Raw genomic sequence first — 72089 nt, forward strand, 5'->3', positions numbered from 1 at the left:
CAGATTTTCTCTTGCTCTGGTTCTAACTCAATAGAGGATTCTTCAGAAGTATAATCTAGGACATTAACTTCTAAGTCTTCTTCTGGTTCTGACTCATTTAAGAGAATTTTAATTAATGAATCTTTAAGATTATCATTAATTTCTAAGGCTTGAATTTGTTGTTTAACTCTACACTTATTAGCGTAGTGACCAGTTTTTCCACATTTGTAACAGACTACATTAGTCTCTTTTGTTACTCTTTTCTTCTTTTTAGAAGATGTTCCAGGTTTACTTTTAACAGGCTTTTTATACCGTTTTTCTTGTCGAGGGTAAAAGTTTTTGTGTTTTTTAAACCTTCTCTTACTCTCTCTCTCCCCAATTTTTTAACTTTTCCTTTATTAGGGAAAGTTACTGGTGGTAAACCGTACTGTTCACAGAAATCAATGAGTATTCTTTTACCCGTGATACGTTCTTTGTGTAATTGGCGCTGAAGTCTTAGTTCATTGCACAGTGTTAACCCTGCAGTGACTACTTCTGATGCTAATTCACCAAAGGTATACTGATTGTAAGGTAGGGTACCATCATGTTTATCCCTAATTTGTTTCTTGACTCGTTCACAAATAACGAGGGTAATCCAGAAAGAAATTTTTCTTTCCAGAAATCATACTGATTATCTTCCCTAATGAAAATAAGGGAAAAGAAGGTATCTTTATACCATTTGGAATTAGATAGATCGGGACATCTTAGATTCATTAGTTGTTCCTGGGATCTATCTAGGTACATACTCATAGTTCCTACAAAGTGTAATCCTATTGTACACAATAAGGTGTATACACAGTCTGGTACTTGAGTTTGACCTGTTGCTGATTGTTCTGTTTTAACAGCATCATAGATTTGTCTTTTTCCTTCTTCAGTTAAGGAAAAATCCCACCAACCTTTAAGTTGGCCTGTGAATCCACATGTAATTGCGTGGACTATTTGCTATTCACTGTTTCCTTTTGATTTAGCAGCAAACGCATACATGGTCATAAAATGGATAGCATTTTTAATCCGATATTCAGATAATCCATCTATGTTCCATTCTACAATTGAAGAACCATCAAATTGTACATAGTTATAACTATTATCTTCAAATTGTAGATTGATTGGTGAAGGCCTAGAATAATAAGGCTTCATTTCAACTGTTGCCCTAGGTTTAGGGTAAACTATCCTATTAACTTCTAGAGGTTCAGGTTCTTTAAACATGACTTCTAGAGAATTAATCTGTTCTTCTGTATTAGAAGAATCAACAGATTCAGTTTCAGTTTCTTCTTGTCCTTGGCTTAAAGGAGCAATACTTAAGGCTTTTAATCTTTGTTCCAATTCTTCTTGAATGTTCAAAGATTTAGTTAATGGTGCTATGGTTTTCTTTTTAGAATCCTTAGCTTCTAACCCTAATTCTGCTAACCTTTTAGTTAGTTCATCTACTATTTTTGAGTTTCCTCCCAATTTTATAGGGGACTTGTCTGTTTCAACAGGTTTAAATAAAACCTTTTTCTCCAATGTTGATTTAGATGTTTCTCCTTTCTCTGGTCTGTATTCTCTTGATTTAAAAGTCTGGAGTTGTGTTTCTACCCTGGTCAATTGTTGACCTATGGTGTATAAGCTAAGGCTGGCATAATTACCCTGCTTATCTGATCTGGAGAACGGAGAACATTCAAATTCTTGGTTTTCTGATACCTTATAAGATATCTCTGTCAATGGTGGGTGCACAACTCTTAAGGTTTTTCCTTTAGGAGTTATGAAATTCCTATAGGCTGATTCTAAGGTGACTAAGAATTGTTGATCCTCAAAGTCTGGGAAAGTCTTCTTTTGAATTTCTAATCTGAATTTCATAAAATCCTGAAAATTTTTTATTCCACCTTTATCTTGATACCATTTGTATTCCTTTAAGAATCTTTGCTGTTGTTCTAATTTGAAAGTCATTTGAAACCATTTTTCAAATGGGCTTTCTTCTGTGGTTAGGGCCATAATCCTTTTAGGTTGCTGGGTCCTAACGCTTTCTCTGTCATAACCCATGTCTGAGGGTGTTGGGCTTTCTGGCCTTTTAAGGCTCACTGTTTCTTTTGGGCTCGAAGTTGTGCTTTCTGGGCCATATATGGGCTGAGCTATTTGTTCTTCAGTTCTATGGATTCCAATAGAGCTGAATCTCTCTAGGTCTATTCCTGATAAGGATGTCCTAGGTCTTATAGGTTCTGAAACTACAGTTCTTCCTGAAAACGAGTTTCTAGACCTTGTTCTAGCAAAAGATATTGCTACGGTTCCATTGTTGGTTTCAATAATGGATTCAACCTCTTCATTTTCTTCCTTTTTAGGAGGAATGGCTTCTTCTAAAATCCAATTGTCAGGTAAATTAACCTGTTCCCATGCAATTGATCTAGGGACCACTAAGTTTCCTTTCTGCAAGTCTGTGACAAAGAAAGTGGTGGTTCCTTTTGGGGTGATCAATTTAGTGGTGTCTTCCCTAAGGTTAGGGACTACAGTATTCATTGCCTTGTAATGAATCCTATAAATAAGGATAATGTTCTTAGATCCTGGCAACATGTTATATCCTTGGGTTTGTATATCTAAGGATAAAGCTTGCATAATGTTTGGATCCTCAATTGAAATTGTAAAATTGGGATAGCACGAAAAATATATCGGGCCATCGCAAAGAGATGATTCTATAATTCCTAATAAGGAATCATTGAAGTCCTTGTGTCTTTTGTCTCTGACACAGACTAAGGCTGAGGTGTTTAAGCCTAATCTAGTTGCAGGTTTTAAGGCAACTTGTATCATTCCTATGTGCAGGAATTGATAGGTCTTCTGATGCTCTTTTGAGAGTTCTTTTGAAAACAGACTCCTAGAACTTAATCCTTCATGGATAGGAGTTGCTTGTTCTACGGTTTTAACTATATAATCTGACCTTAATTTAAAACTATTTGTGGACTTATATATTAATTTTGACGAAATAGGAGGTAGGTTCCAATTATTTAATTCATTATCTATATTAGATACTAGTAATATCTCTTTATTTTTATTTTTTGATTTTTTGTTTTCCTCTGTCTCGAATCTAGCGCCTCTAGAGCTACCAGGTAAGCGAGAAAATAATTTGTCCATAGGTTCTAGATCACTGTCAACGACTTACTCCAAATGCCTAAAACGCCTGACTGCGGCTAAACGGCTGACGGATACGCGACTTGGGGTTTCACTAGAACTTTTGACCAAACTATTTACTAACTAGGCTCTGATACCAATGAAAACGCCGGACACTTCGACGCAAGGATCGCTTTTAATTTTTTCTTTTTAAACAGAAAATTAATATTCCTAATACGACAGCTAGACAGACCACTCCTAATATTATTTCTAAATTATTTTTAGACACTCTAGATTCTTTATGTGCTTGATTATACTCAAACCTAGATTGATTGGTGAAGGCCTAGAATAATAAGGCTTCATTTCAACTGTTGCCCTAGGTTTAGGGTAAACTATCCTATTAACTTCTAGAGGTTCAGGTTCTTTAAACATGACTTCTAGAGAATTAATCTGTTCTTCTGTATTAGAAGAATCAACAGATTCAGTTTCAGTTTCTTCTTGTCCTTGGCTTAAAGGAGCAATACTTAAGGCTTTTAATCTTTGTTCCAATTCTTCTTGAATGTTCAAAGATTTAGTTAATGGTGCTATGGTTTTCTTTTTAGAATCCTTAGCTTCTAACCCTAATTCTGCTAACCTTTTAGTTAGTTCATCTACTATTTCTGAGTTTCCTCCCAATTTTATAGGGGACTTGTCTGTTTCAACAGGTTTTAGTGATGACAATCAAACACAGCTTCTACCTTCCTTTCCCATTCTAGATACACATCCGGATCATTTTTCCCTTGGAAAGAAGGGATGCTCATTTTAATACTTTTGACATTGTCATCTACCCTATTCCTCTCTCTTTCCTCTCTTCTTATCCTCCTATCCCTATTCCTCCTATCTTCAGCTCTTCTCTCATACCTACCCCTCCTAGGTCTTTCAACCTCAAAATCATAGTTATCAACCTCATCTTCATCAGATTCAACTACGGGAGGTACAAGATCCCTCCTATTTGGCCTTCTCTCATTTTGCCTATCTCTTTGCTCCAATCTTTCCAACCTATCTATGATTCCATTGCACACAACATTCATTCTTTCAAATTGTTGTCTGACAGCTTGCATGTAGAATGGATTTTCACTTTCCCCCTCACTACCATCACCCCTTCTAGACATGTTTTTCAGATCTGCAAGAAAATGGTTAGTGTAAAGAAAACATCTCACTCACTCCCTTACGTGTTTACACTCAACAGGGGACACTCCACTCGTGTTTAACTCAACAAGTCTTTTCCCCTCTTATGAACTCACCACTCTGTGCCTTTTACCTCTCTTGGCTATGTCCACAAGTTCTTATCAAACTCAAGTAACTCAAACCAGGACTGTACTCACAAAAATTTAACATACAATAAAATTCTTGAACGAGATGGATCAAAACGAGTAATCAAGAAAGCAATAATGTGACACAAGAAGTCAAGAAAAGAAAAGCTCAAGCATGGAAATGTAATGCAATAAGCAATCAAGAAAGAAGACACCAAAATAAAAGAGTAATATGCTGGAAAAGTGACAACCTAAAGAAGTGATATCAAGCTTAAATATCCAAGTTTGCCACCAACTTATCACAATTCACCAACTTAAATATCCAACTTACCAGCAGTTCACACAATACACCAAGAATTGCATAAATTTAGGATCACCAAGCAAACGAGTGTATTTTGATCTGAAATTGAGTAGGCAAATGCAACCCAATACTGACTAATTGCAGCTAGAATTTTAGGCTTTTCTTGACAGACTTACTATGTAAATCAAATGTAATCATGTCTGCCGCAAAATTTTTGGTTCCCCACACAAACGATTAAATTTTGAGCTGATATTTAATTTGAGAATAGCTCAAATGTGGCACAAACAACCTGTAAATTTTCAGGAATTTCTGGGCTGATTTACTATGTGAACTTAATTTGATCGTGTCTGCCGCAAAATTTTGGTTCCCCACACAAAGGGATGAATTTTAAGCTAAAATTTAATTTGGGAACTACTGATATGGGGTATAAACACGTGGTAAATTTTCAGAAATTTCTGGGTGTATTTGCTACGTGAACTTATTTTCATCTATTCTGTCGCAAAATTTTGGTTCCCCACACAAACGGTTGAATTTTAAGCTGAAATTTAATTTGGGAACTACCGAAGTGGGGTATAAACACCCTGTAAATTTTCAGGCATTTCTGGGTCTATTTACTATGTGAACTTAATTTGATCGGATCTGCCGCAAAATTCTGGTTCAGTGGGCAAACAGTATCAAACAACCCCCAAAATTTATACCCAACGTCTTAAACACACCCAAATAATGCTGATAAAGTTTCAGGCCTAATAGGTAAGTCGAACTCAATGACCCAAATAATCTCTCATGCTTGATATCAAAATGAAGGAAGCAAGATGGATAGCTAGAATAATTGAAATTATTAGAGTATTGCTCCAGCAAATTTTTTTGCTTTTTTGGGCCATGGAAAAATATATTAATCAATAACGATTATAACATCTAGATGTATGAGACGAATGACGGATATAACAACTAGACTTATGTATTTTATTTAACTAACTCACAATTTAATTTTTTTAAAATTCTTAAATTAAAAAAAATTCAGCAAGCACTTTTTAATCTAAGTTGAGCTAATAAAAAATTTTCATTTTATTAGAATATAGGCTCATTAATTTTTTTTTTTAAGTGGGTTAGGTTTCAAATTATAAGAATAATGACTCATTAAATATTTTATTTAATTGGAATAATAAAAAAAATAACCTTTTTAAATTTTGTTAAGGTTTTTTTTTTTACCTAGACATAAGAGACAATTAAGAGCATACCCATATTAAAAGTACTCTAAATTAAAAATAAAATTGTTGAAGAGTTTCAACTTTGTTTCAAAACTTGAGTTCAATGTTAAACGGATATAACTTTTAAACCTAGGTATTTTATTTATTTAACTCACAATTTCTGTGTTTTTAAAATTTTTTTACAATTCAATTTTGTTGGGTTAATAAAAACTAATTTTTAAGAATTAAAATATGAATTCTTTAATTTTTTGTTTAATTAAGCCGATAAAAAACTTTGAAATTACTAGAATATTGGTCAATAATTTTTTTTGCTTTTTTGGGCCATGGAAAAAATATTAATCAATGACGATTATAACATTTAGATATATGAGACGAATGACGGATATAATAACTAAACTTAGTTATTTTATGTACCTCCCTCACAACGTAATTTTTTTTAAAATTTTAAATTAAAAAAAAATTCAGCAACCAATTTCTAATCTAAGTTGAGCTAATAAAAAAGTTTCTTTTTATTAGAATATAGGCTCATTAATTTTTTTTTAAATGGGTTAAGTTTCAAATTACAAGAATAATGGCTCATTAAATATTTTATTTAATTGGAATAATAAAAAAATAACCTTTTTAAATTTTGTTACGATTTTTTTTAGCTAGACATAAGAGACATTTAAGAGCATACCCATATTTAAAGTACTCTAAATTAAAAATAAAATTGTTGAGGAGTTTCGACTTTGTTTCAATGTTTGAGTTCAATGTTAAACGGACGCAAGTTTTAGACCTATGTGTTTATTTATTTAATTCACAATTTGTGTGTTTTTTAAATATCTTTTTTATTACCCAAAGAAAAATTTAAAAATATGGGCAACTAATTTTCAATTTTGTTTGGTTAATAAAAGCTAATTTCTTTTACTGGCTGTTCTCCATTTGAAATTGCGTATGGTTTTAATCCTTTAACTCCTTTGGATCTTTTAGCTTTGCCTGTGAATGAGCTTGCTAGTTTAGATGGAAAAAGAAAGACAGAATTGGTGAAGAAAATCCATGAACAAGCCAAGCTTCAAATTGAAAAAAAATGAAAAATATGCTAGTCAAGCCAACAAAGGAAGAAAGAAAGTCACATTTCAAGCTGGAGATTGGGTATGGGTTTACTTGCGCAAAGAAAGGTTTCCCTCTCTAAGGAAATCAAAATTACAACCAAGATGTGATAGACCTTTCCAAGTGCTGACCAAAATTAATGATAATGCCTGCAAAATAAACCTACCCAGTGAGTATAATGTCAGTGCCACCTTCAATGTTGCTGATTTATCTCCTTGTGTTGATGCAGGAACAGATTCGAGGACGAATCCTTTTGAAGCAGAGGGGAATGATGAGAATAAAGCTACATTCACACCAAACGATTTCATCCAAGGTTCAATTACTAGAGCTAGAGCTAAATCATTTCAGAATTTAATTTGTGAAATCTTAAGGAGCAAGGATTATAAGCTCAAATGGCTTGAAGAAAATTATAAAAGATTAAATTTGTTGAAAATTAAGCTTGGAAGTGACCAGGTGTCATGTGGAGCATTAGGTTACATGCAATAACCTGTGGACATGCATGCACCAGATCCAACCCATGTACATGTATTTGCTAGCACCTTTTTGAAAGAATATTCCTTGCTGTTATAACCACCTCTCTTTTGGACTTAAATGCCCTTATTTGCTGCTGTATTAAATTTACTTTTTGTTAGGAGTTTTTAGTCTTTTGATAGATTAATTTTTGTTTGAACTTAAAGCTCCTTGCAGCTGTTATTAAAGTAGGGATATTTTTGTCTTTAGCTTTGGAGCCAAGAGACTATAAATACAAGTGTAATGAGAGAGCGGAAGACACATTTTCAATATTAATGAAATATTGTTTCTGCTCCCTTAGTGAGTAAATTGGCGGTTGCCTTTGTTCTTATGAAGCTCATTAACTTGCTGAGATTTCTATCTTGCAAGGTTTAATGTGCATAATATTCTTGGTTTATTCATTCTCCATATGAATTAGGTCAAGAATCCCATTTCTGATATTTTCTTTGAATTACATAGTAATCTGATTGTGTTGGTTCAAAGAATCAAATTCATACATCTTGATTTGGTGCTTTACATATTGTTTCTTTAATCCTTGAATGTGGGTTTTCAAGTTACCAATTACTTAAAGGTTCACATCAATTTTGGTATCAGAGCAAAGGGACGTCCAAACAAGGTAGATTCTCTATTTGCTTCTTATTCTTTGTGTGTTTGTTACCTTTTTCATATTTGCTGTTTGGCTCTAGTTCCATATTTGTTTCTTCTTCTTCATCTTGCATCTGGTTTTTTTTTTTCTTGCTAAACCTTGTTTTGCTTCTTATTGTGTTTCTGTTATTCGCATTTTTGTTCATTGTATGCTTGACTGAAATTGGCTCTTGGGGTTTAGTATGACTTGTTTGTTTAAAAATTTGTTTTGTTGAGTTTGTCTTAGAGTTTTGGGTTAATCAAGCCAAAGCCATTATTCTAGCTATCCATCTTGCTTCCTTTATTTTGATATTAAGCATGAGAGATTATTTGGGTCATTGAGTTCAACTTACCTATTAGGCCTGAAACTTTACCAGCATTATACTGAACCAAAATTTTGTGGCAGAATCAATCAAATTATGTTCACATAGCAAATAGACCCAGAAATTTCTGAAAATTTACCAGGTGTTTATACCCCACTTCAGTAGTTCCCGAATTAAATTTCAGCTTAAAATTCTACCATTTCTGTGGGGAACCAAAATTTTGCGGCAGAATCAATCAAATTAAGTTCACATAGCAAATATACCCAGAAATTTCTGAAAAATTTACCAGGTGTTTATACCCCACTTCAGTAGTTCCCGAATTAAATTTCAGCTTAAAATTGCTCCGTTTGTGTGGGGAACCAAAATTTTGCGGGAGACCCGATCAAATTAAGTTCACATTGCAAATCAGCCCAGAAATTCCTACAAATTTATAGGTTGTTTGTGCCACATTTGAGCTGTTCTCAAATTAAATCTCAGCTCAAAATTTATCCGTTTGTGTGAGGAACCAAAATTTTGCGGCAGACATGATTAAATTTGGTTTACATTGTAATCCTGTCAAGAAAAGCCTGAAATTCAAGCAGCAATTATTCAGTATTGGGTTGCATTTGTCTACTCAATTTCAGATCAAAATACACTCGTTTGCTTGGTGATCCTAAATTTATGCAATTCTTGATGTATTGTGTGAACTGCTGGTAATTGTGATAAGTTGGTGGCAAACTTGGATATTTAAGCTTGATATCTCTTCTTTAGGTTGTCTCTTGTCCAGCTTACTACTCTTTTATTTTGGTGTCTTCTTTCTTGACTCCTTATTGCAGTACATTTTTATACTTGAGCTTTTCTTTTCTTGACTTCTTGAGTCACATTATTGCTTTCTTGATTACTCGTTTTGATCCGTCACGTTCAAGAATTTTATTGTGTGTTAAATTTTTGTGAGTACAGTCTAGGTTTGAGTTACTTGAGCTTGATAAGAACTTGTGGACATAGCCAAGAGAGATAAAAGGCACAGAGTGGTGAGTTCATAAGAGGGGAAAAGCCTTGTTAAGTTAAACACGAGTGGAGTGTCCCCTGTTGAGTGTAAACACGTAAGGGAGCGAGTGAGCATTTTTGTTCATTGTATGCTTGACTGAAATTGGCTCTTGGGGTTTAGTATGACTTGTTTGTTTAAAAATTTGTTTTGTTGAGTTTGTCTTAGAGTTTTGGGTTAATCAAGCCAAAGCCATTATTCTAGCTATCCATCTTGCTTCCTTTATTTTGATATTAAGCATGAGAGATTATTTGGGTCATTGAGTTCAACTTACCTATTAGGCCTGAAACTTTACCAGCATTATACTGAACCAAAATTTTGTGGCAGAATCAATCAAATTATGTTCACATAGCAAATAGACCCAGAAATTTCTGAAAATTTACCAGGTGTTTATACCCCACTTCAGTAGTTCCCGAATTAAATTTCAGCTTAAAATTCTACCATTTCTGTGGGGAACCAAAATTTTGCGGCAGAATCAATCAAATTAAGTTCACATAGCAAATATACCCAGAAATTTCTGAAAAATTTACCAGGTGTTTATACCCCACTTCAGTAGTTCCCGAATTAAATTTCAGCTTAAAATTGCTCCGTTTGTGTGGGGAACCAAAATTTTGCGGGAGACCCGATCAAATTAAGTTCACATTGCAAATCAGCCCAGAAATTCCTACAAATTTATAGGTTGTTTGTGCCACATTTGAGCTGTTCTCAAATTAAATCTCAGCTCAAAATTTATCCGTTTGTGTGAGGAACCAAAATTTTGCGGCAGACATGATTAAATTTGGTTTACATTGTAATCCTGTCAAGAAAAGCCTGAAATTCAAGCAGCAATTAGTCAGTATTGGGTTGCATTTGTCTACTCAATTTCAGATCAAAATACACTCGTTTGCTTGGTGATCCTAAATTTATGCAATTCTTGATGTATTGTGTGAACTGCTGATAATTGTGATAAGTTGGTGGCAAACTTGGATATTTAAGCTTGATATCTCTTCTTTAGATTGTCTCTTGTCCAGCTTACTACTCTTTTATTTTGGTGTCTTCTTTCTTGACTCCTTATTGCAGTACATTTTTATACTTGAGCTTTTCTTTTCTTGACTTCTTGAGTCACATTATTGCTTTCTTGATTACTCGTTTTGATCCGTCACGTCAAGAATTTTATTGTGTGTTAAATTTTTGTGAGTACAGTCTAGGTTTGAGTTACTTGAGCTTGATAAGAACTTGTGGACATAGCCAAGAGAGATAAAAGGCACAGAGTGGTGAGTTCATAAGAGGGGAAAAGCCTTGTTAAGTTAAACACGAGTGGAGTGTCCCCTGTTGAGTGTAAACACGTAAGGGAGCGAGTGAGGTGTTTTCTTTACACTAACCATTTTCTTGCAGGTCTGAAAACATGTATAGAAGGGGTGATGGTAGTGAGGGGGAAGGTGAAAATACATTCTACATGCAGGCTGTCAGACAACAATTTGAAAGAATGAATGTTGTGTGCAATGGAATCATAGATAGGTTGGAAAGATTGGAGCAAAGAGATAGGCAAAATGAGAGAAGGCCAAATAGGAGAGATCTTGTACCTCCAGTAGTTGAATCTGATGAAGATGAGGTTGATGACTATGATTTTGAGGTTGAAAGATGATGAGAATCAAGCTACGTCCACAACAAAGGATTTCATCCAAGGTCCAATTACTAGAGCTAGAGCTAAATCACTTCAGAATTTAATTTGTGAAATCATAAGGAGCAAGGATTATAAGCTGGAATGGCATGAAGAAAATGTAATGGATTAAATTTGGTGAAAATTATGCTTAGAAGTGACCAGGTGTCACGTGGAGCATTAGATTACATGGAATAACCTGTGGAGATGCATGCACCAGATCCAACCCATGTACATGTATCTGCTGGCACCTTTTTTCAATGAATATTCCATCTGTTATAACCACTTCTCTTTTGGACTTAAATGCTCTTATTTGCTGCTGCATTAAATTTACTTTTTGTAAGGAGTTTTTAGTCTTTTGATAGATTAATTTTTGTTTGGACTTAAAGCTCCTTACAGCTGTTACTAAAGTAGGGATATTTTTGTCTTTAGTTTTGAAGCCAAGAGGCTATAAATACAAGTGTAATGAGAGAGTGGAGGACACACTTGAATATTAATGAGAGATTGTTTCTGCTCACTGGTCACTACGCTAATAAGTGTAGAGTCAAACAACAAATTCAGGCCTTAGAAATTAATGATAATCTTAAAGATTCATTAATTGAAATCCTCTTAAATGAGTCTGATTCAGAAAAAGATTTAGAAGTCAATGCGTTAGACTATACTTCTGAGGAATCCTCTACTGAGTTAGAAGCAGAACAAGAGAAAATCTGTGATGGAAAATGTGATCATTACAAAGCACTCTCTAGAAGTCATGTTTAAAGAACCTGAACCTCAACCTCTAGAAGTTAATAGACTAGTATACCCTAAACCTAGGGCAACAGTCGAAATGAAGCCTTATTATCCTAGGCCTTCACCAATTAATCTACAATTTGAAGATACTAGTTATAACTACGTACAATTTGATGGAAATTCAATTGTAGAATGGAACATAGATGGATTATCTGAATACCAGATTAAAAATACTATCCATTTTATGACCATGTATGCATTTGCCGCTAAATCAAAAGGAAATAGTGAGCAACAAATAGTCCACGCAATTACATGTGGATTTACAGGCCAACTTAAAGGTTGGTGGGATTTTTCCTTAACTGAGGAAGGAAAAAGACAAATTTACGATGCTGTTAAAACAGAACAATCAGCAACAGGTCAAACTCAAGTCCCAGACTGTGTGTATACCTTGCTGTGTACAATAGGATTACACTTCGTAGGAACTATGAGTATGTACCTAGATAGATCCCAGGAACAACTAATAAATCTTAGGTGTCCTGACCTATCTCATTTCAAATGGTATAAAGATACCTTCTTTTCCCTTATATTTGTCAGGGAAGACAATCAATATGATTTTTGGAAAGAAAAATTTCTTTCTGGATTGCCCTCGTTATTTGCTGAACGAGTCAAAAAACAAATAAGAGACAAACATGACAAAACCTTGCCATACAATCAATATACCTTTGGTGAATTAGCATCCGAAGTAGTCACTGCAGGGTTAACACTGTGCAATGAACTAAGACTTCAGCGCCAATTACACAAAGAACGAATCACGGGTAAAAGAATACTCGGTGATTTCTGTGAACAGTATGGTTTACCACCAGTAACTTTTCCTAATAAAGGCAAAGTTAAAAAACTGGGGAGAGAGAGTAAGAGAAGGTTTAAAAAACACGAAAACTTTTACCCTCGACAGAAATTCAGACTCAGTTTCAGTTTCTTCTTGTCCTTGACTTAAAGGAGCAATACTTAAGGCTTTTAACCTTTGTTCTAATTCTTCTTGAATGTTCAAAGATCTGGTTAAGGGTGCTATGGTCTTCTTTTTAGAATCCTTAGCTTCCAATCCTAATTCTGCTAACCTTTTAGTTAGTTCATCGACTATTTCTGAGTTCCCACCTAATTTAATAGGGGTTTTATCTGTTTCAATAGGTTTACATAAAACCTTTTTCTCCATTGAGGCTTTAGAGGTTTCTCCCTTTTCTGGGCGGTATTCTCTTGACTTAAAGGTCTGGAGTTGAGTTTCTACTCTGGTCAATTGTTGACCTATGGTGTATAAGCTAAGGTTGGCATAATTACCCTGCTTATCTGATCTTGAGAATGGAGAACACTCAAATTCCTGATTTTCTGATACCTTATAAGATATCTCTGTTAATGGTGGATGGAATGCTCTTATTTGCTGCTGTATTAAATTTACTTTTTGTAAGGAGTTTTTAATCTTTTGATAGATTAATTTTTGTTTGGACTTAAAGCTCCTTACAGCTGTTACTAAAGTAGGGATATTTTTGTCTTTTGTTTTGAAGCCAAGAGGCTATAAATACAAGTGTAATGAGAGAGTGGAGGACACACTTGAATATTAATGAGAGATTGTTTCTGCTCACTGGTCACTACGCTAATAAGTGTAGAGTCAAACAACAAATTCAGGCCTTAGAAATTAATGATAATCTTAAAGATTCATTAATTGAAATCCTCTTAAATGAGTCTGATTCAGAAAAAGATTTAGAAGTCAATGCGTTAGACTATACTTCTGAGGAATCCTCTACTGAGTTAGAACCAGAACAAGAGAAAATCTGTGATGGAAAATGTGATCATTACAAAGCACTCTGTACCTTAAATGGTTTATGTGTCTTGACAAAAGAGCAAAACTTGATGTTAGATCTTATAGATAAGATAGAAGATCAAGGAGAAAAAAGAGAAAGATTGGAGCAAAGAGATAGGCAAAATGAGAGAAGGCCAAATAGGAGAGATCTTGTACCTCCAGTAGTTGAATCTGATGAAGATGAGGTTGATGACTATGATTTTGAGGTTGAAAGATGATGAAAATCAAGCTACGTCCACAACAAAGGATTTCATCCAAGGTCCAATTACTAGAGCTAGAGCTAAATCACTTCAGAATTTAATTTGTGAAATCATAAGGGGCAAGGATTATAAGCTGGAATGGCATGAAGAAAATGTAAAGGATTAAATTTGGTGAAAATTATGCTTAGAAGTGACCAGGTGTCACGTGGAGCATTAGATTACATGGAATAACCTGTGGACATGCATGCACCAGATCCAACCCATGTACATGTATCTGCTGGCACCTTTTCTCAAGGAATATTCCATCTGTTATAACCACTTCTCTTTTGGACTTAAATGCCCTTATTTGCTGCTGCATTAAATTTACTTTTTGTAAGGAGTTTTTAGTCTTTTGATAGATTAATTTTTGTTTGGACTTAAAGCTCCTTACAGCTGTTACTAAAGTAGGGATATTTTTGTCTTTTGTTTTGAAGCCAAGAGGCTATAAATACAAGTGTAATGAGAGAGTGGAGGACACACTTGAATATTAATGAGAGATTGTTTCTGCTCACTGGTCACTACGCTAATAAGTGTAGAGTCAAACAACAAATTCAGGCCTTAGAAATTAATGATAATCTTAAAGATTCATTAATTGAAATCCTCTTAAATGAGTCTGATTCAGAAAAAGATTTAGAAGTCAATGCGTTAGAATATTAATGAGAGATTGTTTCTGCTCCTCTAGTGATTAAATTGGCTGTTGCCTTTGTTCTTGTGAAGCTCATTAACTTGCTGAGATTCTATCTTGCAAGGTTTAATGTGCATAATATTCTTGGTTTATTCATTCTCCATATGAATTAGGTCAAGAATCCCATTTCTGATATTTTCTTTGAATTACACAACAATCTGATTGTGCTGGTTCAAAGATTCAAATTCATACATCTTGATTTGGTGCTTTCCATATTGTTCATTTAATTCTTGAATGTGGGTTTTCAAGTTACCAATTACTTGAAGGTTCACATCAGTTTTGGTATCAGAGCAAAGGAACGTCCAAACAAGGTAGATTCTCTATTTGCCTTTTATTCTTTGTGTTTCTTACCTTCTTCATATTTGCTGTTTGGCTCTTGGGGTTTAGTTGGACCTGTTTGTTTAAAAATTTGTTTTGTTGGGTTTGTCTTAGGGTTTTGGGTTAATCAAGCTAAAACGATTATTCTAGCCATCCATTTTGCTTCCTTCATTTTCATATTAAGCATGAGAGATTAACTGGTTCATTGAGTTCGACTTACCAATTTAGCCTGAAACTGTACCAGCATTATTTGGATGTGTTTAAGATGTTGGGTGTAAATTTTGGGGGTTGTTTGATATCGTTTGCCTGCTGAACCAAAATTTTGCGGTAGACCCGATCAAATTATGTTCACATAGGAAATAGACCCAGAAATTCCTGAAAATTTACAAGGTGTTTATACCCCATATCAGTAGTTCCCATATTAAATTTCAGCTTAAAATTCAACCATTTGTGTAGGGAACCAAAATTTTGCGGCAGAATCGATCAAAATAAGTTCACATAGCAAATATACCCAGAAATTTCTGAAAATTTACCGAGTGTTTATACCCCATATCAGTAGTACCCAAATTAAATTTCAGCTTAAAAATCATCCGTTTGTGTGGGGAACTAAAATTTTGCGGCAGACACGATCAAATTAAGTTCACATAGAAAATCAGCCCTGAAATTCCTGAAAATTTACAGGCCATTTGTGCCACATTTGAGCTATTCTCAAATTAAATTTCAGCTCAAAATTTAATCGTTTGTGTGGGGAACCAAAATTTTGCGGCAGACACGATTATATTTGATTTACATAGTAAGTCTGTCAAGAAAAGCGTGAAATTCTTGCAGCAATTAGTCAGTATTGGGTTGCATTTGCCTACTCAATTTCAGATCAAAATACACTCATTTGCTTGGTGATCCTAAATTTATGCAATTCTTGGTGTATTGTGTGAACTGCTGGTAATTGTGATAAGTTGGTGGCAAACTTGGATATTTAAGCTTAATATCTCTACTTTAGGTTGTCTCTTTTCCAGCTTACTACTCTTTTATTTTGGTGTCTTCTTTCTTGATTCCTATTGCATTACATTTCCATACTTGAGCTTTTCTTTTCTTGACTTCTTGAATCACATTATTGTTTTCTTGATTACTCGTTTTGATCCGTCACGTTCAAGAATTTTATTGTGTGTTAAATTTTTGTGGGTACAGTCTTGGTTTGAGTTACTTGAGTTTGATAAGAACTTGTGGACATAGCCAAGAGAGGTAAAAGGCACAGAGTGGTGAGTTCATAAGAGGGAAAAAGCCTTGTTGAGTTAAACATGAGTGGAGTGTCCTCTGTTGAGTGTAAACACGTAAGGGAGTGAGTGAGGTGCTTTCTTTACACTAACCATTTTCTTGCAGGTCTGAAAACATGTCTAGAAGGGGTGATGGTTGTGAGGGGGAAGGTGAAAATCCATTCTACATGCAGGCTGTCAGACAACAATTTGAAAGAATGAATGTTGTGTGCAATGAAATCATAGATATGTTGGAAAGATTGGAGCAAAGAGATAGGCAAAATGAGAGAAGGCCAAATAGGAGGGATCTTGTACCTCCAATAGTTGAATCTGATGAAGTTGAGGTTGATAACTATGATTTTGAGGTTGAAAGACCTAGGAGGGGTAGATATGAGAGAAGAGCTGAAGATAGGAGGAATGGGGATATGAGGATAAGAAGAGAGGAAAGAGAGAGGAATAGGGTAGATGACAGTATCAAAAGTATTAAAATGAGCATCCCTTCTTTCCAAGGGAAAAATGATCCGGATGTGTATCTTGAATGGGAAAGGAAGGTAGAAGCTGTGTTTGATTGTCATCACTATTCAGAGGAAAAGAAAGTAAAGTTAGCAGCAGTAGAATTTACTGATTATGCTTTGGTATGGTGGGATCAAGTGTTGATTAGTAGAAGGAGAAATTATGAGCAATCAATTGCAACCTGGGGTGAGATGAAAACTATAATGAGGAAGAGATTTGTTCCTAGTCATTATTATAGAGAGCTACATCAGAGGTTACAAAAATTGACTCAAGGTTCTAAAAGTGTTGAAGATTATCATAAAGAAATGGAAATTGCTATGATTAGAGCAAATGTGGAGGAGGATAGAGAAGCCACCATGGCTAGATTCTTGAATGGGCTAAACAAGGAGATTGCTCATATTGTTGAGTTACATCACTATGTTGAGTTGGAGGATATGGTCCACATGGCTACGAAGGTAGAAAGGCAACTTAAAAGCAAGTCAAAATTTGGAGGAAATGCAAGTACTTCATCTTGGAAGTCTAACTGGAAGAAGGAGGATAGGGAAAAGGCTTTTAGCAACTATAAGAAAAATGAGGATAAGGATAAGGAAAAGAAGGTGGAGAAGAAATTTGTAGAAAGTAAAGGAAAGGAGGTTGCAACTACTACCCGAAATAGAGACGTGAAGTGTTTTATGTGTTTGGGCAGTGGACACATAGCTTCTCAATGCCCTAACAAGAGAGTCATGGTCATGAGAGAAAATGGTGAGATAGAAACAGAGGAGGAAATTGTGAGTGATTCCACATCTTCAGGGGAGGAGGATGCAGAGGTAGAATATGCTGCTGAAGGAAGTGCTCTAGTGATTATGAGAGCATTAAATACTCAAATAAAGGAGGGTGTTGGTGATGAATTGTAAAGAGAAACAATTTTTCATGCAAGGTGTCTTATCCAAGACAAAGCTTGTAGTGTCATCATTGATGGGGGAAGTTGTGCCAATGTTGCTAGTACTATTTTGGTGCAGAGATTAGGGTTGAGGACTTTGAAACACACTAGACCCTATAAATTGCAGTGGTTGAATGAATGCGGTGAGGTGAAAGTAACAAAACGAGTGCTGATTTCCTTTGCAATAGGAAAGTATCAAGATGAGGTTATGTGTGACGTGGTTCCAATGCAAGCTGGCCATTTATTACTTGGCCAACCATGGCAATTTGATAGAAAGGTGATCCACGATGGGTATAAAAATAGGTATTCTTTTGAAATGAATGGAAGGAAAATCATTTTGGCACCTATGACACCAAAACAGATTTATGAAGACCAAACAAGGCTTAAGCAAGCAATGGGTGAGGAAAAATCAAGAGTGGCCGAAAAGAGAGCAGAGAAGAAAAGAAGGAGTGAAAAGAAATTGAGTGAAAATGTTGTGAGTGAGCAAGACAAGGGTGGTTGTGAGGAAAGAAAAGAGAGTAAAGAAAACATTCCAAGAGTGCTTGAAAAAGGTGAATCTTCGGCGCAAAAGGAGAGCTGTGCGGAAAGAGGGGAGAGAAAATTAAGCTTGTATGCTAAAGGAAGAGATGTGAGGAATGCCATGTTTGCCAACAAGCAAATGTTATTAATTGTGTTTAAGGACTCTTGTTTATCCACATCTGACCTTGACCCCAATTTGCCTAGTGTTGTTGTCTCCCTTTTGCAGGAATATGAGGATGTACTACCTGAGGAGATGCCAGCTGGACTACCACCTATTCGAGGGATTGAGCACCAGATTGATTTTGTACCTGGAGCAGTTATTCCCAACCGTCCAGCCTATAGAAGTAACCCTGAAGAAACCAAAGAATTACAAAGGCAAGTTGAGGAATTGCTAGCTAAGGGATATGTGAGAGAAAGTATGAGCCCTTGTGCTGTACCCGTCCTTTTGGTACCAAAGAATGATGGCACACGGCGCATGTGTGTGGATTGTAGGGCGGTCAACAAAATCACTGTAAAGTATCGCCATCCTATACCTAGATTGGATGATATGTTGGATGAACTTTGTGGTGCTTGTGTTTTTACCAAAATTGACTTGAAAAGCGGATATCATCAAATTCGCATGAAAGTAGGTGATGAATGGAAGACTGCATTTAAAACAAAACATGGACTATATGAGTGGTTAGTGATGCCTTTTGGGCTAACTAATGCTCCTAGCACTTTTATGAGATTGATGAATCATGTGTTGCGTGCTTTTATTGGAAAATTTGTTGTTGTTTATTTTGATGATATATTGGTTTACAGTAGAGGCATGAATGAACACATGCATCATTTAAGGGCTGTATTCGATGTGTTAAGAAAGGAACAATTATATGCTAACTTGAAGAAATGTTCATTTTGCATGGAAAAGGTTGTCTTTTTAGGATTTGTCATTAGTGCTAATGGTGTTGAAGTTGATGATGAAAAAATTAGAGCTATTAGAGACTAGCCCATTCCAAAGACTGCATCTGAAGTACGTAGTTTTCATGGACTAGCTAGTTTCTATAGAAGATTTATTAAGAATTTCAGTACCATTGCAGCACCATTGAATGATCTTGTCAAAAAGAATGTTAATTTTGTTTGGGAATAGAAACAAGATGATGCTTTTCACAAAATTAAAGAGATGTTATGTTCCGCTCCTGTATTGGCTTTACCTGATTCTTCTAAAACTTTTGAGATTGAGTGTGACGCATCAGGAATAGGTATTGGAGCCGTTTTATTGCAGGAAAAGAGACCAATAGCATACTTTAGTGAGAAGCTTAATGGAGCAGCTTTAAACTATTCTACATATGACAAGGAGTTGTATGCATTGGTACGTGCCTTGCAAACATGGCAACATTACCTTTGGCCAAAGCAATTTGTCATCCACACAGATCATGAGTCATTGAAGCATATCAAGGGGCAAAATAAGTTGAGTAGGCGCCATGCAAAATGGGTTGAGTTCCTTGAGACCTTCCCATATGTGATTCAATACAAACATGGAAAAGAAAATGTGGTGGCTGATGCCTTATCTCGAAGGTATAACCATCTTGCCCTTCTTGATGCAAAGTTATTAGGATTCGAATATGTGAAAGAATTATATGCTGAAGATGATGACTTTGCTAGAGTGTATGCAGCTTGTGAAAAGAATGCTTTTGAGAAGTTTTATAGGCATGATGGATATTTGTTTAGAGAACATAGATTGTGTGTGCCTAAGAGTTCCATGCGTGAATTACTTGTGAATGAGTCTCATGCTGGTGGATTAATGGGTCATTTTGGTGTTGCCAAAACTTTAGATGTATTGAAGGAACATTTTTATTGGCCGAATATGAAAAGAGATGTTGAAAGAGTATGTGTTAGGTGCATTGTGTGTGCTAAGGCTAAATCTAGAGTTTTGCCACAAGGTTTGTATACACCTTTGCCTACCCCTAGTGATCCTTGGGTTCATTTGTCTATGGATTTTGTGTTGGGATTACCTAGTTTTAAACAAGGCGATGATTCAATTTTTGTTGTTGTTGACAGGTTTTCAAAAATGGCACATTTTATTCCATGCCATAAAACTGATGATGCTACAAATGTTGCAAATTTATTTTGTAGAGATATTGTTAGGTTGCTATTGGAAGGTTTTGTGGGGAAACATCCCTAAGAGTTTAGTTAGTGATAGGGATGTTAAATTCCTTAGTCACTTTTGGAAGGTTTTGTGGGGAAAACTGGGCACCAAGTTGTTATTTTCCACCACTTGTCACCCACAAACCGATGGTCAAACTGAAGTAGTAAATAGGACACTAACTACTCTTTTGCGTGCTGTGGTTAAGCAAAATTTGAAGTCATGGGAAGATTGCATTCCACTTGTTGAATTTGCATACAATAGAAATGTGCATTCTTCTACTGGCTATTCTCCATTTGAAATTGTGTATGGTTTCAATCCTTCAACTCCTTTGGATCTTTTACCTTTGCCTGTGAACGAGCTTGCTAGTTTAGATGGAAAAAGAAAAGCAGAATTGGTGAAGAAAATCCATGAACAAGCCAAGCTTCAAATTGAAAAGAAAAATGAAAAATATGCTAGTCAAGCCAACAAAGGAAGGAAGAAAGTCACATTTCAACCTGGAGATTGGGTATGGGTTCACTTGCGCAAAGAAAGGTTTCCTCTCGAAGGAAATCAAAATTACAACCAAGATGTGATGGACCTTTCCAAGTGCTGACCAAAATTAATGATAACGCCTACAAAATAAACCTGCCCGGTGAGTATAATGTCAGTGCCACCTTCAATGTTGCTGATTTATCTCCTTGTGTTGATGCAGGAACAGATTCGAGGACGAATCCTTTTGAAGCGGAGGGGAATGATGAGAATCAAGCTACATCCACAACAAAGGATTTCATCCAAGGTCCAATTACTAGAGCTAGAGCTAAATCACTTCAGAATTTAATTTGTGAAATCATAAGGAGCAAGGATTATAAGCTGGAATGGCATGAAGAAAAATGTAAAGGATTAAATTTGGTGAAAATTATGCTTAGAAGTGACCAGGTGTCACGTGGAGCATTAGATTACATGGAATAACCTGTGGACATGCATGCACCAGATCCAACCCATGTACATGTATCTGCTGGCACCTTTTTCAAGGAATATTCCATCTGTTATAACCACTTCTCTTTTGGACTTAAATGCCCTTATTTGCTGCTGCATTAAATTTACTTTTTGTAAGGAGTTTTTAGTCTTTTGATAGATTAATTTTTGTTTGGACTTAAAGCTCCTTACAGCTGTTACTAAAGTAGGGATATTTTTGTCTTTAGTTTTGAAGCCAAGAGGCTATAAATACAAGTGTGATGAGAGAGTGGAGGACACACTTTGAATATTAATGAGAGATTGTTTCTAAAGTGAGTAAATTGGCTGTTGCCTTTGTTCTTGTGAAACTCATTAACTTGCTGAGATTCTATCTTGCAAGGTTTAATGTGCATAATATTCTTGGTTTATTCATTCTCCATATGAATTAGGTCAAGAATCCCATTTCTGATATTTTCTTTGAATTACACAACAATCTGATTGTGCTGGTTCAAAGATTCAAATTCATACATCTTGATTTGGTGCTTTCCATATTGTTCATTTAATTCTTGAATGTGGGTTTTCAAGTTACCAATTACTTGAAGGTTCACATCAGTTTTTGGTATCAGAGCAAAGGGACGTCCAAACAAGGTAGATTCTCTATTTGCTTCTTATTCTTTTTTTTTTTGTTACCTTTTTCATATTTGCTATTTGGCTCTCGTTCCATATTTGTTTCTTCTTCTTCATCTTGCATCTGGTTCTTTCTTGCTAAACCTTATTTTGCTTCTTATTGTGTTTCTGTTATTCACATTTTTGTTCATTGTATGCTTGACCGAAATTGGCTCTTGGGGTTTAGTATGACTTGTTTGTTTAAAAATTTGTTTTGTTGAGTTTGTCTTAAGGTTTTAGGTTAATCAAGCCAAAGCCATTATTCTAGCTATCCATCTTGCTTCCTTCATTTTGATATCAAGCATGAGAGATTATTTGGGTCATTGAGTTCGACTTACCTATTAGGCCTGAAAATTTACCAGCATTATTTGGGTGTGTTTAAGACGTTGGGTATAAATTTTGGGGGTTGTTCGATACTGTTTGCCCATTGAACCAAAATTTTGCGGCAGATCCGATCAAATTAAGTTCACACAGCAAATAGATCCAGAAATGCCTGAAAATTTACAGGGTGTTTATACCCCACCTCGGTAGTTCCCAAATTAAATTTCAGCTTAAAATTCAACCATTTGTGCGGGGAACCAAAATTTTTGCGGCAGAATCGATCAAAATTAGTTCACATAGCAAATATACCCAGAAATTTCTGAAAATTTACCGGGTGTTTATACCCCATATCGGTAGTTCCCAAATTAAATTTCAGCTTAAAATTCTACCGTTTGTGCGGGGAACCAAAATTTTTGCGGCAGAATCGATCAAAATAAGTTCACATAGCAAATATACCCAGAAATTTCTGAAAATTTACCGGGTGTTTATACCCCATATCGGTAGTTCCCAAATTAAATTTCAGCTTAAAATTCATCCGTTTGTGCGGGGAACCAAAATTTTGCGGCGGACACGATCAAATTAAGTTCACATAGTAAATCAGCCCAGAACCTGAAAATTTACAGGTTGTTTGTGCCACATTTGAGCTATTCTCAAATTAAATTTCAGCTGAAAATTTAATCGTTTGTGCGGGGAACCAAAATTTCGCGGCAGACACGATTACATTTGATTTACATAGTAAGTCTTTCAAGAAAAGCCTAAAATTCTAGCTGCAATTAGTCAGTATTGGGTTGGCATTTGCCTACTCAATTTCAGATCAAAATGCACTCATTTGCTTGGTGATCCTAAATTTATGCAATTCTTGGTGTATTGTGTGAACTGCTGGTAATTGCGATAAGTTGGTGGCAAACTTGGATATTTAAGCTTGATATCACTTCTTTAGGTTGTCACTTTTCCAGCTTATTACTCTTTTATTTTGGTGTCTTCTTTCTTGATTGCTTATTGCATTACATTTCCATGCTTGAGCTTTTCTTTTCTTGACTTCTTGTGTCACATTATTGCTTTCTTGATTACTCGTTTTGATCCATCTCGTTCAAGAATTTTATTGTATGTTAAATTTTTGTGAGTACAGTCCTGGTTTGAGTTACTTGAGTTTGATAAGAACTTGTGGACATAGCCAAGAGAGGTAAAAGGCACAGAGTGGTGAGTTCATAAGAGGGAAAAAGCCTTGTTGAGTTAAACATGAGTGGAGTGTCCTCTGTTGAGTGTAAACACGTAAGGGAGTGAGTGAGGTGTTTTCTTTACACTAACCATTTTCTTGCAGGTCTGAAAACATGTCTAGAAGGGGTGATGGTAGTGAGGGGGAAGGTGAAAATCCATTCTACATGCAAGCTGTCAGACAACAATTTGAAAGAATGAATGTTGTGTGCAATGAAATCATAGATATGTTGGAAAGATTGGAGCAAAGAGATAGGCAAAATGAGAGAAGGCCAAATAGGAGGGATCTTGTACCTCCAGTAGTTGAATCTGATGAAGTTGAGGTTGATAACTATGATTTTGAGGTTGAAAGACCTAGGAGGGGTGGATATGAGAGAAGAGCTGAAGATAGGAGGAATGGGGATATGAGGATAAGAAGAGAGGAAAGAGAGAGGAATAGGGTAGATGACAATATCAAAAGTATTAAAATGAGCATCCCTTCTTTCCAAGGGAAAAATGATCCGGATGTGTATCTTGAATGGGAAAGGAAGGTAGAAGCTGTGTTTGATTGTCATCACTATTCAGAGGAAAAGAAAGTAAAGTTAGCAGCAGTAGAATTTACTGATTATGCTTTGGTATGGTGGGATCAAGTGTTGATTAGTAGAAGGAGAAATTATGAGCAATCAATTGCAACCTGGGGTGAGATGAAAACTATAATGAGGAAGAGATTTGTTCCTAGTCATTATTATAGAGAGCTACATCAGAGGTTACAAAAATTGACTCAAGGTTCTAAAAGTGTTGAAGATTATCATAAAGAAATGGAAATTGCTATGATTAGAGCAAATGTGGAGGAGGATAGAGAAGCCACCATGGCTAGATTCTTGAATGGGCTAAACAAGGAGATTGCTCATATTGTTGAGTTACATCACTATGTTGAGTTGGAGGATATGGTCCACATGGCTACGAAGGTAGAAAGGCAACTTAAAAGCAAGTCAAAATTTGGAGGAAATGCAAGTACTTCATCTTGGAAGTCTAACTGGAAGAAGGAGGATAGGGAAAAGGCTTTTAGCAACTATAAGAAAAATGAGGATAAGGATAAGGAAAAGAAGGTGGAGAAGAAATTTGTAGAAAGTAAAGGAAAGGAAAGGAAATTTGATAGAAAGGTGATCCACGATGGGTATAAAAGTAGGTATTCTTTTGAAATGAATGGAAGGAAAATCATTTTGGCACCTATGACACCAAAACAGATTTATGAAGACCAAACAAGGCTTAAGCAAGCAATGGGTGAGGAAAAATCAAGAGTGGACGAAAAGAGAGCAGAGAAGAAAAGAAGGAGTGAAAAGAAATTGAGTGAAAATGTTGTGAGTGAGCAAGACAAGGGTGGTTGTGAGGAAAGAAAAGAGAGTAAAGAAAACATTCCAAGAGTGCTTGAAAAAGGTGAATCTTCGGCGCAAAAGGAGAGCTGTGCGGAAAGAGGGGAGAGAAAATTAAGCTTGTATGCTAAAGGAAGAGATGTAAGGAATGCCATGTGAGAGAAAGTATGAGCCCTTGTGCTGTACCTGTCCTTTTGGTACCAAAGAAAGATGGCACATGGGGCATGTGTGTGGATTGTAGGGCGGTCAACAAAATCACTGTAAAGTGTCGCCACCCTATACCTAGATTGGATGATATGTTGATGAACTTTGTGGTGCTTGTGTTTACCAAAATTGACTTGAAAAGCAGATATCATCAAATTCGCATGAAAGAAGGTGATGAATGAAATACTGCATTTAAAACAAAGCATGGACTATATAAGTGGTTAGTGATGCCTTTTGGGCTAACTAATGCTCCTAGCACTTTTATGAGATTGATGAATCATATGTTGCGTGCTTTTATTGGAAAATTTGTTGTTGTTTATTTTGATGATATATTGGTTTACAGTAGAGGCATGAATGAACATATGCATCATTTAAGAGCTGTATTCGATGTGTTAAGAGAGGAAAAATTATATGCTAACTTGAAGAAATGTTCATTTTGCATGGAAAAGGTTGTCTTTTTAGGATTTGTCATTAGTGCTAATGGTGTTGAAGTCGATTATGAAAAAATTAGAGCTATTAGAGACTGACCCACTCCAAAGTCTGCATCTGAAGTGCGTAGTTTCCATGGACTAGCTAGTTTCTATAGAAGATTTATTAAGAATTTCAGTACCATTGCAGCACCATTGAATGATCTTGTCAACAAGAATGTTAATTTTGTTTGGGAACAGAAACAAGATGATGCTTTTCACAAAATTAAAGACATATTATGTTCCACTCCTGGTTGGCTTTACCTGATTTTTCTAAGACTTTTGAGATTGAGTGTGACGCATCAGGTATAGGTATTGGAGCCGTTTTAATGCAGGAAAAGAGACCAATAGCATACTTTAGTGAGAAGTTTAATGGAGCAGCTTTAAACTATTCTACATATGACAAGGAGATGTATGCATTGGTACGTGCCTTGGAAACATGGCAACATTACCTTTGGCCAAAGCAATTTGTCATCCACACAGATCATGAGTCATTGAAGCATATCAAGGGGCAAAATAAGTTGAGTAGGTGATGTGAACCTTCAAGTAATTGGTAACTTGAAAACCCACATTCAAGAATTAAATGAACAATATGGAAAGCACCAAATCAAAATGTATGAATTTGAATCTTTGAACCAGCACAATCAGATTGTTGTGTAATTCAAAGAAACTTTCAGAAATGGGATTCCTGACCTAATTCATATGGAGAATGAATAAACCAAGAATATTATGCACATTAAACCTTGCAAGATGAACAATATGGAAAGCACCAAATCAAGATGTATGAATTTGAATCTTTGAACCAGCACAATCAGATTGTTGTGTAATTCAAAGAAAATTTCAAAAATGAGATTCTTGACCTAATTCATAGGGAGAATGAATAAACCAAGAATATTATGCACATTAAACCTTGGAAGATAGAATCTCAGCAAGTTAATGAGCTTCACAAGAACAAAGGCAACAACGAATTTACTCACTAAAGGAGCAGAAACAATCTCTCATTAATATTCAAAGTGTGTCCTCCACTCTCTCATTACACTTGTATTTATAGCCTCTTGGCTTCAAAGCTAAAGACAAAAATATCCCTACTTTAGTAACAGCTGTAAGGAGCTTTAAGTCCAAACAAAAATTAATCTATCAAAAGACTAAAAACTCCTTACAAAAAGTAAATTTAATACAGCAGCAAATAAGGGCATTTAAGTCCAAAAGAGAGGTGGTTATAACAGATGGAATATTCCTTGAAAAAGGTGCCAGCAGATACATGTACATGGGTTGGATCTGGTGCATGCATGTCCACAGGTTATTCCATGTAATCTAATGCTCCACATGACACCTGGTCACTTCTAAGCATAATTTTCACCAAATTTAATCCTTTACATTTTTTTTCATGCCATTCCAGCTTATAATCCTTGCTCCTTATGATTTCACAAAATAAGTTCACATAGCAAACATACCCAGAAATTTCTGAAAATTTACCGGGTGTTTATACCCCATATCAGTAGTTCCCAAATTAAATTTCAGCTTAAAATTCATCCGTTTGTATGGGGAAATCAGCCGGCAGACACGATTTGTGTGGGGAACAAAATTTTGCGGCAGACACGATTAAATTTGGTTTACATAGTAAACTTGCCAAGAGAAGCCTGAAATTCTAGCAGCAATTAGTCAGTATTGGGTTGCATTTGCCTACTCAATTTCAGATCAAAATACACTCGTTGGCTTGGTGATCCGAAATTTATGCAATTCTTGGTGTATTGTGTGAACTGCTGGTAATTGTGATAAAAGCAAATTTAATACAGCAACAAATAAGGGCATTTAAGTCCAAAAGAGAGGTGGTTATAACAGCAAGGAATATTCCTTGAAAAAGGTGCCAGCAGATGCATGTACATGGGTTGGATCTGGTGCATGCATGTCCATAGGTTATTCCATGTAACCTAATGCTCCATATAACACCTGGTCACTTCTAAGCTTAATTTTCACCAATTTTAATCCTTTATAATTTTCTTCATGCCATTCCAGCTTATAATCCTTGCTCCTTATGATTTCACAAATTAAATTCTGAAGTGATTTAGCTCTAGCTCTAGTAATTGGACATTGGATGAAATCCTTTGGCATGGATGTAGCTTTATTCTCATCATTCCCCTCCGCTTCAAAAGGGTTCGTCCTCGAATCTGTTCCTGCATCAACACAAGGAGATAAATCAGCAACATTGAAGGTGGCACTAACATTATACTCACCGGGCAGGTTTATTTTGTAGGCGTTATCATTAATTTTGGCCAGCACTTGGAAAGGTCCATCACATCAGTTTTGGTATCAGAGCAAAGGGACATCCAAACAAGGTAGATTCTCTATTCTTTTTGTTTGTTACCTTTTTCATATTTGCTGTTTGGCTCTTGGGGTTTAGTTGGACCTGTTTGTTTAAAAATTTGTTTTGTTGGGTTTGTCTTAGGGTTTTGGGTTAATCAAGCCAAAGCCATTATTCTAGCTATCCATCTTGCTTCCTTCATTTTGAAATCAAGCATGAGAGATTATTTGGGTCATTGATTTCGACTTACCAATTTGGCCTGAAACTGTACCAGCATTATTTGGGTGTGTTTAAGACATTGGGTGTAAATTTTGGGGGTTGTTTGATATCGTTTGCCTGCTGAACTAAAATTTTCCGGCAGACACGATCAAATTATGTTCACATAGCAAATAGACTGAGAAATTCCAGAAAATTTACAGGGTGTTTATACCCCATATCAGTAGTTCCCAAATTAAATTTCAGCTTAAAATCCAACCATTTGTGTGGGGAACCAAAATTTTACGGCAGAATCGATCAAAATAAGTTCACATAGCAAACATACCCAGAAAATTCTGAAAATTTACCGGGTGTTTATACCCCATATCAGTAGTTCCCAAATTAAATTTCAGCTTAAAATTCATCCTTTTGTGTGGGGAAATCAGCCGGCGGACACGATTTGTGTGGGGAACAAAATTTTGCGGCAGACACGATTAAATTTGGTTTACATAGTAAACCTGCCAAGAGAAGCCTGAAATTCTAGCAGCAATTAGTCAGTATTGGGTTGCATTTGCCTACTCAATTTCAGATCAAAATACACTCGTTGGCTTGGTGATCCGAAATTTATGCAATTCTTGGTGTATTGTGTGAACTGCTGGTAATTTTGATAAGTTGGTGACAAACTTGGATATTTAAGCTTGATATCACTTCCTTAGGTTGTCACTTTTCCAGCTTATTGCTCTTTTATTTTGGTGTCTTCTTTCTTGATTCCTTATTGCGTTACATTTCCATGCTTGAGCTAGCCTCTTGGCTTCAAAGCTAAAGACAAAAATATCCCTACTTCAGTAACAGCTATAAGGAGCTTTAAGTCCAAGCAAAAATTAATCTATCAAAAGACTAAAAACTCCTTGCAAAAAGTAAATTTAATACAGCAACAAATAAGGGCATTTAAGTCCAAAAGAGAGGTGGTTATAACAGCAAGGAATATTCCTTGAAAAATGTGCCAGCAGATGCATGTACATGGGTTGGATCTGGTGCATGCATGTCCACAGGTTATTCCATGTAACCTCACTCCATATAACACCTGGTCACTTCTAAGCTTAATTTTCACCAAATTTAATCCTTTATAATTTTCTTCATGCCATTCCAGCTTATAATCCTTGCTCCTTATGATTTCACAAATTAAATTCTGAAGTGATTTAGCTCTAACTCTAGTAATTGGACCTTGGATGAAATCCTTTGGCATGGATGTAGCTTGATTCTCATCATTCCCCTCCGCTTCAAAAGGGTTCGTCCTCGAATCTGTTCCTGCATCAACACAAGGAGATAAATCAGCAACATTGAAGGTGGCACTAACATTATACTCACCGGGCAGGTTTATTTTGTAGGCGTTATCATTAATTTTGGCCAGCACTTGGAAAGGTCCATCACATCAGTTTTGGTATCAGAGCAAAGGGACGTCCAAACAAGGTAGATTCTCTATTCTTTTTGTTTGTTACCATTTTCATATTTGCTGTTTGGCTCTTGGGGTTTAGTTGGACCTGTTTGTTTAAAAATTTGTTTTGTTGGGTTTGTCTTAGGGTTTTGGGTTAATCAGGCCAAAGCCATTATTCTAGCTATCCATCTTGCTTCCTTCATTTTGAAATCAAGCATGAGAGATTATTTGGGTCATTGATTTCAACTTACTAATTTTGCCTGAAACTGTACCAGCATTATTTGGGTGTGTTTAAGACATTGGGTGTAAATTTTGGGGGTTGTTTGATATCGTTTGCCTGCTGAACTAAAATTTTGCGGCAGACACGATCAAATTATGTTCACATAGCAAATAGACTGAGAAATTCCAGAAAATTTACAGGGTGCTTATACCCCATATCAGTAGTTCCCAAATTAAATTTTAGCTTAAAATCCAATCATTTGTGTGGGGAACCAAAATTTTGCGGCAGAATCGATCAAAATAAGTTCTCATAGCAAACATACCCAGAAATTTCTGAAAATTTACCGGTTGTTTATACCCCATATCAGTAGTTCCTAAATTAAATTTCAGCTTAAAATTCATCCGTTTGTGTGGGGAAATCAGCCGCCAGACACGATTTGTGTGGGGAACAAAATTTTGCGGCAGACACGATTAAATTTGGTTTACATAGTAAACCTGCCAAGAGAAGCCTGAAATTCTAGCAGCAATTAGTCAGTATTGGGTTGCATTTGCCTACTCAATTTCAGATCAAAATACACTCGTTGGCTTGGTGATCCGAAACTTATGCAATTCTTGGTGCATTGTGTGAACTGCTGGTAATTGTGATAAGTTGGTGACAAACTTGGATATTTAAACTTGATATCACTTCTTTAGGTTGTCACTTTTCCAGCTTATTGCTCTTTTATTTTGGTGTCTTCTTTCTTGATTCCTTATTGCGATACATTTCCATGCTTGAGCTTTTCTTTTCTTGACTTCTTGAGTCACATTATTGCTTTCTTGATTACTCGTTTTGATCCGTCTAGTTCAAGAATTTTATTGTGTGTTAAATTTTTGTGAGTACATTCTTGGTTTGAGTTACTTGAGTTTGATAAGAACTTATGGACATAGCCAAGAGAGGTAAAAGGCACAGAGTAGTGAGTTCATAAGAGGGGAAAAGCTGATATGAACCTGCCTAACTCCACCTTAAAAGCTAGCTCACAAGGGGAGGTTTGCAAACACATATATATAACACCCAAGACCTCCCTGCAGAACCGATGTGGGACGCATCATTCCCGACCCCTTTAGACTGAACGTCCTCGTGAAGTAACCGGGGTCATGACTCGTTCACCCCGACCACTCCCGAATAACGTCAGGGAACCTTTGTACATGGCCCACCGACCCATACAGAGTGAGGCTCTGATACCAAAATGATGAGCACTCCTAGGATGCCAAGAAACACAACATCTAAATATTGGAACCAAGATCTTTAATCATCCAAACAAGGCAGAATTTCAGATTGAAAACCCAAGTGTCAATACACAAATAGTAACAAGCTAAAGCATATTGATCATCAAAATAAGACTAGCAAGGGGTTCATGCTGCTAGAATCCAAGTTCTTTCAAGAAACATGGAAGAAACATAGAAGAAACTCAAGCTCCAGCAATGGAGTTCTCTCCCTAATACTCACACTTAAACTAGAAAAATGAAGGCTGCCCATACAATCTGAATATCTTGGGTTATATATAGCATCTCTAAAACCCTAAAAGTGTGCCAAAACCCTAAAAGTGTGCCAACATGGCTAAAAAGACAAAAATAAAAGGCTCCTCAATCAGATGGGGCGTTTCCATAGGGGGGGGGACCATTTGGGACCACTTGCTTTATGGCAGCCCTTTATGTAGTGGGGACCATAAGTTGGCAGCAACACTTTAGGTGGTAGCAGCCTTTTTTTAATGTAGTGGGGACCAACAAAAGGTATCAAAGACATGGCAAATCCAAATAAGCATAAGAAGCTCCTCCAATCCACTTGGCCAATGGTCTTGTGCCAAGTCATGCTGATGTGGCGAAGTCACGCTGATGTGGCGCCACTTGTCAAGTCTCCCATGCCAACTTGTGTGAGAATGATCCATTTAGATTCCAACAATATGCAAGAAAGTCCAACATGGCAATTTTGATCCCCCTTGTGCTCACAATGCTCCAACACCAATGCTTGCAGCTCTCTAGCTCTGGCTCTGGTGATGGGTCCTCTAAATAATGGCATAGGCACTGGTGCTTCTTCATCATCCCCTCCTCCTTTGAAAGAATTCGTCCTCGAATTTGGTCCTGCATCAATGCAAGGGGAAAGATCAGTAATGTTAAAAGAATTGCTAACACCATACTCACCAGGTAAATCAATCTTGTATGCATTGTTGTTGATCCTTTCTAGCACTTTGAATGGACCATCACACCTTGGCTGTAATTTCGACTTTCTTAGGTTTGGAAACCGCTCTTTCCTTAAATGCACCCAAACAAAGTCACCTGGTTCAAACACAAGAGGCTTTCGGCCTTTATTAGCATGAGTAGCATATTGTGCATTTTTCTTTTCAATTTGTAACCTAGCTTGCTCATGCAATTTCCTAACCAAATCTGCTTTCTTTTTACCATCAAGACTATTAATATGATCAACAGGTAAAGGCAACAAGTCTAATGGTGTCAATGGATTAAAACCATACACAATCTGAAATGGTGAAAATCCGGTAGAAGAATGCACTACTCTGTTATAAGCAAACTCAACAAAAGGAATGCAATCTTCCCAAGATTTCAAATTTTGTTTAACCATCACACGCAATAAAGTAGTTAAGCTTCTATTCACTACTTCTGTTTGTCCATCAGTCTGGGGATGACAAGTAGTTGAGAACAACAGTTTAGTACCTAACTTACCCCACAACACCCTCCAAAAGTGACTTAGGAACTTAACATCTCTATCACTTACTATAGTCCTAGGTATACCATGTAACCTGACTATCTCCTTAAAGAACAAATTGGCTATGTATGTGGCATCATCTGTTTTGTGACACGGTATGAAGTGTGCCATCTTAGAAAATCTATCAACAACCACAAATATAGAATCATGACCTCTCCTAGACCTAGGCAAACCCAAAATAAAATCCATAGAAATATCAGTCCAAGGTTCCTTAGGAACAGGCAAGGGTGTGTAAAGACCATTTGGCATTACTCTAGACTTTGCTTTCTTACATTCAACACACCTAGAACACATTCGATCAACATCTTTCCTCATATGTGGCCAAAAGAAGTGTTCTTGCAATATGTTTAAAGTCTTAGCAACACCAAAATGTCCCATCAAACCACCACTATGTGACTCCAAAACAAGCAAGTCTCGCATAGAGCATTTAGGCACACACAATTTATTCTCCTTAAACAAGTATCCATCATGCCTATAAAATTTCTGAAATGCACTTTTCTCACAAGCAGCATATACATTACAAAAATCTGCATCATCAACATACAATTCTTTCATGAACTCAAAACCAAGCAATTTAGCATCAAGTGTAGACAAAAGTGCATGTCTCCTAGAAAGTGCATCAGCTACAACATTCTCTTTTCCTTGCTTGTATTTAATCACATATGGAAATGACTCCAAAAATTCAATCCACTTAGCATGCCTTCTACTCAACTTATTTTGACTCTTAATATGCTTCAATGATTCATGATCTGAATGTATGACAAACTCTTTAGGCCACAAATAATGTTGCCAAGTTTCCAAGGCCCTAACTAATGCATACATCTCCTTATCATAAGTAGAGTAATTCAAGGCAGCTCCATGCAATTTCTCACTAAAATATGCTATTGGTCGTTTCTCTTGCATGAGAACCGCACCAATTCCTACACCACTTGCGTCACATTCAATCTCAAAAGTCTTATCAAAATCTGGCAAACTCAACAAGGGTGCAGAACACAATCTATCTTTAAGTTCAGAAAATGCATGTTCATGTTTCTTTTTCCACTCAAATGCAACATTCTTTTTCACCAATTCATTCAAAGGAGCAGCAATTGTACTAAAATTAGGCACAAATCGCCTATAGAAACTAGCCAATCCATGGAAACTCCTAACCTCAGACACATTCTTAGGAATTGGCCAATCTCTAATGGCTTTGATTTTCTCTTCATCAACCTGTACACCTTTACTACTTACAACAAAACCAAGAAAAACAACCTTATCCAAGCAAAATGAACACTTTTTCGCATTCGCATACAATTTCTCATTTCTCAACACATCAAAAACAAGTCTCAAGTGATGCAAATGCTCATCTATGTTACTGCTGTAAATCAAAATGTCATCAAAATACACAACAACAAATTTTCCAATGAAATTCCTCAACACATGATTCATCAAACGCATAAAAGTGCTAGGAGCATTTGTGAGCCCAAATGGCATCACCATCCATTCATACAACCCATATTTAGTTTTGAAAGCAGTTTTCCACTCATCACCAATTTTCATTCTTATTTGGTGGTAACCACTTTTCAAATCTATCTTAGAAAACACACTTGCACCATGCAACTCATCAAGCATATCATCAAGGCGAGGGATTGGGTGTCTATACTTTACAGTGATTTTATTGATGGCTCTGCAATCCACACACATGCGATAACTCCCATCCTTCTTAGGCACTAGCAACACAGGTACAGCACATGGGCTCATGCTCTCCCTAACATAGCCCTTCTCCATAAGCTCCTCCACTTGCCTTTGTAACTCCTTTGTTTCTTTAGGATTTGTTCTGTATGCTGGTCTATTCGGTATTTGTGCTCCAGGTACTAAGTCAATCTGGTGCTCAATCCCTCTGATAGGTGGCACTCCTGGTGGCAACTCATCCGGGAAGACATCTTCATATTCCTGTATAAGAGACAAAGCATCACTAGGCAAATGTGAATCAAGGTCAGTAACACATAAATTAACCTCCTTGTACATAAGTACACAAAGAGGTCTTCCTGAATGTAAAGCCTCTCTAACTTCTCTTTCCTTCACATACAAACTCATTCTTTTCTCTCCACTCTTCTTTTGCCCCGAGCTTTCCTTTTTCTCATTTGTTCTCATTTTCTTTTCTTTTGTTTCTCTTTTCTCTTTCTTTTCACTCTCATCTAGCTCGGCCTCTCTAAGTTTTTCTCTCCAAGTTTCTTTCTTTTCTTCAATGGATCTAAGAATCCTCATTTGATCTTCATGCACTTGACCTGGGGTCATAGGAAGCAATGAGTATGTTCGACCTTCCTTAGTGACCGTGTACCTGTTCTTCCTACCATCATGCACAACAATTCTATCATACTGCCATGGACGGCCCAACAAAAGATGCGTAGCAACCATAGGTACAACATCACAAAGTACCTCATCATTATACTTGCCAATGGTGAATGGCACAACCACCTGTTTTGTAACCCTCAACTTCCCACAATCATTCAACCATTGCAAGCCATATGGTTTTGGATGTGTGGTAGTAGGCAAACCCAACTTGTCCACCAAGAGTGAACTAGCCACATTACAACAGCTCCCACCATCTACAATCACACTACACAACTTGTCATTCACCAAGCACCTAGTATGGAAGATGTTCTCCCTTTGCATTTCATCACCACACTCCATACTCACTTGTGCACTAAGTGTGCGCATGGTGACAAGGATATTGCCATCCATAGGTGGCTGATCTCCCTCATCGTAGCAATCATCCTCATGCTCATCAACATTATGAGATTCTTCCTCTCTTTCCTCTTCACTTTCTAACTCTCCATTTTCCCTAACAACCATCACTCTTTTATTTGGACATTGTGAGGCATAATGTCCATTTCCCAAGCACTTAAAACACTTCAATTCTCTAGTCCTAGTAGGAACTCCCTTGTTCTTCTCCTCTACTTTCTCCTTTCCTTTCCATTCTTCTTTCTTGAATTTGGGAACTTCTTTCTCCACCCTTGAAGGAGCAGACCAATTCGACTTCCAATTACTCCTAGGAGCCGAATGGTTGGCTGGTGCATATCTAGCCACATTCTTCCTTTTTAGTTGCTTCTCCACTTTAAGTGCCATTTGTAGCATATCCTCCACCTCCACACAAGGTTGCAGCTCCACAATATTAGCAATTTCAGGATTTAACCCATTCAAAAAGCGAACCATTGTAGCTTCCTGATCCTCCTCAACATCAGCTCTAATCAAAGCTATCTCCATGGCCTTGTAGTATTCTTCGACACTTTTAGTACCTTGAGTGAGTTTTTGTAACCTTTGAAGCAGCTCTCTGTGGTAGTAAGGTGGCACAAACCTGTTTCTTAAGATTCCCTTCATTTCGTCCCATGTCTCCACGGTTCGTTGCCCATTTCTCCTCCTCCTACCCAACAACTGATCCCACCATACAATTGCATACTCTTTGAATTCTACAGCTGCTAACTTCACTTTCTTCTCTTCAGAATAATGGTGGCACTCAAAAATCAACTCCACCTGTCTCTCCCACTCCAAATAAACATCTGGATTATCCTTCCCATGAAAAGGTGGAATTTGCATTTTTATACTAGCTAAATTCCCATCAACTCTCTCCTCATTTCCATCTCTATCCCAATGATCACCGAGCCTAAAATTTCTGCCACCCCTTCTTCCCCTAGGCCCCCTACCCCTAGGTGGTCTATACCCTCTTCCACCATAATGGTAGTTGCCATAGTCATAAGCTTCATCATACTCATTATCATTCCATTCAGCTTCTTCATACCCTTCATTCCTATGTTCTGCCCGAAATCTACCTTCATTTCTATTCGGATTTCCCACATTTGCTCCCCCATCATTCCTCCTATTTCTATCTTCTCTGTCCCTTCTCATCTCTTCCATAAACCTGGTCATCTCATTTCTCATTCCCCTCAATACATCCAATTCATCTCTAAAGTCATTCATTTGCAAATTCATCCTTTCAAAGCTTTGTGCTACGGATTCTTTAAAAATTCGATCATCAGGAAACTCCCTTTTTCCATCATTACCTCCACTACTACCACTTGTCTCTTGGAATTGAGACATGATTTGGCTGCAAGAAAACAAAGTTAGTAGAAATGGCTCACCCTCTCAAGTGTTTTCGCACAAATTTCAGGCTCTTACCCTCTATTGGCACTCACACACTCTTGCCTTTTACAACTCAACAGTTTGCTTCCCTTGTTCCTTTGGGAACTAAAATTCACAAACAAGCACAAATACTTGCTAATTTTATAAAAAAAAACAATCAACAAACGAAACTGGAAGAAACGAAATAGCAATAACCAGAAAGTGTGACACTAGAGCCAAAGAAATGGAAGACACCAAAAGTAGAAGCAAATGTGAACTAAATGGTATGATTTTTGAAAACTGTATGAGAGACAACCCAATAGAATGATATCAAGCTCAAACTTCCAATTTCATAGCCAACTTTGCACAAATACCAGCAGTTCACACAATTAACCAAAAATATGCAACAATTTTGGTTCACCACACAAACGAATATATTTTGATCTGAAATTTGGTAGACATAGGCATCCCAATACTGACTAACTACTGGTAAAATTTCAGGAGTTTCTGGATGAGTTTACTAGGTGAACGAAATTTGACTAGGTCTGCCGCAAAATTTTGGTTCGGTAGGCAAACAATGTCACAAAACCCTGAAAATTGACACAAAAGGTACTGAGATGGAGTATAATCAGCCTGCAAAATTTCGGAGCTTTCTGGGTTGGTTTGGTGTGTTAACTCAATTTGATCAGGTTTGCCGCAAATTTTGGTTCGGTAGGCAAACAATGTCACAAAACCCTGAAAATTGACACAAAAGCTACTGAGATGGAGTATAATCAGCCTGCAAAATTTCGGAGCTTTCTGGGTTGGTTTGGTGTGTTAACTCAATTTGATTAGGTTTGCCGCAAATTTTGGTTCGATAGGCAAACAGTGGAATTTTCACATCAAATATGGCATGTGATGTGTCTAGTAATACCCAAAGTTGTTGGTAGATTATCAGGCTCAAATTCAATGTTTAACTCCACAATTCACAATTTCATCACTTATGTCAGCTTGTCAATCCAATCTCCTCTTTTTTTTTATTTTTTTTTATTATTATTTTTTTTTTATATACTGATGCAAAGGATAAAAATTGCAGAATCAAATACTGATACCACTCAAGTATTTTGGCAATCCAAATCAAGCTCTACCCACTAGCACACAGGCACATCCCAAGCATTAATTACCCAATTTAACATACTCAGACTTGATATCATATAACTCAAGAGGCAAATAGCTAGTGTCAAAGATAGGTTTCAGCTTGATTAACTCTAATCCTACAGACAAACTCAAAGAAAACAAGATGAACAAGAGATTTAATCTAAGATTAAGCAAAATCCTACACTAAAATTAAGACTACCAAGTTTCAGCCAGCAAGAGTTCAAACAAAAAAAAAAAAAAAAGAAGAAAAATCAGTACCCAAAAATGCAAATTTGATTTGGCTACAAAGAACAAGGTACTAGATGAAGAAACTAATAGATATCTAAAGGTCCTACAATGGCTGACAATTATAGTTAACCACACAGAAAAGAAAAAGTAGTTTTAATGGATAAATACCTTGTTAGATGCCAAGGCTCTGATACCAAAATGATATGAACCTGCCTAACTCCACCTTAAAAGCTAGCTCACAAGGGGAGGTTTGCAAACACATATATATAACACCCAAGACCTCCCTGCAGAACCGATGTGGGACGCATCAAAAGCCTTGTTGAGTTAAACACGAGTGGAGTGTCCCCTGTTGAGTGTAAACACGCAAGGGCGTGAGTGAGGTGTTTTCTTTAGACTAACCATTTTCTTGCAGGTCTGAAAACATGTCTAGAAGGGGTGATGGTAGTGAGGGGGAAGGTGAAAATCCTTTCTACATGAAGGCTGTCAGACAACAATTTGAAAGAATGAATGTTGTGTGCAATGGAATCATAGATAGGTTGGAAAGATTGGAGCAAAGAGATAGGTAAAATGAGAGAAGGCCAAATAGGAGGGATCTTGTGCCTCCAGTAGTTGAATCTGATGAAGATGAGATTGATAACAATGATTTTGAGGTTGAAAGACCTAGGAGGGGTAGGTATGAGAGAAGAGCTGAAGATAGGAGGAATGGGGATAGGAGGATAAGAAGAGAGGAAAGAGAGAGGAATAGGGTAGATGACAATATCAAAAGTATTAAAATGAGCATCCCTTCTTTCCAAGGGAAAAATGATTCGGATATGTATCTTGAATGGGAAATGAATGTAGAAGCTGTGTTTGATTGTCATCACTATTCAGAGGAAAAGAAAGTAAAGTTAGCAGCAGTAGAATTTATTGATTATGCTCTGGTATGGTGGGATCAAGTGTTGATTAGTAGAAGGAGAAATTATGAGCAATCAATTGCAACCTGGGGTGAGATGAAAACTATAATGAGAAGGAGATTTGTTCCTAGTCATTACTATAGAGAGCTACATCAGAGGTTACAAAGATTGACTCAAGGTTCTAAAAGTGTTGAAGATTATCATAAAGAAATGGAAATTGCTATGATTAGAGCAAATGTAGAGGACGATAGAGAAGCCACCATGGCCAGATTCTTGAATGGGCTAAACAAGGAGATTGCTCATATTGTTGAGTTACATCACTATGTTGAGTTGGAGGATATGGTCCACATGGCTATGAAGGTAGAAAGGCAACTTAAAAGCAAGTCAAAATTTGGAGGAAATGCAGGTACTTCTTCATCTTGGAAGTCTAACTGGAAGAAGGAGGATAGGGAAAAAGCTGTTAGCAAATATAAGAAAAATGAGGAAAAAGAAAAGAAGGTGGAGAAGAAATTTGTAGAAAGTAAAGGAAAGGAGGTTGCAACTACGACCCGAAATAGAGATGTGAAGTGTTTTAGGTGTTTGGGCAGTGGACACATAGCTTCTCAATGCCCTAAGAAGAGAGTCATGGTCATGAGAGAAAATGGTGAGATAGAAACGGAGGAGGAAATTGTGAGTGATTCCACATCTTCAGGGGAGGAGGATGCAGACAAGAATAAAGGCAACAGCCAATTCACTCACTAATGGAGCAGAAACAATCTTTCTTTAATATTCAAAGTGTGTCCTCCACTCTCTTATTACACTTGTATTTATAGCCTCTTTGCTTCAAAGCTAAAGACAAAAATATCCCTACTTTAGTAATAGCTGTAAGGAGGTTTAGGTCCAAACAAAAATTAATCTATCAAAAGACTAAAAACTCCTTGCAAAAAGTAAATTTAATACAGCAGCAAGTAAGGGCATTTAAGTCCAAAAGAGAGGTGGTTATAACAGCAAGGAATATTCCTTGAAAAAGGTGCTAGCAGATACATGTACATGGGTTGGATCTGGTGCATGCATGTCCACAGGTTATTCCATGTAATCTAATGCTCCACATGACACCTGGTCACTTCCAAGCATAATTTTTACTAAATTTAATCATTTATATTTTTCTTCATGCCATTCCAGCTTATACTCCTTGCTCCTTATGATGCCATTCCAGCTTATATCTACCTTGTTTGGACGTCCCTTTGCTCTGATACCAAAACTGATGTCATGTGGAGCATTATGCTTGGAATGGCATCATAAGGAGCAAGGAGTATAAGCCGGAATGGCATGAAGAAAAATATAAAGGATTAAATTTGGTGAAAATTATGCTTGGAAGTGACCAGGTGTCATGTGGAGCATTAGATTACATGGAATAACCTGTGGACATGCATGCACCAGATCCAACCCATGTACATGTATCCGCTAGCACCTTTTTCAAGGAATATTCCTTGCTGTTATAACCACCTCTCTTTTGGACTTAAATGCCCTTATTTGCTGCTGTATTAAATTTACTTTTTGCTAGGAGTTTTTTGTCTTTTGATAGATTAATTTTTGTTTGGACTTAAAGCTCCTTACAGCTGTTAATAAAGTAGGGATATTTTTGTCTTTAGCTTTGAAGCAAAGAGGCTATAAAATACAAGTGTAATGAGAGAGTGGAGGACACACTTTGAATATTAATGAAAGATTGTTTCTGCTCCATTAGTGAGTGAATTGGCTGTTGCCTTTGTTCTTGTCTACATCCTCCTCCCCTGAAGATGTGGAATCACTCACAATTTCCTCCTCCGTTTCTATCTCACCATTTTCTCTCATGACCATGACTCTCTTGTTAGGGCATTGAGAAGCTATGTGTCCACTGCCCAAACACCTAAAACACTTCACATCTCTATTTCGGGTAGTAGTTGAAACCTCCTTTCCTTTACTTTCTACAAATTTCTTCTCCAAATTCTTTTCCTTTTCCTCATTTTTCTTATAGTTGCTAACAGCCTTTTCCCTATCCTCCTTCTTCCAGTTAGACTTTCAAGATGAAGAAGTACCTGCATTTCCTCCAAATTTTGACTTGCTTTTAAGTTGCCTTTCTACCTTCATAGCCATGTGGACCATATCCTCCAACTCAACATAGTGATGTAACTCAACAATATGAGCAATCTCCTTGTTTAGCCCATTCAAGAATCTGGCCATGGTGGCTTCTCTATCCTCCTCTACATTTGCTCTAATCATAGCAATTTCCATTTCTTTTTGATAATCTTCAACACTTTTAGAACCTTCAGTCAATCTTTGTAACCTCTGATGTATCTCTCTATAGTAATGACTAGGAACAAATCTCCTTCTCATTATAGATTTCATCTCACCCCAGGTTGTAATTGATTGCTCATAATTTCTCCTTCTACTAATCAACACTTGATCCCACCATACCAAAGCATAATCAGTAAATTCTACTGCTGCTAACTTTACTTTCTTCTCCTCTGAATAGTGATGACAATCAAACACAGCTTCTACCTTCCTTTCCCATTCTAGATACACATCCGGATCATTTTTCCCTTGGAAAGAAGGGATGCTCATTTTAATACTTTTGACATTGTCATCTACCCTATTCCTCTCTCTTTCCTCTCTTCTTATCCTCCTATCCCTATTCCTCCTATCTTCAGCTCTTCTCTCATACCTACCCCTCCTAGGTCTTTCAACCTCAAAATCATAGTTATCAACCTCATCTTCATCAGATTCAACTACTGGAGGTACAAGATCCCTCCTATTTGGCCTTCTCTCATTTTGCCTATCTCTTTGCTCCAATCTTTCCAACCTATCTATGATTCCATTGCACACAACATTCATTCTTTCAAATTGTTGTCTGATAGCCTGCATGTAGAATGGATTTTCACCTTCCCCCTCACTACCATCACCCCTTCTAGACATGTTTTCAGACCTGCAAGAAAATGGTTAGTGTAAAGAAAACACCTCCCTCACTCCTTTACGTGTTTACACTCAACAGGGGACACTCCACTCGTGTTTAACTCAACAAGGCTTTTCCCCTCTTATGAACTCACCACTCTGTGCCTTTTACCTCTCTTGGCTATGTCCACAAGTTCTTATCAAACTCAAGTAACTCAAACCAAGACTGTACTCACAAAAATTTAACACACAATAAAATTCTTGAACGTGACGGATCAAAACGAGTAAAAAAGCAATAATGTGACTCAAGAAATCAAGAAAAGAAAAGCTCAAGTATGGAAATGTAATGCAATAAGGAATCAAGAAAGAAGACACCAAAATAAAAGAGTAGTAAGCTGGAAAAGAGACAACCTAAAGAAGAGATATCAAGCTTAAATATCCAAGTTTGCCACCAACTTATCACAATTACCAGCAGTTCACACAATACACTAAGAATTGCATAAATTTAGGATCACCAAGCAAACGAGTGTATTTTGATCTGAAATTGAGAAGGCAAATGCAATCCAGTACTGACTAATTGCTGCTAGAATTTCAGGCTTTTCTTGACAGGTTTACTATGTAAACCAAATTTAATCTTGTCTGCCGCAAAATTTTGTTCCCCACACAAACGGTTAAATTTTGAGCTGAGATTTAATTTGAGAATAGCTCAAATGTGGCAAAAACAACCTGTAAATTTTCAGGAATTTTCGGGCTGATTTGCTATGTGAACTTAATTTGATCGGGTCTGCCGCAAAATTTTGGTTCCCCACACAAACGGATGAATTTAAAGCTGAAATTTAATTTGGGAACTACTGATATGGGGTATAAACACCTGGAAAATTTTCAGAAATTTTTAGGTATATTTACTATGTGAACTTATTTTAATCGATTCTGCCACAAAATTTTGGTTCCCCACACAAACGGACGAATTCTAAGCTGAAATTTAATTTGGGAACTACTGAAATGGGGTATAAACACCCTGTAAATTTTCAGGAATTTTTGGGTCTATTTGCTATGTGAACTTTATTTGATCGAGTTTGCAGCAAAATTTTGGTTCAGCAGGCAAACAATATCAAACAAATCCCAAAATTTACACCCAACGTCTTAAACACACCCAAATAATGCTGGTACAGTTTCAGGCCAAATTGGTAAGTCGAACTCAATGACCCAAATAATCTCTCATGCTTGATATCAAAATGAAGGAAGCAAGATGGATATCAAAACCCTAAGACAAACTCAACAAAATAAATTTTTAAACAAACAGGTCAAACTAAACCCCAAGAGCCAAACAACAACTATGAAGAAGGTAACAAACACAAAGAATAAGAAGCAAATAGAGAATCTACCTTGTTTGGACGTCTCTTTGCTCTGATACCAAAACTGATGTGAACCTTCAAGCAATTGGTAACTTGAAAACCCACATTCAAGAATTAAATGAACAATATGGAAAGCACCAAATCAAGATGTATGAATTTGATTATTTGAACCAACACAATCAGATTGTTGTGTAATTCAAAGAAAATATCAGAAATGGGATTCTTGACCTAATTCATATGGAGAATGAATAAACCAAGAATATTATGCACATTAAACCTTGCAAGATAGAAATCTCAGCAAGTTAATGAGCTTCACAAGAACAAAGGCAACAGCCAATTTACTCACTAAAGGAGCAGAAACAATCTTTCATTAATATTCAAAGTGTGTCCTCCACTCTCTCATTACACTTGTATTTATAGCCTCTTGGCTTCAAAGCTAAAGACAAAAATATCCCTACTTTAGTAACAGCTGTAAGGAGCTTTAAGTCCAAACAAAAATTAATCTATCAAAAGACTAAAAACTCCTTACAAAAAGTAAATTTAATACAGCAGCAAGTAAGGGCATTTAAGTCCAAAAGAGAGGTGGTTATGACAGCAAGGAATATTCCTTGAAAAAGGTGCCAGCAGATACATCTACATGGGTTAGATCTGGTGCATGCATGTCCACAGGTTATTCCTTGTAATCTAATGCTCCACATGACACCTGGTCACTTCCAAGCATAATTTTTACCAAATTTAATCATTTATATTTTTCTTCATGCCATTCCAGCTTATACTCCTTGCTCCTTATGATTTCACAAATTAAATTCTGAAGTTATTTACCTCTAACTCTAGTAATTGGACCTTGGATGAAATCCTTTGGTGTGGATGTAGCTTAATACACTACTGTATACTATAGGAATGCATTTCATAGGAACAGCAAGCATATGGATAGATCTCAGGAACAACTAATGAATTTAAGATGTCCTGATTTATCTCACTTTAAATGGTATAAAGATACCTTCTTCTCCCTTATTTTCACTAGGGAAGATAACCAATATGATTTCTAGAAAGAAAAATTTCTTTCTGGATTACCTTCGTTATTTGCTGAATGAGTCAAAAAACAAATTAGGGATAAAAATGAAGGAGCCCTACCATACAATCACTATTCATACGGAGAGCTAGCCTCTGAAGTAGTCTCAGCAGGAATAGCATTGTGCAATGAATTAAAAATTCATAGGCGGTTACAAAAGGAAAAACTCACCGGTAAAAGAATGCTCGGTGATTTCTGTGAACAATTAGGTTTACCTCCAGTAACTTTTCCTTATAAAAGGAAAGTTAAAAAGGGGGGGAAGAGGAGAGAAAAGGGTCAAAAAAGTCAAAAATGGTTTAAACAATATCCTAAACAGGATAAGAGAAAAACTTTACACAAAACAATTCCAAAAAAGAAATCTGTAACATCTTCTAAAAGGAAGAAACAAGAAACTAATGTAGTTTGTTATAAATGTGGAAAAACTGGTCACTACGCTAATAAGTGTAGAGTTAAACAACAAATACAAGCCTTATCAATAGACGAAAATCTAAAAGAATCATTAATCAAAATACTCTTAAATGAGTCCGAACCAGAAGATTTAGAAGTAAATGCCATAGATTATACTTCAGAAGAATCTTCTACTGAGACTGATAAACAATCAGAATGTGATGGAAAATGTGATTACTATAAATCACTATGTACCTTAAATGGTCTTTGTGTATTAACAAAAGAACAAAATATGTTACTAGATCTAATAGATAAAATTGAAGATCAAGAAGAAAGGAGAAAAAGATTAGAAGAATACTTAAATGTATTTAAGGATAAAAGTCCTTTAGAAAAGAAAATTGAAGAAAAACAAACCCCGTATGATATCAAAGAAATAATGGAAAGAATTAAGACGGCTAAAATGCCAAGAGAACCAACCATAAAAGAATTGAGACAAGAAATAAATTCGGTTAAAACTGAATTACAATTTCTTAAAGAAAGGATAATCTTATTAGAGATTAAAAATGAATCTCCATTAATAATGAAAGAAGCTGAAAAAGAAGAAGAACCAGTAGAGATTAATAGTCTCCAGTATATCAATAGAATAGATCGAGTTATAACTCATAAATGGCATACTAAAGTTACAATAATCGTACAAAAAGAGTACTTATTTAGTACTATAGCCTTAATAGATTCAGGAGCAGATATTTGCTGTATAAATGAGGGATTAGTACCGTCAAAATACTTCTCTAAAACAGTAGAAGAATTACATACAGCCGACAGTACTAAAATGTCTGTAAAATACAAACTGTCTGATACAGTTGTCTGTAACCAAGGAATATGTTTTGAAATCCCATTTATCTTGGTAAAAGGGTTATCTCACCCTGTTATTTTAGGAAACCCATTTCTGCATATGTTATATCCAATAAAATCTATAACAGAAAAGGGAATAGTTTCTGAAGTTGAAGGAAAAGAGATTATTTTTTAATTTATCTCTTTACCAATAGAAAGAGAAATTGATGTGCTTAAAAGTAACATCAAAAGTAAAGAAAATTTCATTAACTCTCTTAAAAGAGAAATAGAATACAAGACAATACAAGAAAAGGTTAATGAACCTTTTATACGAAGGAAGATAAAAGAATTACAAGAAGAAATGACTAATAGTATCTGTGCAGAGATACCAAACGCCTTCTGGGCTAGGAAAAGCCATGTGGTTAAATTACCATATGAGCCTGACTTTGATGATAAAATGACACCAACCAAAGCCCGGCCCATTGCCATGGGTCCAAGACATTTAGAAATCTGTAAAAAGGAAATTGCTGACCTCGAGTCAAAAGGGCTTATTAGAAAAGTCAAAGCCCATGGAGTTGTCCAGCCTTTTATGTAGAAAATGCTGCTGAACTAGAAAGAGGAGTCCCGAGACTAGTCATCAATTATAAGCCTTTAAATAAGGCCCTTAGATGGATAAGATATCCATTACCTAATAAAAGAGATCTGTTAAACAGACTCTATGAGGCCCAAATCTTTTCAAAATTTGATATGAAGTCTGGTTACTGGCAGATCCAGATATCTGAAGAAGATAGGTATAAAACTGCCTTTACAGTACCATTTGGGCATTACGAGTGGAATGTGATGCCATTTGGGCTTAAAAATGCCCTGTCAGAATTTCAAAAAATTATGAACAAAATATTCAATGCTTATTCAGCATTTTCAATTGTCTATATTGAAGATGTCCTTATTTTCTCGAGGACAATAGATCAACACTTCAAACACTTAAATGTGTTTATGAAAATTGTCAAGAAAAATGGTTTAGTTGTCTCAGCCAAAAAGATAAAACTCTTTCAGGCTAAAATTAGGTTTTTAGGACATAATATTGAACAAGGATCTATTATTCCTATAGATCGAGCTATTGAATTCGCCAGCAAATTTCCTGACGAAATAAAAGACAAAACCCAATTACAAAGATTCCTAGGTAGTCTTAATTATGTTGCTGACTTTTATGAAAGCTTAGCACAAGACGCCAAACTACTATTCCAGAGACTAAAAAAGAATCCAGCACTCTGGACCCCAGAACACACCTTATCTGTTAAACGGATAAAACAAAAGGTCAAAACACTTCCCTGTCTGGCAATTCCTCATCCACAAGCCTTAAAGGTGGTGGAAACTGACGCATCTGACATAGGTTATGGAGGCATTCTAAAGCAAAGGATAGCTGACAAACAATCTTTAGTCAGATTTACCAGTGGAATTTGGACAGGACCTAGAGTTAATTACTCTACGGTTAAAAAGGAGATCTTATCTATATTTCTCTGTATTCAAAATTTTGAATCTGATTTACTTAATCAAAAATTCCTTATAAGGGTTGATTGCAAAAGTGCAAAAGAAATATTACTGAAAGATGTTAAAAACATCGCATCTAAACAGATCTTTGCTAGATGGCAAGCCATCTTATCAGTATTTGATTTTGATATTGAATTCATAAAAGGAGAAACTAACTCTTTGCCTGATTTCCTAACTCGTGAATTTCTTACAGGACATGAGTTCAAAAGCATCAATAACTCCTTCAAAGCGAACCCATGAGGTCTCGCCACCACCACCTAAAATGGTAGATAAACTTCGAGAGGATGCTTATTCAATCAGCATTGAGGCTAATAATGCCAAAGAGGTTAATTACCCCTATATTCCAATAAGCTACTGTTTCCTTATGCCAATGGACAAAAAACCTAAGGAACTGAAGCCTTATGAGGTAGCTAATTTCTACACTGAACATCACACAATGAATCCTTATTTACCAAAGGACTACACTTATTATCAAGCTATCTTAGCAGAGACCGATTCAGTGGTCTTCTCTCCAACAGAAAGGTCCACTAATGAGTGGGCATTTAGTAAGTTTATCATCAAAAGGATAATATCCTACGATGAATGGGGAGATTCACTCTTCAAACAAAAGGAATTAAATTTCGGAAAGCCCAGGTATTTTAATTATTTTGATTATATGCAAGCCTGGACTGGTGCCTTAATCTATGAAAATAGGCAAAGAAAGTTCAGCTGGTTCATACAGTTCCAGTTGGATAAAGAACTATTTGAATTTCCATCTTGGTTTTATGAATGGTTCTTTAACTGGGGAATATTTCCCATAGCTCTACCTAATAAGGTAAGAACTGTTTATGAACAGTTTACTAATTCAAATAAATCCTTAAAGGATTCAAGATTGATGTTTACTATCCTTTACAAAATTCCATGGATAGTTCGATGGGATTATATTATCTCAAAAAAGAAAATGAAAAAATTTGGCGAGTTTTCCACAGATCATGTGCCCTGGTTAACTCGAAGAATCCTAATTAAATGGTGGGATAAATGTGATTTCTTTGAATCACCTTCTGTTTATTCCTCTAAAGGATTAATTACTTTGGCTAAAAAGCCAACAATACCCAGTCCTTCAGTCTCATCGAACCTGTCAGAATTATTCAAAGACCTACTCAAATCAGTGCCAAAAGATGAACTTCACCAACAGCTTTTCAGTGCATTATCAGAAGACGACAAAGAAGCCAGCTCAAAAGTTGCCAGCTCAAAAGCTAAAGATGCTGCGGAGTGCTCTAAGTCGCATCAAAAGGACGAAAGTGACACCGACACTGACATGGAAGGACAATTTTGGGAAGACAGCCAAGACCCTAATGACCTGTAAAGGGTATTAGATTCCTCACAGTCTAAAAGACAAGACATCCACTATTTCCTGTCTGCCACTTAAAGTGACGTATGCCATGACGACTGAAGATTCCTTCTAACTTCTATAAGAAGGCCTCCCGACTTGCTTAACAAGCACCGAGAAAAAATAGCTTGTAAAATAAGTTTGCTTTCAATTTGTTTTCTCTGCTTTGCCACTCTATGTTCTAAAGTGTTCTTAGTTTGTACTGTTTTCGTTTGAATGAGTGTACTGTTTTCAAGATAATAAAATATATGGTATTTTCATCATTTCGATCTTCTTTTCCAAAGTTAGAAAAAGAATTAGATGTTTTAATAAATCAAGCTAAGGAGTTGAACCAAGAACTTGAAACACTATCCCTCAGCAATGTGGATCTTCTTGGACAACCCTCTGGTAAGTACGACTACTGGGTATACTATTCACCTCCGCATTCTGCAAATATTCCTATAGCTTCTATCACGCCTACTGGTTGGGAAGAAGACTGTAGCTCTGTAAGTATTACTGTTCTGTTATTTGAAGCACTGTAAGTAGCACTATTTAAGTATGCTCTGCACTTGGCCTTAAAGGGATCCTGTGCATCAGAAACTGTTTATAAACTATTTATGTCTACTTATATCAATCGTCTTTTATTTTATTTACGTTGTCTTGATTTATCTAATAGAAGAGAAGTAGAATTATTAAGAGCCGCTTTAATAGAAAATGGTAATGATTTGTGCAATCAACATCTAGAAACTCATAACGAATTCTGCGACTGTAGAGAGCATGAAAGACTGTTAGTATTATTTAGAGTCATAATTAATCTATTAGATATATGGTTAAGGAATAATAATTTCTAGAAAAATATTCTTCTTCATATTAAGTTTCTCATCATGTCTGTCATCTTTGTTTTCTGCCATCTTCTAAGTGGTATATCGACTGGAAGCTAGTAACCGCTTAAGCCCTTCATTTGGTGGAAGGTAGAGCAACTTCTAGACACAACGCCACGTACTACTTATTCTCTAGTTTCGATCCTTTTGCGTCAGGTGGTATCAGAGCCAGGTTAGGTAGTAGATTGGTCATTAGTTCTAGTGAAACCCCAAGTCGCGTATCCTTCAGCCGTTGAAGCCGTGAATAGGCGTTTAGGCATCAGGAGTAACATCGTTGACAGTGATCTAGAACAAATGGACAAAATATTTCCTAGCTTATCTGGTAGCTCAAGAAGCGCTAGGCTTGAAGACAAAGAGAATAAGAAATTAAAAAATAAAAATAAAGAAATATTATTATTATCTAATATAGAAAATAGGTTAAATAATTGGAAACTTCCTCCTATCTCATCAAGTCTTATATATAAGTCTAATAACAGTTTTATTTTTAAGTCAGACTATGTCATTAAAACTGTTGAACAAGCCACTACTCCTATCCATGAAGGATTAAGTTCTAGAAGTTTATTTTCAAAAGAACTTTTAACAGAACATCAGAAGAAATACTCTTTCCTACATATAGGAATGATACAAGTTGCTCTAAAACCAGCAACTAGACTAGGTTTAAACACCTCAGCTTTAATCTGTGTCAGGGATAAAAGACATAAAAATTTCAATGATTCCTTATTAGGAATAGTAGAATGATCCCTCTGTGATGGCCCGATATATTTTTCGTGCTATCCCAATTTTACCATATCGGTAAAAGATCCACATGTTATGAAAGCTCTATCTCTAGATATCAAAACCTCAAGGTATGATTTGTTACCAGGATCTGAAAATATCATCCTTATATATAGGATCCATTACAAAGCAATGAACACTGTAGTACCTAATCTTAGGGAAGAAACTACAAAATTAATTTCCCCAAAAGGAACCACCACTTTCTTCGTCACAGACTTAGAAAAGGGAAATCTAGTGGTCCCAAAATCAATTGAATGGGGAACAGTTTAATTTACTTGAAAATTGGGTTTTAGAAGAAGTAATTCCTCCTAAAAAGGAAGAATCACATGATGTTGAATCTATCATAGAAACAAACAATGGAACCGTAGCAATATCATTTGCTAGAACAAAGTCAAGGAACTCGTTCTCAGGAAGATCAGTAGTTTCAGAACCAATTCTACCTAGACCATCCTTATCAGGAATAGAACTAGATAGAATGAACTCAATGAGTCGATTAAGCTCAATAGGAACCCAAAGAACAGAGGAACAAGTGGCCCAGCCCATATATGGATTAGATAGTACCTATCCAAGCCCAAAAGAAACAATGAGCCTCAAATGGCCCAAAAGCCCAACTCCTTCGGATATGGGTTATGATAAAGAAAGCCTTAGGCAACCTAGAAAGATAATGGCCCTAACCAAAGAAGAAACTCCATTCGAAAAATGGTTTCAAATGACTTTCAGCCTAGAAAAACAAAGCTCTTACCTTAGAGAACATGCTTGGTACCAAGAAAGGGGAGGAAATAAAAAATTTCCTGAATTTATTAAATACATGATGGCCTGTAGGAAAAAGCCATTTCCCAATTTCGAAGATAGGACGTTCTTAACAACTTTAGAATCGTCTTATAGAAATTACATTACCTCAAAAGGTAAACTCCTAAGAGGAGTACATCCACCATTAACTGATCTATCTTATAAGGTAGCAGAGAATCAAGAAGTCGAATGTTCTCCCTTCTCTAGAACAGACAAACAAGGCAACTTTGCCAATCTTAGTCTGTACACTATAGGTCAACAATTAAATAGGGTAGAAACACAAATTCAAGACTTTAAATCAAGGGATTATAGACCCGAAAAAGGAGAATCCTCAAAACCAAGAATTGAGAAAAAGGTTTTATTTAAACCACTGGAAACAAAAAAATTAGATCGTAAGTTAGCAGATCATTCGGAAATGATTACAGAGATAACTAAAAGGTTTGCAGAATTAGGATTAGACTCAAAGAAAAAATCAGTAGCTCCTTTAACAAAGGACTTAACTTTCGAAGAAGAAATAGAAAAAAGATTAAAACAGCTAAGCATAGCCCCAATCTCAGATAATTTAGAATCTGAATCTGAATCAGAATTATCTAATTCTGAAATCTCTAAACCCTTAGAGCTAAACAGGATAATGTATCCTAAACCAAGAGCCACTATAGACATGAAGCCTTATTACCCTAGGCCTTCGCCAATAAATCTACAATATGAAGATACAAGTTATAATTATGTACAATATGATGGATCTTCAATTGTAGAATGGAACATAGATGGACTTTCTGATTATCAAATCAAGAATGTCATCCAATTCATGACCATGTATGCAGTAGCAGCCCGAATTAAAGGAAATAATTCGGATCAATCCATAACTAGAGCCATTATATCTGGCTTTACTGGTCAACTTAGAGGTTGGTGGGACTTTACCTTATCAGAAGAAGGACAAAACAAATTTTTAAACAAACAGGTCAAACTAAACCCCAAGAGCCAAACAACAACTATGAAGAAGGTAACAAACACAAAGAATAAGAAGCAAATAGAGAATCTACCTTGTTTGGACGTCTCTTTGCTCTGATACCAAAACTGATGTGAACCTTCAAGTAATTGGTAACTTGAAAACCCACATTCAATGATTAAAGAAACAATATGGAAAGCACCAAATCAAGATGTATGAATTTAATTCTTTGAACCAACACAATCAGATTGCTGTGTAATTCAAAGAAAATATCAGAAATGGGATTCCTGACCTAATTCATATGGAGAATGAATAAACCAAGAATATTATGCACATTAAACCTTGCAAGATAGAAATCTCAGCAAGTTAATGAGCTTCACAAGAACAAAAACAACCAATTTACTCACTAAGGAAGCGAAACAATCTTTCATTATTATTCAAAGTGTGTCCTCCACTTTCTCATTACACTTGTATTTATAATCTCTTGGCTCGCAGGAGCTTTAAGTCTAAACAAAAATTAATCTATCAAAAGATTAAAAATTCCTAACAAAAGTAAATTTAATATAGTAGCAAATAAGGGCATTTAAGTCCAAAGAGAGGTGGTTATAACAGTGATATTCTTTCAAAATGTGCGTGAGATACATGTACATGGGTTGGATCTGGTGCATGCATGTCCACGGGTTATTCCATGTAACCTAATGCTCTACATGACACCTGGTCACTTCCAAGCATAATTTTCACCAAATTTAATCATTTATATTTTTCTTCATGCCATTCCAGCTTATACTCCTTGCTCCTTATGATTTCACAAATTAAATTCTGAAGTGATTTAGCTCTAGCTCTAGTAATTGGACCTTGGATGAAACCCTTTAGCGTGGATGTAGCTTGATTCTTATCAATAAAGCTACATCCACACCAAAGGATTTCATCCAAGGTCCAATTACTAAAATTAGAGCTAAATCACTTCAGAATTTAATTTGTGAAATCTTAAGGAGCAAGGATTATAAGCTCGAATGGCATGAAGAAAATTATAAAGAATTAAATTTGGTGAAAATTAAGCTTGGAAGTGACCAGGTGTCATGTAGAGCATTAGGTTACATGGAATAACCTGTGGACATGCATGCACCAGATCCAACCCATGTACATGTATCTGCTGGCACATTTTTGAAAGAATATCCCTTGCTGTTATAACCACCTCTCTTTTGGACTTAAATGCCCTTATTTGCTACTATATTAAATTTACTTTTTGTTAGGAGTTTTTAATCTTTTGATAGATTAATTTTTGTTTAGACTTAAAGCTCCTTGCAGCTGTTATTAAAGTAGGGATATTTTTGTCTTTAGCTTTGGAGCCAAGAGATTATAAATACAAGTGTAATGAGAAAGTGGAGGACACACTTTGAATAATAATGAAAGATTGTTTCTGCTCCCTTAGTGAGTAAATTGGCTGTTGCCTTTGTTCTTGTGAAGCTCATTAACTTGCTGAGATTTCTATCTTGCAAGGTTTAATGTGCATAATATTCTTGGTTTATTCATTCTCCATATGAATTAGGTCAGGAATCCCATTTCTGATATTTTCTTTGAATTACACAGCAATCTGATTGTGTTGGTTCAAAGAATTAAATTCATACATCTTGATTTGGTGCTTTCCATATTGTTTCTTTAATCCTTGAATGTGGGTTTTCAAGTTACCAATTACTTGAAGGTTCACATCATAATTTCTAAGAATTAAAAATTGAATTCATTAATTTAATCTTTTGTTTTATTGAACCGGTAAAAAACTTGAAATTACTAGAGTATTGGTCCAGCAATTTTTTTTTTGCTTTTTTTGGGCCATGGAAAAATATATTAATCAATGATGATTATAACATTTAGATATATCAGACGAATGACAGATATAATAACTAGACTTAGGTATTTTATGTACCCGCTCACAATTTAATTTTTTTTAAATTCTTAAATTAAAAAAAAATTCAACAACCAATTTTTAATCTAAGTTGAACTAATAAAAAGTTTCATTTTAATTAAATATAGGCTCATTAAATTTTTTTTTAAGTGGGTTAAGTTTCAAATTTCAAGAATAATGGCTCATTAAATTTTTTATTTAATTGGAATAATAAAAAATAACCTTTTTAAATTTTGTTAAGGTTTTTCTTTTTTTTTTGGCTAGACATAAGAGACAATTAAGAGCGTACCCACATTTAAAGTATCTAAATTTCAAATAAAATTGTTGAGGAGTTTTGACTTTGTTTCAATCTTTGAGTTCAATGTTAAACGGATGCAACATTTAGACCTAGGTGTTTTATTTATTTAACTCACAATTTCTGTGTTTTTTAAATATTTTTTTATTACCCAAAGAAAAATTTAAAAATATGGGCAACTAATTTTTCAATTTTGTTAGGTTAATAAAAACTAATTTCTAAGAATTAAGTTATGAATTCATTAATTTTTTGTTTAATTGAGCCGGTAAAAAACTTTGAAATTACTAGAGTATTTTGTTAAGTTTTTTTTTTTGGCTAGACATAAGAGACAATTAAGAGTATACCAATATTAAAAGTACTCTAAATTAAAAATAAAATTGTTGAAGAGTTTCAACTTTGTTTCAATCTTTGAGTTCAATGCTAAACAGATGCAACTTTTAAACCTAGGTATTTTATTTATTTAACTCACAATTTCTGTGTTTTTAAAATTTTTTTTATTACCCAAAGGAAAATTTAAAAATTTGGGCAACAAATTTTTTAATTTTGTTGGGTTAAGAAAAACTAATTTTTAAGAATTAAAATATGAATTCTTTAATTTTTTGTTTAATTAAGCCGATAAAAAACTTTGAAATTACTAGAATATTGGTCAATAAATTTTTTTGCTTTTTTGGGCCATGGAAAAAAATATTAATCAATGACGATTATAACATTTAGATATATGAGACGAATGACGGATATAACAACTAGACTTAGTTATTTTATGTACCTCCCTCACAATGTAATTTTTTTAAAAAAATTTAAATTAAAAAAAAAATCAACAACCAATTTCTAATCTAAGTTGAGCTAATAAAAAAGTTTCATTTTATTAGAATATAGGCTCATTAATTTTTTTTTAAATGGGTTAAGTTTCAAATTACAAGAATAAAGGCTCATTAAATATTTTATTTAATTGGAATAATAAAAAAATAACCTTTTTAAATTTTGTTAAGGTTTTTTTTAGCTAGACATAAGAGACATTTAAGAGCATACCCATATTTAAAGTACTCTAAATTAAAAATAAAATTGTTGAGGAGTTTCGACTTTGTTTCAATCTTTGAGTTTAATGTTAAACGGATGCAATTTTTAGACCTTGGTGTTTTATTTATTTAACTCACAATTTGTGTGTTTTTTAAATATTTTTTTATTGCCGAAAGGAAAATTTAAAAATGTGGGCAACTAATTTTTCAATTTTGCTAGGTTAACAAAAACTAATTTTTAAGAATTAAAAAATGAATTCATTAATTTTTTGTTTAATTGAGCTGATAAAAAACTTTGAAATTACTAGGATACTGGTCTTTTAATTTTTTTGCTTTTTTCGGCTATGGAAAAAAATATTAATCAATGACGGTTATAACATTTAGATATATGAGACGAATGACGGATATAACTAGACTTAGTTATTTTATGTACCTCCATCATAATGTAATTTTTTTAAAATTCTTAAATTAAAAAAAAAATTCAGCAACCAATTTTTAATCTAAGTTGAGCTAATGAAAAAGTTTCATTTTATTAGAAAATAGGCTCATTAAATTTTTTTTTAAGTGGGTTAAGTTTCAAATTACAAGAATAATGGCTCATTAAATATTTTATTTAATTAGAATAATAAAAAAAAACTTTTAAAAATTTGTTAAATTTTTTTTTTTTGCAAGACATAAGAGACAATTAAGAGCATACCCACATTTAAAGTGCTCTAAATTAAAAATAAAATTGTTGAGGAGTTTCGGCTTTGTTTCAATTTTTGAGTTCAATGTTAAACGGATGCAACTTTTAGACCTAGGTGTTTTACTTATTTAACTCATAATTTCTGTATTTTTTAAATATTTTTTTATTACCCAAAGAAAAATTTAAAAATATGGGCAACTAGTTTTTCAATTTTGTTAGGTTAATAAAAACTAATTTTTAAGAATTAAAAAATAATTCATTAATTTTTTGTTTAATTGAGCCTGTAAAAAAATTTGAAATTACTAGAGTATTGGTCCAGCAATTTTTTTTGCTTTTTTGGGCCATGGAAAAATATATTAATCAATAACGATTATAACATCTAGATGTATGAGACGAATGACGGATATAACAAGTAGACTTAGGTATTTTATTTAACTCACTCACAATTTAATTTTTTTTTTAAATTCTTAAATTAAAAAAAAATTCAGTAAGCAATTTTTAATCTAAGTTGAGCTAATAAAAAAGTTTCATTTTATTAGAATATAGGCTCATTAAATTTTTTTTAAGTGGGTTAAATTTGAAATTATAACAATAATGGCTCATTAAATATTTTATTTAATTGGAATAATAAAAATATAATTTTTTAAAATTTTGTTAAGGTTTTTTTTTTTACCTAGACATAAGAGGCAATTAAGAGCATACCCATATTTAAAGTACTCTAAATTAAAAATAAAATTGTTGAAGAATTTCTACTTTGTTTCAATCTTTGAGTTCAATGTTAAACGGACGCTACTTTTAGACTTAGGTGTTTTATTTATTTAACTCACAATTTGTGTATTTTTTAAATATTTTTTATTATCCAAAGAAAAATTTAAAAATATGAGCAACTAATTTTTCAATATTGTTTGGTTAATAAAAGCTAATTTCTAAGAATTAAAAAATGAATTCATTAATTTAATCTTTTGTTTTATTGAGCTGGTAAAAAACTTTGAAATTACTAGAGTATTGGTCAAGCAATTTTTTTTGCTTTTTTTTTGCCATGGAAAAATATATTAATCAATGACGATTGTAACATTTAGATATATGAGACGAATGACGGATATAACAACTAGACTTAGTTGTTTTATGTACCTCCCTCATAATGTAATTTTTTTAAAATTCTCAAATTAAAAAAAAAATTCAGCAACCAATTTTTAATCTAAGTTGAGCTAACGAAAAAGTTTCATTTTATTAGAATATAGGCTCATTAAATTTTTTTCTAAGTGGGTTAAGTTTCAAATTACAAGAATAATGGCTCATTAAATATTTTATTTAATTAGAATAATAAAAAAATAAACTTTTAAAAATTTGTTAATTTTTTTTTTGCTAGACATAAGAGACAATTAAAAGCGTACCCACATTTAAAGTACTCTAAATTAAAAATAAAATTGTTGAGGAGTTTCGTCTTTGTTTCAATTTTTGAGTTCAATATTAAACGGATGCAACATTTAGACCTAGGTGTTTTATTTATTTAACTCACAATTTCTGTGTTTTTTAAATATTTTTTATTACCCAAAGAAAAATTTAAAAACATTGGCAACTAATTTTTCAATTTTGTTAGGTTAATAAAAACTAATTTTTAAGAATTAAAATATGAATTCATTAATTTTTTGTTTAATTAAGCCGGTAAAAAACTTTGAAATTACTAGAGTATTTTGTTAAGTTTTTTTTTTTTTGCTAGACATAAGGGACAATTAAGAGTATACCCATATCAAAAGTACTCTAAATTAAAAATAAAATTGTTAAAGAGTTTCAACTTTGTTTCAATCTTTGAGTTCAATGTTAAACGGATGCAACTTTTAAACCTAGGTATTTTATTTATTTAACTCACAATTTCTGTGTTTTTAAAAATTTTTTTATTACCAAAGGAAAATTTAAAAATTTGGGCAACAAATTTTTCAATTTTATTGGGTTAATAAAAACTAATTTTTAAGAATTAAAATATGAATTCTTTAATTTTTTGTTTAATTAAGCCGATAAAAAACTTTGAAATTACTAGAATATTGGTCAATAAATTTTTTTGCTTTTTTGGGCCATGGAAAAAAATATTAATCAATGACGATTATAACATTTAGATATATGAGACGAATGAAGGATATAACAACTAGACTTAGTTGTTTTATGTACCTCCCTCACAACGTAATTTTTTTAAAATTTTTAACTTAAAAAAAAATTCAGCAATCAATTTCTAATCTAAGTTGAGCAAATAAAAAAGTTTCATTTTATTAGAATATAGGCTCATTAAATTTTTTTTTAAATGGGTTAAGTTTCAAATTACAAGAATAATGGCTCATTAAATATTTTATTTAATTAGAATAATAAAAAAATAAACTTTTAAAAATTTGTTAAATTTTTTTTTTGCAAGACATAAGAGACAATTAAGAGCATACCCACATTTAAAGTGCTCTAAATTAAAAATAAAATTGTTGAGGAGTTTCGGCTTTGTTTCAATTTTTGAGTTCAATGTTAAACAGATGCAACTTTTAGACCTAGGTGTTTTACTTATTTAACTCACAATTTCTGTATTTTTTAAATATTTTTTTATTACCCAAAGAAAAATTTAAAAATATGGGCAACTAATTTTTCAATTTTGTTAGGTTAATAAAAACTAATTTCTAAGAATTAAGTTATGAATTCATTAATTTTTTGTTTAATTGAGCCAGTAAAAAACTTTGAAATTACTAGAGTATTTTGTTAAGTTTTTTTTTTTTGGCTAGACATAAGAGACAATTAAGAGTATACCAATATTAAAAGTACTCTAAATTAAAAATAAAATTGTTGAAGAGTTTCAACTTTGTTTCAATCTTTGAGTTCAATGTTAAACAGATGCAACTTTTAAACCTAGGTATTTTATTTATTTAACTCACAATTTCTGTGTTTTTAAAATTTTTTTTATTACCCAAAGGAAAATTTAAAAATTTGGGCAACAAATTTTTTAATTTTGTTGGGTTAAGAAAAACTAATTTTTAAGAATTAAAATATGAATTCTTTAATTTTTTGTTTAATTAAGCCGATAAAAAACTTTGAAATTACTAGAATATTGGTCAATAAATTTTTTTTGCTTTTTTAGGCCATGAAAATAAATATTAATCAATGGCGATTATAACATTTAGATATATGAGACGAATGACGGATATAACAACTAGACTTAGTTATTTTATGTACCTCCCTCACAATGTAATTTTTTTTAAAAATTTAAATTAAAAAAAAATCAACCAATTTCTAATCTAAGTTGAGCTAATAAAAAAGTTTCATTTTATTAGAATATAGGCTCATTAATTTTTTTTTTAAATGGGTTAAGTTTCAAATTACAAGAATAAAGGCTCATTAAATATTTTATTTAATTGGAATAATAAAAAAATAACCTTTTTAAATTTTGTTAAGGTTTTTTTTAGCTAGACATAAGAGACATTTAAGAGCATACCCATATTTAAAGTACTCTAAATTAAAAATAAAATTGTTGAGGAGTTTCGACTTTGTTTCAATCTTTGAGTTTAATGTTAAACGGATGCAACTTTTAGACCTTGGTGTTTTATTTATTTAACTCACAATTTGTGTGTTTTTTAAATATTTTTTTATTGCCGAAAGGAAAATTTAAAAATGTGGGCAACTAATTTTTCAATTTTGCTAGGTTAACAAAAACTAATTTTTAAGAATTAAAAAATGAATTCATTAATTTTTTGTTTAATTGAGCTGATAAAAAACTTTGAAATTACTAGGATACTGGTCTTTTAATTTTTTTGCTTTTTTCGGCTATGGAAAAAAATATTAATCAATGACGATTATAACATTTAGATATATGAGACGAATGACGGATATAACAACTAGACTTAGTTATTTTATGTACCTCCCTCATAATGTAATTTTTTTAAAATTCTTAAATTAAAAAAAAATTCAGCAACCAATTTTTAATCTAAGTTGAGCTAATGAAAAAGTTTCATTTTATTAGAATATAGGCTCATTAATTTTTTTTTTAAGTGGGTTAAGTTTCAAATTACAAGAATAATGGCTCATTAAATATTTTATTTAATTAGAATAATAAAAAAATAAACTTTTAAAAATTTGTTAAATTTTTTTTTTTTGCAAGACATAAGAGACAATTAAGAGCATACCCACATTTAAAGTGCTCTAAATTAAAAATAAAATTGTTGAGGAGTTTCGGCTTTGTTTCAATTTTTGAGTTCAATGTTAAACGGATGCAACTTTTAGACCTAGGTGTTTTACTTATTTAACTCATAATTTCTGTATTTTTTAAATATTTTTTTATTACCCAAAGAAAAATTTAAAAATATGGGCAACTAGTTTTTCAATTTTGTTAGGTTAATAAAAACTAATTTTTAAGAATTAAAAAATAATTCATTAATTTTTTGTTTAATTGAGCCTGTAAAAAAATTTGAAATTACTAGAGTATTGGTCCAGCAATTTTTTTTGCTTTTTTGGGCCATGGAAAAATATATTAATCAATAACGATTATAACATCTAGATGTATGAGACGAATGACGGATATAACAAGTAGACTTAGGTATTTTATTTAACTCACTCACAATTTAATTTTTTTTTAAATTCTTAAATTAAAAAAAATTCAGCAAGCAATTTTTAATCTAAGTTGAGCTAATAAAAAAGTTTCATTTTATTAGAATATAGGCTCATTAAATTTTTTTTAAGTGGGTTAAATTTGAAATTGTAACAATAATGGTTCATTAAATATTTTATTTAATTGGAATAATAAAAAAATAACCGTTTTAAATTTTGTTAAGGTTTTTTTTTACCTAGACATAAGAGACAATTAAGAGCATACCCATATTTAATGTACTCTAAATTAAAAATAAAATTGTTGAAGAATTTCTACTTTGTTTCAATCTTTGAGTTCAATGTTAAACGGACGCTACTTTTAGACTTAGGTGTTTTATTTATTTAACTCACAATTTGTGTATTTTTTAAATATTTTTTTATTATCCAAAGAAAAATTTAAAATATGAGCAACTAATTTTTCAATATTGTTTGGTTAATAAAAGCTAATTTCTAAGAATTAAAAAATGAATTCATTAATTTAATCTTTTGTTTTAATGAGCTGGTAAAAAACTTTGAAATTACTAGAGTATTGGTCCAGCAATTTTTTTTGCTTTTTTTTTGCCATGGAAAAATATATTAATCAATGACGATTGCAACATTTAGATATATGAGACGAATGACGGATATAACAACTAGACTTAGTTGTTTTATGTACCTCCCTCATAATGTAATTTTTTTAAAATTCTCAAATTAAAAAAAAATTCAGCAACCAATTTTTAATCTAAGTTGAGCTAACGAAAAAGTTTCATTTTATTAGAATATAGGCTCATTAAATTTTTTTCTAAGTGGATTAAGTTTCAAATTACAAGAATAACGGCTCATTAAATATTTTATTTAATTAGAATAATAAAAAATAAACTTTTAAAAATTTGTTAATTTTTTTTTTGCTAGACATAAGAGACAATTAAAAGCATACCCACATTTAAAGTACTCTAAATTAAAAGTAAAATTGTTGAGGAGTTTCGTCTTTGTTTCAATTTTTGAGTTCAATGTTAAACGGATGCAACATTTAGACCTAGGTGTTTTATTTATTTAACTCACAATTTCTGTATTTTTTAAATATTTTTTTATTACCCAAAGAAAAATTTAAAAACATGGGCAACTAATTTTTCAATTTTGTTAGGTTAATAAAAACTAATTTTTAAGAATTAAAATATGAATTCATTAATTTTTTGTTTAATTAAGCCGGTAAAAAACTTTGAAATTACTAGAGTATTTTGTTAAGTTTTTTTTTTTTTGGCTAGACATAAGGGACAATTAAGAGTATACCCATATCAAAAGTACTCTAAATTAAAAATAAAATTGTTAAAGAGTTTCAACTTTGTTTCAATCTTTGAGTTCAATGTTAAACGGATGCAACTTTTAAACCTAGGTATTTTATTTATTTAACTCACAATTTCTGTGTTTTTAAAATTTTTTTTATTACCCAAAGGAAAATTTAAAAATTTGGGCAACAAATTTTTCAATTTTATTGGGTTAATAAAAACTAATTTTTAAGAATTAAAATATGAATTCTTTAATTTTTTGTTTAATTAAGCCGATAAAAAACTTTGAAATTACTAGAATATTGGTCAATAAATTTTTTTGCTTTTTTGGGTCATGGAAAAAAAAATTAATCAATGACGATTATAACATTTAGATATATGAGACGAATGACGGATATAACAACTAGACTTAGTTGTTTTATTTACCTCCCTCACAACGTAATTTTTTTAAAATTTTTAACTTAAAAAAAAATTCAGCAATCAATTTCTAATCTAAGTTGAGCAAATAAAAAAGTTTTATTTTATTAGAATATAGGCTCATTAAATTTTTTTTTTAAATGGGTTAAGTTTCAAATTACAAGAATAATGGCTCATTAAATATTTTATTTAATTAGAATAATAAAAAAATAAACTTTTAAAAATTTGTTAAATTTTTTTTTTGCAAGACATAAGAGACAATTAAGAGCATACCCACATTTAAAGTGCTCTAAATTAAAAATAAAATTGTTGAGGAGTTTCGGCTTTGTTTCAATTTTTGAGTTCAATGTTAAACAGATGCAACTTTTAGACCTAGGCGTTTTACTTATTTAACTCACAATTTCTGTATTTTTTAAATATTTTTTTATTACCCAAAGGAAAATTTAAAAATATGGGCAACTAGTTTTTCAATTTTCTTAGGTTAATAAAGACTAATTTTTAAGAATTAAAAAATAATTCATTAATTTTTTGTTTAATTGAGCCTGTAAAAAAATTTGAAATTACTAGAGTATTGGTCCAGCAATTTTTTTTTGCTTTTTTGGGCCATGGAAAAATATATTAATCAATAACGATTATAACATCTAGATGTATGAGACGAATGACGGATATAACAAGTAGACTTAGGTATTTTATTTAACTCACTCACAATTTAATTTTTTTAAAAATTCTTAAATTAAAAAAAATTCAGCAAGCAATTTTTAATCTAAGTTAAGCTAATAAAAAAGTTTCATTTTATTAGAATATAGGCTCATTAATTTTTTTTAAGTGGGTTAAGTTTTAAATTATAAGAATAATGGATCATTAAGTATTTTATTTAATTGGAATAATAAAAAAATAACCTTTTTAAATTTTGTTAAGGTTTTTTTTTTTACCTAAATATAAGAGACAATTAAGAGCATACCCATATTTAAAGTACTCTAAATTAAAAATAAAATTGTTGAAGAATTTCTACTTTGTTTCAATTTTTTAGTTCAATGTTAAACGGACGCAACTTTTTGACCTAGGTGTTTTATTTATTTAACTCACAATTTGTGTGTTTTTTAAATATTTTTTTTATTACCCAAAGAAAAATTTAAAAATATGAACAACTAATTTTTCAATTTTTTTTGGTTAATAAAAGCTAATTTCTAAGAATTAAAAAATGAATTCATTAATTTAATCTTTTGTTTTATTGAGCCGGTAAAAAACTTTGAAATTACTAGAGTATTGGTCTAGCAATTTTTTTTTGCTTTTTTTGGGCCATGAAAAAATATATTAATTAATGACGATTATAACATTTAGATATATCAGACGAATGACGGATATAACAACTAGACTTAGGAATTTTATGTACCACGCTCACAATTTAATTTTTTTTAAATTCTTAAATTAAAAAAAATTCAACAACCAATTTTTAATCTAAGTTGAGCTAATAAAAAAGTTTCATTTTAATAGAATATAGGCTCATTAAATTTTTTTAAGTGGGTTAAGTTTCAAATTACAAGAATAATGGCTCATTAAATTTTTTATTTAATTGGAATAACAAAAAATAACCTTTTTAAATTTTGTTAAGGTTTTTCTTTTTTTTTTGCTAGACATAAGAGACAATTAAGAGCATACCCACATTTAAAGTACGCTAAATTAAAAATAAAATTGTTGAGGAGTTTTGACTTTGTTTCAATCTTTGAGTTCAATGTTAAACAGATCCAACATTTAGACCTAGGTGTTTTATTTCTTTAACTCACAATTTCTGTGTTTTTTAAATATTTCTTTATTACCCAAAGAAAAATTAAAAATATGGGCAACTAATTTTTCAATTTTGTTAGGTTAATAAAAACTAATTTTTTAGAATTAAAATATGAATTCATTAATTTTTTGTTTAATTGAGCCGATAAAAAACTTTGAAATTACTTGAATATTGGTCCATTAATTTTTTTGCTTTTTTGGGCCATGGAAAAAAATATTAATCAATGACGATTATAACATTAGATATATGAGACGAATGAAGGATATAGCAACTAGATTTTGGTATTTTATGTAACTTGCTCACAATTTAATTTTTTTTAAATTCTTAAATTAAAAAAAAAATTCAGCAACCAATTTTTAATCTAAGTTGAGCTAATAAAAAAGTTTCATTTTATTAGAATATAGACTCATTAAATTTTTTTTTAAGTGGGTTAAGTTCCAAATTATAAGAATAATGGCTCATTAAATTTTTATTTAATTGGAATAATAAAAAAATAGCCTTTTTAAATTTTGTTAAGGTTTTTTTTTTTTTTTTAACTAGACATAAGAGACAATTAAGAACATATCCACATTTAAAGTACTCTAAATTAAAAATAAAATTATTGAGGAGTTTCGACTTTTTTTCAGTCTTTGCGTTCAATGTTAAACGGATGCAACTTTTAGACCTAGGTTTTTTATTTATTTAATTTTAAATATTTTTTTATCATCCAAAGGAAAACTTAAAAATATGGGAAATTAATTTTTCAATTTTGTTAGGTTAATAAAAACTAATTTTTAAGAATTAAAATATGAATTCATTAATTTTTGTTTAATTGAGCTTGTAAAAAACATTGAAATTACTAGCGTATTGGTCCATTAATTCTTTTTGCTTTTTGAGCCATGGAAAAAATATTAATCAATGACGATTATAATATTTAGATATATGAGACGAATAACAGATATAACAACTAGACTTAGGTATTTTAATTTTTTTTAAAATTCTTGAATTAAAAAAAAAATTCAGCAACTAATTTTTAATCTAAGTTGACCTAATAAAAAAAGTTTCATTTTATTAGAGTATTGGCTCATTAATTTTTTTTTTTAAGTGGGTTAGGTTTCAAATTATAAGAATAATGGCTCATTAAATTTTTTATTTAATTGGAATAATAAAAAAATAACCTTTTAAAAATTCGTTAAGTTCTTTTTTTTGCTAGACATAAGAGACAGTTAAGAGCATACCCATAATCTTTGAGTTCAATGTTACACGGATGCAACTTTTAGACCTAGGTGTTTTATTTATTTAACTCATAATTTGTGTGTTTTCTAAATATTTCTTTTATTACCCATAAGAAATTTTAAAAATATGGGCAACTAATTTTTCAATTTTGTTAGGTTAATAAAAACTAATTTTTAAGGATTAAAAAATGAATTCATTAATTTTTTGTTTAATCGAGCCAACAAAAAACTTTGTAATAACTAGAATATTGGTCCATTAATTTTTTTTCTTTTTTGGGCCATGGAAAAGAATATTAATAAACGACGATTATAACATTTAGATATATGAGACGAATGATGGATATAACAACTAGACTTAGGTATTTTATGTACCTCGCTCACAATTTAATTTTTTTAAATTCTTAAATTAAAAAAAAAAATTCAGCAACCAATTTTTAATCTAAGTTGAGCCAATTAAAAAGTTTCATTTTATTAGAATGTAGGCTCATTAATTTTTTTTAAGTGGGTTAAGTTTCAAATTATTAGAATAATAGCTCATTAAATTTTTATTTAATTGGAATAATAAAAAAATAACTTTTTTAAATTTTCTTAAGGGTTTTTTTTTTTAGCTAGACATAAGGGACAATTAAGATCATACCCACATTTAAAGTACTCTAAATTAAAAATAAAATTGTTGAGGAGTTTCGACTTTTTTTCAGTCTTTGAGTTCAATGTTAAACGGATGCAACTTTTAGATCTAGGTGTTTTATTTATTTAATTTTAAATATTTTTTTATCATCCAAAGGAAAACTTAAAAATATGGGCAACTAATTTTTCAATTTTGTTAGGTTAATAAAAACTAATTTTTAAGAATTAAAATATGAATTCATTAATTTTTTGTTTAATTGAGCTTGTAAAAAACATTGAAATTACTAGAGCATTGGTCTATTAATTTTTTCTACTTTTTTGGGCCATGAAAAATATATTAATCAATGACGATTATAATATTTAGATATATGAGACGAATGACAGATATAACAACTAGACTTAGGTATTTTATGTACCTCGCTCACAATTTAATTTTTTTAAAATTCTTAAATTAAAAAAAAATTCAGCAACCAATTTTTAATCTAAGTTGAGCTAATTAAAAAGTTTCATTTTATTAGAATGTAAGCTCATTAAATTTTTTTTTAAGTGGGTTAAGTTTCAAATTATAAGAATAATGGCTCATTAAATTTTTTATTTAATTGGAATAATAAAAAAATAACATTCTAAAAATTTGTTAAGTTTTTTTTTTTTGCTAGACATAAGAGACAATTAAGAGCATACCCACAATTAAAGTACTCTAAATTAAAAATACAATTGTTGAGGAGTTTTGGCTTTGTTTTAATCTTTGAGTTCAATGTTGCACAGATGCAACTTTTAGACCTACGTGTTTTATTTATTTAACTCACAATTTGTGTGTTTTTTAAATATTCCTTTCATGACCCAAAGGAAATTTTAAAAATATGGGCAACTAATTTTTCAATTTTGTTAGGTTAATAAAAACTAATTTTTAAGAATTAAAAAATGAATTCATTAATTTTTTGTTTAATTGAGCCAATAAAAACTTTGAAATTACTAGAATATTGGTCCATTAATTTTTTTCTTTTTTGGGCCATAAAAAAAAATTAAACAATGACGATTATGATATTTAGATATATGAGACGAATGACGGATATAACAACTAGACTTCGGCATTTTACGTATCTTGCTCACCATTTATTTTTTTTTAAATTCTTAAATTAAAAAAAAAAATTCAGCAACCAATTTTTAATCTAAGTTGAGCTAATTAAAAAGTTCATTTTATTAGAATATAGGCTCATTAAATTTTTTTTTTAAGTGGGTTAAGTTTAAATAAAAATAATAATGGCTCATTAAATTTTTTATTTAATTGGAATAATAAAAAAATAACATTTTAAAAATTTGTTAAGTTTTTTTTTTTGCTAGACATAAGAGACAATTAAGAGCATACCCACATTTAAAGTACTCTAAATTAAAAATACAATTGTTGAGGAGTTTTGGCTTTGTTTCAATCTTTGAGTTCAATGTTACACGGATGCAACTTTTAGACCTTGGCATTTTATTTATTTAACTCACAAATTTGGTGTTTTTTAAATATTTTTTTATTGCCCAAAGGAAAATTTAAAAATATGGGCAACTAATTTTTCAATTTTGTTAGATTAATAAAAACTAATTTTTAAGAATTAAAATATGAATTTATTAATTTTTTGTTTAATTGAGCCTGTAAAAAAATTTGAAATTAGTAGAGTATCGGTCCAGCAATTTTTTTTGCTGTTTCGGGCCATGGAAAAATATATTAACCAATGACGATTAAAACATTTAGATATATGAGACCAATGACAGATATAACAATTAGACTTAGGTATTTTATGTACCTCGCTCACAATTTAATTTTTTTTAAATTCTTAAATTAAAAAAAAATTCAGCAAGAAATTTTAATCTAAGTTGAGCTAAAAAAAAAGTTTCATTTTATTAGAATATAGGCTCATTAATTTTTTTTAAGTGGGTTAAGTTTCAAATTATTAGAATAATGGCTCATTAAATTTTTTATTTAATTGGAATAATAAAAAATAACCTTTTTAAATTTTGTTAAGGTTTTTTTTGGCTAGACATAAGAGACAATTAAGAGCATACCCACATTTAAAGTATGCTAAATTAAAAATAAAATTGTTGAAGAGTTTCGACTTTGTTTCAGTCTTTGAGTTCAATATTAAACGGATGCAACTTTTAGACCTAGGTGTTTTGCTTATATAATTTTAAATATTTTTTTATCATCCAAAGGAAAACTTAAAAATATGGGCAAGCAATTTTTCAATTCTGTTAGGTTAATAAAAACTAATTTTCAAGAATTAAAATATGAATTCATTAATTTTTTGTTTAAATGAGCCTGTAAAAAACATTGAAATTACTAGAGTATTAGTACATTAATTTTTTTTGCTTTTTTGGGCCATGGAAAAAAAATATTAATCAATGACGATTATAATATTTAGATATATGAGACGAATGACGGATATAACAACTAGACTTAGGTATTTTATGTACTTCGCTCACAATTTATTTATTTTTTAATTCTTAAATTAATAAAAAATTCAGTGACCAATTTTTAATCTAAGTTGAGCTAATTAAAAAGTTTCATTTTATTAGAATATAGGCTCATTAAATTTTTTTTTAAGTGGGTTAAGTTTCAAATTATAAGAATAATGGCTCATTAAATTTTTAATTTAATTGGAATAATAAAAAAATAACATTTTAAAAATTTGTTAAGTTTTTTTTTTACTAGACATAAGAGACAATTAAGAGCATACCCACATTTAAGGTACTCTAAATTAAAAATACAATTGTTTAGGAGTTTTGGCTTTGTTTCAATCTTTGAGTTCAATGTTACGCAGATGCAACTTTTAGACCTAGGTATTTTATTTATTTAACTCACAATTTGTGTGTTTTTTAAATATTTCTTTTGTGACCCAAAGGAAATTTTAAAAATATGGGCAACTAATTTTTCAATTTTATTAGGTTAATAAAAACTAATTTTTATGAATTAAAAAATGAATTCATTAATTTTTTGTTTAATTGAGCCGATAAAAAACTTTGAAATTACTAGAATATTGGTCCATTAATTATTTACTTTTTTGGGCCATGGAAAAAAATATTAATCAATGACGATTATAATATTTAGATATATGAGACGAATGATGGATATAACAACTAGACTTAGTTATTTTATGTACCTCACTCACAATTTAATTTTTTTTTAAGTTCTTAAATTAAAAAAAAAAATTCAGCAACTAATTTTTATCTAAGTTGAGCTAATAAAAAAGTTTCATTTTATTAAATTATAGGCCCATTAAATTTTTTTTTATGTCAGTTAAGTTTCAAATTATAAGAATAATGGCTTATAAATTTTTTATTTAATAGGAATAATAAAAAAATAACCTTTTTAAATTTTGTTAAGGTTTTTTTTTTTGGCTAGACATAAGAGACAATTAAGAGCATACCCACATTTAAAGTACGCTAAATTAAAAATAAAATTTTTGAAGAGTTTCGACTTTGTTTCAATATTTGAGTTCAATGTTAAACGGATGCAACTTTTAGACCTAGGTGTTTTATTTATTTAATTTTAAATATTTTTTTATCATCCAAAGGAAAACTTAAAAATTTGGGCAACTAATTTTTCAATTCTGTTAGGTTAATAAAAACTAATTTTCAAGAATTAAAATATGAATTCATTAATTTTTTTGTTTAATTGAGCTTGTAAAAAACATTGAAATTAATAGAGTATTGGTCCATTAATTTTCTTTGCTTTTTAGGGCCATGGAAAAAAAATATTAATCAATGACGATTATAATATTTAGATATATGAGACAAATGACGGATATAATACCTAGACTTAAGTATTTTATGTACCTCGCTCACAATTTATTTATTTTTAAATTCTTAAATTAATAAAAAATTCAGCAAACAATTTTTAATCTAAGTTGAGCTAATAAAAAAGTTTCATTTTATTAGAATATAGGCTCATTAATTTTTCTTTTATGTGGGTTATGTTTCAAATTATAAGAATAATGGCTCATTAAATTTTTTATTTAATTGGAATAATAAAAAAATAAACTTTTTAAACATTTGTTAAGATTTTTTTTTTTTGCTAGACATAAGAAACAATTAAGAGCATACCCACATTTAAAGTACTCTAAATTAAAAATACAATTGTTGATGAGTTTCGACTTTGTTTCAATCTTTGAGTTCAATGTTACACGGATACGACTTTTAGACCTAGGTGTTTTATTTATTTAACTTATAATTTGTGTGTTTTCTAAATATTTCTTTTATTACCCAAAGGAAAATTTTAAAATATGGGCAACTAATTTTTCAATTTTGTTAGGTTAATAAAAACTAATTTTTAAGAATTAAAAAACGAATTCATTAATTTTTTGTTTAATTGAGCCGATAAAAAACTTTGAAATTACTAGAATATTGGTCCATTAATTTTTTTTGCTTTTCTGGGCCATGGAAAAAAATATTAATCAATGACGATTATAACATTTAGATATATGAGACGAATGACGGTTATAACAACTAGACTTAGTTATTTTATGTACCTCACTCACAATTTAATTTTTTTTTTAAGTTCTTAAATTAAAAAAAAAATTCAGCAACCAATTTTTATCTAAGTTGAGCTAATAAAAAAGTTTCATTTTATTAAATTATAGGCCCATTAAATTTTTTTTTATGTCAGTTAAGTTTCAAATTATAAGAATAATGGCTCATTAAATTTTTTATTTAATAGGAATAATAAAAAAATAACCTTTTTAAATTTTGTTAAGGTTTTTTTTTTTGGCTAGACATAAGAGACAATTAAGAGCATACTCACATTTAAAGTACGCTAAATTAAAAAGAAAATTGTTGAAGAGTTTCGACTTTGTTTCAATATTTGAGTTCAATGTTAAACGGATGCAACTTTTAGACCTAGGTGTTTTATTTATTTAATTTTAAATATTTTTTTATCATCCAAAGGAAAACTTAAAAATTTGGGCAACTAATTTTTCAATTCTGTTAGGTTAATAAAAACTAATTTTCGAGAATTAAAATATGAATTCATTAATTTTTTTGTTTAATTGAGCCTGTAAAAAACATTGAAATTACTAGAGTATTGGTCCATTAATTTTCTTTGCTTTTTAGGGCCATGGAAAAAAAATTATTAATCAATGACGATTATAATATTTAGATATATGAGACAACTGACGGATATAATACCTAGACTTAAGTATTTTATGTACCTCGCTCACAATTTATTTTTTTTTAAATTCTTAAATTAATAAAAAAATTCAGCAAACAATTTTTAATCTAAGTTGAGCTAATAAAAAAGTTTCATTTTATTAGAATGTAGGCTCATTAATTTTTTTTTAAGTGGGTTAAGTTTCAAATTATAAGAATAATGGCTCATTAAATATTTTATTTAATTGGAATAATAAAAAAATAACATTTTAAAAATTTGTTAAGTTTTTTTTTTTGCTACACATAAGAGACAATTAAGAGCATACTCATATTTAAAGTACTCTAAATTAAAAATACAATTGTTGATGAGTTTTGACTTTGTTTCAATCTTTGAGTTTAATGTTACATGATGCAACTTTCAGACCTAGGTGTTTTATTTATTTAACTCACAATTTGCGTGTTTTTTAAATTTTTTTTATGCCCCAAAGGAAATTTTAAAAATATGGGCAACTAATTTTTCAATTTTATTAGGTTAATAAAAACTAATTTTTAAGAATTAAAAAACGAATTCATTAATTTTTTGTTTAATTGAGCCGATAAAAAACTTTGAAATTACTAGAATATTGGTCCATTAATTTTTTGCTTTTTTGGGCCATGGAAAAAAATATTAATCAATGACGATTATAATATTTAGATATATGAGACGAATGATGGATATAGCAACTAGACTTAGTTATTTTATGTACCTCACTCACAATTTCATTTTTTTTTAAGTTCTTAAATTAAAAAAAAAATTCAGCAACCAATTTTTATCTAAGTTGAGCTAATAAAAAAGTTTCATTTTATTAAATTATAGGCCCATTAAATTTTTTTTTTATGTCAGTTAAGTTTCAAATTATAAGAATAATGGCTCATTAAATTTTTTATTTAATTGGAATAATAAAAAAATAACCTTTTTAAATTTTGTTAAGGTTTTTTTTTTTGGCTAGACATAAGAGACAATTAAGAGCATACTCACATTTAAAGTACGCTAAATTAAAAATAAAATTGTTGAAGAGTTTCGACTTTGTTTCAATATTTGAGTTCAATGTTAAACGGATGCAACTTTTAGACCTAGGTGTTTTGATTATTTAATTTTAAATATTTTTTTATCATCCAAAGGAAAACTTAAAAATTTGGTCAACTAATTTTTTTGTTCTGTTAGGTTAATAAAAACTAATTTTCAAGAATTAAAATATGAATTCATTAATTTTCTGTTTAATTGAGCTTGTAAAAAACATTGAAATTACTAGAGTATTGGTCCATTAATTTTCTTTGCTTTTCTGGGCCATGGAAAAAAAAATATTAATCAATGACGATTATAATATTTAGATATATGAGACAAATGACGGATATAATAACTAGACTTAAGTATTTTATGTACCTCGCTCACAATTTATTTTTTTTAAAATTCTTAAATTAATAAGAAATTCAGCAAGCAATTTTTAATCTAAGTTGAGCTAATAAAAAAGTTTCATTTTATTAGAATGTAGGCTCATTAATTTTTTTTAAGTGGGTTAAGTTTCAAATAATAAGAATAATGGCTCATTAAATTTTTTATTTAATTGGAATATTAAAAAAATAACAT

General features: G+C 32.5%; 1 protein-coding gene across 1 annotated transcript; it reads right to left on the minus strand.

Annotated features, from left to right (window-relative positions):
• Positions 1-30661: 30661 nt before the first annotated feature.
• LOC131176647 (transposon Ty3-G Gag-Pol polyprotein) lies at positions 30662-42827 on the minus strand. The gene is given in 5 exon segments (XM_058141719.1): positions 30662-30738; positions 31497-33570; positions 33997-34251; positions 34666-35241; positions 40602-42827. Coding segments are annotated over 5 exon segments (3987 nt in total). The 5' UTR covers positions 41607-42827.
• Between the last annotated feature and the right edge of the window lie 29262 nt (positions 42828-72089).

This window comes from Hevea brasiliensis, unplaced genomic scaffold (assembly GCF_030052815.1).
Source record: "Hevea brasiliensis isolate MT/VB/25A 57/8 unplaced genomic scaffold, ASM3005281v1 Scaf21, whole genome shotgun sequence".
In the NCBI taxonomy this organism is placed as follows: domain Eukaryota; kingdom Viridiplantae; phylum Streptophyta; class Magnoliopsida; order Malpighiales; family Euphorbiaceae; genus Hevea; species Hevea brasiliensis.